The sequence below is a fragment of the Bidens hawaiensis genome, unplaced genomic scaffold (genome assembly GCF_021521415.1).
Source record: "Bidens hawaiensis isolate Kalapana, Puna unplaced genomic scaffold, B.hawaiensis_p1.1 tig00013690_1, whole genome shotgun sequence".
Taxonomy (NCBI): domain Eukaryota; kingdom Viridiplantae; phylum Streptophyta; class Magnoliopsida; order Asterales; family Asteraceae; genus Bidens; species Bidens hawaiensis.
In genome coordinates, this window is record NW_027492164.1 from 97,888 (window position 1) to 163,571 (window position 65,684).

General features: G+C 37.1%; 2 protein-coding genes across 2 annotated transcripts in view; both read right to left on the bottom strand.

Annotated features, from left to right (window-relative positions):
• LOC143544705 (MLP-like protein 31) overlaps positions 1-1,437 on the bottom strand; it is a 1,477-nt gene extending 40 nt beyond the window's left edge. Inside the window, exons 1-2 of the mRNA XM_077036742.1 lie at positions 1,221-1,437; positions 1-285 (exon numbers count right to left, since the gene is read on the bottom strand). The exon at positions 1-285 is cut by the window's left edge and continues 40 nt beyond it. Coding sequence (XP_076892857.1) covers positions 14-285; positions 1,221-1,407 — 459 coding nt within the window. The 5' untranslated portion in view covers positions 1,408-1,437 and the 3' untranslated portion in view covers positions 1-13. The remainder of the gene's footprint in view (positions 286-1,220) is intronic.
• A 54,196-nt stretch (positions 1,438-55,633) lies between these two features.
• LOC143544704 (MLP-like protein 31) lies at positions 55,634-57,315 on the bottom strand. Its single transcript, XM_077036741.1, has 2 exons — positions 57,094-57,315; positions 55,634-55,954 (listed from the first exon to the last, which is right to left on the bottom strand). The coding sequence occupies exons 1-2, from the start codon at positions 57,278-57,280 to the stop codon at positions 55,683-55,685; spliced, it is 459 nt and encodes a 152-aa protein (XP_076892856.1). The 5' UTR covers positions 57,281-57,315; the 3' UTR covers positions 55,634-55,682.
• Positions 57,316-65,684: the final 8,369 nt, after the last annotated feature.

Here is a 65,684-nt window from a genome sequence, read left to right on the forward strand (position 1 = left end):
TGGAAAGCACAACTTAGTGGCCGGTGTTATGAGCATCGACATCCTTAACAAGAGTGCAAAGGTAATCCATCAAAGAAGTTGGATAGGGTACACTGGTATCCGGTTTCTCAAACTCGAAGGTCCATATAGCCACTTGCGCGTCACCCTTTGGTTCAACATGGAATGTGATTGTGAAGCCCTTGTATAGCTCATCCACTAGATCTCCTCCAATTACCTTGAACACAATGGTGTGGTTTTCCTCATTCACTGCTTCAATTATCTGTTTTGAAAACTTTTTCTTTCCCTCTTTTTTATAAAAAAATGCAACAAAATGCCATCAGTTGAGCTGATCAGTATGTTATAGTTATCAACTGATAATAAATTAATAATGATATAATTTGTTAAATAAAATCTCAAATTCGAATAACCCAAAATAAACCGTATAACAAACATTCAAACAATAGTATAGTTAGATAAAAATACAAAACCGGAAAATTTAAAATAAAACATACATAAACAAAAGTCAAACTTCAAACAAAAGTGTAATTAAATCTATGATCTATCAAAATTCTAAAAATTAAGACGGTTACAAATAATGCCAAACTTCAAATAATTATAACACATGTTATTTATTTGGTTCATTCGGATATCCGATTAATCCAAACTATATATCCGTTTTTTTATATCCGAATTAGTTTTTCGGATATTCCAGTCGATCTGATTCAGAATATCCGAATAAGAATTTAGAACGGATTATTCGGGCTTCTGTTTCGGTTCGAATTTCGTTTTTTTTTTGGGATTTCCTGAACACCCCTACGACTCGTTTCATGTTTATTAATTATTTTATTTGTTATATATATACACACACGTGTGTGTGTGGTTGTGTTAGGATCAAATACAAATAATTCTCAACATGAGAAGCAACGTATAAAAAACTAGAGTAATTATACTAACATTGTAACACTAGAGTAATTATGCTAGACTGCTAGAGTATAAAATTACTCTAAAGTATTTAAACTAGAGTACTTTATTTAATTTTTTTTTGTTGTGTAATTACTTTAGTTATTTATACATTTAGTAAGTTAATTTCATCTGTATTGGATCTAACCACTTTCAAATGGAAGATCGACTAGAAACCCAGAGACTTTCGTCTCTCTTAGAAGCCATTAGGACATGCGTTCTTATCCCATCTTAGAAAAAAAAACAATATTCTAAAATAACACGCCGTATATTATACGTACCATGAGTGTAGTTCCATTGAATGACGGAACCAACGACCCCTCTCTCACCCTCATGCAACTCACAATCATGAACCTTTTCAGGTGTTGCCGCAACCAACTTGTGCGGGTTGTGCCTAAAGACGTCATGAAAGACATCACCGGTTTTGCAGATCTCTACATAGCCGATTAACTTTCCTGATAGAGCCATCTTTGATTATTCTCAGAAGTTGGCAATGAGTGTATGAAAATATAGGCATACATTGTTGGCTATATATAGTAAAATAGGTGCCATAAACAATAATATAAAAACTTGTAGTAGTTGACTTACCGTATTTAAGAAAATGATCAATAAGATATGATTCACGTTACACTTTTTTTTAATTATTTTTTGTACATCAAGATTACATACAATAATAATAATATGAATCACAACCATAAACCATATCAAATTATCAATGTATCACGATCTCCAAAGTTTATCAACTCAAGCCCAATTGTAATAATTTAAGCACTATAATGTCATTGCATACGGTATCAGTGTATTAGTGAGTTATGATTGGGCTTCCGGTCCAATGATACGAAGGTGATATATGATTAATTTTTGAGATTTGATGACATCAGGATCGAGACATGACACAAGAGGGTATTCTCATAGTAATGGGTCTCATTTTTTTGATGGTTTTCTGGGTAAGTCAGACTAGAGCATCAAAATCAGCATGGACAATTGACATCTCGTCTCATAGAGACTCACTATGGTATCGGTGATAATCAACACTATTAAAAAAATTGTAATAGTTAGGTAAATAGTAAATGATTTGGATTATTAGTATTATATACAATTTATATGTTTAATTCTACTAAATTTGGAGACATACCTCACTAAATATAACTTGATTTTAGATCGGCGCTCGACTGATAACCCGATCCTGATTTTGTACAAGACTATTTTTTAATCATAACGGTGCGTTTCGTTATAAATGTACAAGTTACCGGTTTTTATTTAGAAACATAAATGTACTTCTATGCTATTCATATTTTAGGAAACTATCCAATTTTATATGTTATCAGAAACTACAACATGATTCAACTCTTATATATGATTACTAGGATAAAGCTCGTGTGATACACGGGTGGTTAAAAGAATTGTCACACCCCAATTTAGGGTTTAGAAGTGTGACCAATAGTTGGTACCTGTTTTGTAAATATATCAGAGTTTAAGGTTGTAAAGCGGAAGTTTTAATTAAAATATTAATTTATTTCAAAAGTCGGGAATTAAACACCCGATAGTTGGTATAAAAGTCTTTGAATCATAAAAACCATAATTTACATTATTTTAATAACAAAACTCCATCTGAGCCATCAGATCGTCTAATGGCTATTCTTCTATCTCTAAACCCTTAATCTTAATTACCTGAAAAACAGTTAAAAATACGTCAGCAACACATGCTGGTGAATATGTTGACACAAAATATTTTGATACTTAATTATCCCCTTGAGACATCGTAGGCCTCGGCCCAACGTGGCTTAGGAAACAATCAAGTTCTGAAAGTCTGAATAACTATTACAAACTCCAGCTCAACTCGAAACCGCTCAGCAAACACGCAGTGTTCGAGATCGTAGCCGCTACCTATATACACAAGATTATCATCTCTCGAACATCGTAGGTCCGGCCCAACGTGGCGGAGGCATAATCAAGCGTGGTGCGGTGTGCCCACTGTCTAACCATATATGAAAGGATCCAGAAAAACGTATACGATAGCCTGAGGGCCAACGATTACTTTTGTTTATAACGTTTTAGGGATACGCAATCCCATGTAATCATTTAAAAGACTCGATTAAATAAGTTGTAAAGAGTTGGACATATTCACCTTTGTTATGATCAGCGTAACCCACTGATTTAATCTTCTTGTTACCTCGGACCTATAGTACGAGAATAACCTTTTATAAATACTAAATCAACGATCTAGCTTTAGACCTTTAGTCCATTTGCATAATCATTACCTTGATAATTATTTCTTTATACATGGATCTTTTAGTCCAAAACATTCATTCATAAAACATTACTTTTCTTCTTCATGAAGAAACGTATATATTAAGTTTCTTCTTTGTTAAGAAATATTAAAAAATCTTTATAATTGTAAAGAAATAATATTTTATCTATACCCTTGTCTTATAAAACTATATTTTACCTTTTTATCTTACCAAGGTATATACTATATCCCCGACTAGGGTCTAAGCCATATATAATAAAGTAATTGGGCAGAACCCCTACCTTGTATGGCTAGCTTACGTGAAATGCCTAAGCTTGATACGGGAAACACTTCTACTTGTCGGCGGGTAAACAAAATACAACTACCAAAGCTTCAACACTTGCACGTACTTCGAGAACGGATCGTCGGCACGAATTTCGAGACAAGTGATAGTAAAGAGAGATTTTGGGATGCATAAAGCAAAGCCCAACACCCCTATTTATAGGGCTGAGATTGTGACCCATCGCGATAAAAAGGGATCCATCGCGTATCGCGATGGATCTGTTAACCGCCTCTGAATATTATATTTCATCGCGTATGGCGATGGAACTTTAGATTCTGACATCGCGTATCGCGACGCCGCCCACTAGGCTTGATTGGTCACTTAGTACCACACGTGGCACCACGTGGCTGGACACGTTTCACGATTGCTTCGCCTGGTCATCGCGTCATCGCGATAGGTTGGGCGATCGCGTATCGCGACACCGCCCATCCTGGGGCTCTGTGATGTACCCATCGCGTATCGCGATGGGTTACTTCCCTGATCCGTCGCGTATCGCGATGGGTCTTGAAATCAAAGTTTTCATTTCAGTCATTGTACTTTTACATCTTGCCATCTTTTGACCTCGCTTCCACTATCCAAAAACAATAAGGCGGTTCTTAAGCGGCTCGCGGCGATGCGAAGTGCAAAGTGCGCCATCAAAGCACTACATTGCGCCCAACGCCCTTCGCCGTCGCCTTCGCCATCGTTCTCGTCCGAGCCTGTGCCCGTGCCCGTCGGGTGCTCCGCACTCTCCGCTAGGACCACTTGGTGCATGCTATGCATAAAAGAATATTACTATGGAAACTCCATCTCTTATAAAGAGCTTCCAAATTTATCCCACTTTCCATGTGGGATGAGATTTATTTTCTTTATTTATAACCATGAAAAGGGATTCCATTTTCTTCCTCCTTCCCACGTGGGATGGAATTCTTTCCTCCATGAATTTTCCTAACTTGATATAATCCATATTATTTCTTTACCATAGTTATTGTTAAATTATTTTTGGGTCCTTTTATTTTCAAAGTTTACATTCTTAACCCAAAATAAATATGGTATTTCTCGAGATGTTACATCCTCCCCACCCTGGAATGAATCTCGTCCTCGAGATTCGTTAAAATAGGTGCGGATATTTCTTTCTCATCTCAGATTCCAGTTCCCATGTAAATTCTGGTCCTCTACGAGAATTCCATCTTATTTTGACTAACTTCAGTCTTCACCTTTTAAGATTCTTAACTTTAAAATCTTCAACTTGTAGGGGTTGTTCTACAAATTTCAAATTTTCGTTGATTTCAACATCTTTTAAAGGCATAGCTAAAGTTTCGTCAGCCAGACACTTATGTAGGTTGGAAACATGGAACACGTCATGTATTCCTTTAATTTCTTCGGGCAAATGTAAGCGATAAGCTACAGTGCTGATTCGCTCAAGCACTTCGAATGGTCCAATAAAACGTGGACTTAGCTTTCCTTTCTTCCCAAATCGGACAACACATTTCCAAGGTGATACTTTCAATAACACCTTATCACCTACTTAAAACTCTAATGGCTTATAACGAATATCAGCATAACTCTTTTGTCGATCTCTAGCCGTCTTAAGTCGCTCACGGATTTGTAACACTTTATCCGTGGTTTCTTGGACTATTTCGGGTCCAGACATTTGGTTATTTCCAATTTCAGACCAACATACCGGTGTTCTACATTTTCGTCCATACAAAGCTTCGAACAACACGATTTGAATACTTGTGTGGTAACTATTGTTATAAGAGAATTCCATTAAGGGAAGATGATCGTCCCAACTTCCTCCTAAGTCGATCACACAAGCTCGAAGCATATCTTCAAGCGTTTGAATTGTTCTTTCACTCTACCCATCATTTTAAGGATGATAAGCAGTGCTAAGATTTAATTGAGTTCCTAACGCTTTTTGGAAACTATATCAGAAATGAGATGTAAACCTACTATCTCGATCGGATATGATAGATAATGGCACACCATGTAATGATACGATGTTGTTTACGTATATTCGTGCCAATCTATCCATAGAGTAAGATTCGTTGATAGGTAAGAAATGAGTGCAATTTGGTTAACCTATCAATGATAACCCAGATGGCATTATGTTGACGAGTAGTCTTTCGAAGTTTTGTTATAAAGTCCATGGTTATCATTTCCCATTTCCAGACAGGAAGTTCGTGTTGCTGAAGCAAACCCGAAGGCTTTTGATGCTCAACTTTTACTTGCAAACATGTTAAACATTTAGCTATATACAAAGCAATGTCTTTCTTCATTCTGTTCCACCAGTAGTTAGGCTTGAGATTTTGATACATTTTGTCACTACCGGGGTGCATAATGTATTTGGATTTATGGGCTTCACTCATTATTTTCTCACGTAGTTCTTCGATTATTGGTACCCAGATTCTATTTCCAAGTCTGAGTATGCCATCATCACCTTTGACTAGCGAGTCAATGGTGCCATTACCCTTTTCTTCGGAGATGTTGTTTTCTTTGATAGCTTGTTCTTGAGCTTTCTTAATCTGCTCGATTAGATATATTTGAAGTTCTAATCTTAAAGCCCGAACCCTCTTGGGGTTCTCATGTTATTTTCGGCTTAATGCGTTAGCCACCACATCGGCTTTACCCTCGTGATAAATGATTTCGCAATCATAATCATTTAAGGTTTCCATCCATCTTCTTTGACGCATGTTAAGCTCTTTCTGATAAAAGATATGCTTTAAACTCTTATGATCAGTGTACACGATAAATCTAACTCCATAGAAATAGTGCCTCCATAGTTTTAAGGTGAAAATTATGGCTCCTAACTCTAGATCGTGAGTCGTATAATTCTTTTCGTTACTTTCAATTGACGAGAAGCATAAGCTATAACTTTCTTTCTTTGCATTAATACACAACCCAAACCCGAATGGGATGCGTCACTAAACACAACGAGTGCATTAGTAAGCTTTTTCTGGAGTAAATCAAATGCTTCCTGTTGTTTGGTTCCCCATTCATACTTGACGTTCTTTCGAGTTAACGAAGTTAGGGGAACGACGATACGTGAGAAATTTTAAATAAATCTTCGATAATACCCTGCCAAACCTAAGAAACTTCGGATTTCGGTTGGTGATTTTGGAATTTCCCACTTAGCTATCGTTTCAACTTTGGAAGGGTCGACTTGAATTCCTTCTGCATTAACCACATGACCAAGAAATTGTACTTCATGAAGCCAGAATTCGCACTTTGAAAACTTAGCGTATAATTTCTCGTTCCTAAGTATTTCAAGTAAGATCCTATGGTGTCCTTTGTGATCTTCTTCCGATTTAGAATAAATAAGTATATCCTCAATGAATACGATTATAAATTTATCTAAATATGGTTTGCAAATTCTGTTCACCATATCCATGAAAGCGGCTGGGGCATTTGTGAGTCCAAAGGGCATTACGGTGAACTTATAATGTCCATACTTTGTGCAAAACACTGTCTTTGGAATGTCTTCTTCTTGAACCTTTAATTGATGATACCCCGAACGTAAGTCTATTTTGGAAAAGTAACTCGCTCATTGCAATTGGTCGAATAGGTCGTCAATTCTAGGTAGCGGATATCGATTCTTAATAGTTACTTTGTTCAAGGCTCTATAATCGATGCACATCCTCATGAATCCGTCTTTCTTCTTGACGAATAATATCGGAGCTCCCCAAGGCGATGAACTCGGACGGATGAATCCTTTCTCTAGCAGCTCATCCAATTGTCTCTTCAATTATTTCATTTCTGTCGGAGCTAAGCGATATGGAGCTTTGGCTATTGGCTTAGTTCCAGGCATCAAGTTTATTCTAAACTCTACTTCTCGGTTAGGTGGAATACCTGGTAACTCGTTGGGAAAGACGTCTGAGAATTCAGCAACTATAGGTACATCTTTTATCTCTTTTGGTTTTGGCTCTTCGGTAACACAGGCCATAAATGCTAAGCAACCTTGGTTTAGACATTTGTTAGCTTTAATCATGGAAATTAGGCTAAATTGGCCAGCATCTTTGTCACCAGCAATTTGTATTGTTCGTTTATCAGGAGCTTGTAGTTATATGGTTTTCTTATTGCAGATAATACAAGCATGGTTATCGGATAACCAGTCCATACCTAGAACTATATCAAATCCGGCTAATGTCATGGGTAGTAATTGAACGGGTATGACATAACCGGCTAACAAAATCTTTCGATTTTCTAAGGTTTCGGAAATCTTAACTATCTCACCATTGGCTGTCTACACGTTTAAAGTTTTATTCAATTTTGTTAAAGGTTCGTTTAATAGACTATAAAAGTTATAATCTATAAAACTTTTATTTGCACCTGAATCAAATAAAACTCTAGCATAAACGTTATTAACTAAGACGTACCGGTGATGGTGTCCAGTATGTCTGCAGCCTTCTTGGTGTCGAGTACAAAGACTCGAGCATTACCCTTCTTTCCGTCATTCTTGGTGCCGCTTCCTCCAGCACCTCCTCCAACTACAACATTTTTCTTTTTTGGGCATTCAAAACTGAGATGCCCAGTTTCCTTGCAGTGGAAGCAAGTCATAGATTTCTTCCAGCAGTCAGCTGCAACATGTCCAGGCTTTTTGCATGAATCACATACTACAGAAGTATATGCTGCAAACCTACATTGCCCGAAATGATGCCTCTTGCATATCTTGCACAATGGGTTATTAGAATTAAAACCCCCTCTTCTTTTGTCAGTTTCCCTTCCCTTAAAATGAATATTCCCTTTTTCTCTCTTGTCGCTTGTTGTGTCAACTTTCTTATCCTCTTCCTTGTTTCAGATAAGACCATTCATTAAATATCCTGCTAGTTCCATGGCAGAATCAGCAGTTTGCGGCAAGTGAGACCTCACCATGTCTCGTATTTCCCTAGGCAATCCCCAAATGTAACGGGTTACCTTGTTCGATTCTGGTGTTACCAACTATGGTACAAGTCCACAATACTCTTGAAACTTAGTATTGTATTCTTTTAGGTTAGTTCCGACCACCTTGTGGTTGAGGAACTTGGTTTGGATCATGTCTGTCTCATGCATCGGACAAAATTTTTGTAGCACAAATTCTTTACATTCTTCCCACGTCAACTGGTACATGGGTTCCCTTCCTTTTGACATGATTAGAGTGTTCCACCACTCTAACGCTTCACCCTTAAACATTTGAGAAGTATACGGAATCTTTTCCTTCTTAGAACACTTGCTGATTATCACAATCGATTCCATTTCTTCTAACCATTGTAAGGAAGTAATGGCACCCTTGTCTCCATGGAACTGTTTTGGACCATAAGTCTTGAAATCTTTAAAAAGAAAACCTTTGATCCTAAGTTTCTTTTTAAAGTTTCGGTTGAAGTTATCACCAACATTTGATCCTTGGTCACTTCCTTCATTTTGGTCAGTAGGGTTAGGATGTGTCTTGGATTGTTCAGTTTTGTGGGATTGTCGAGTTTCACTCTTGCGACTTGAACCATCTTTCATAGCTTGAATCAATGGATTCATTGCTTGTGTTATCATTTCTTGCATTTTTATTATTAGATTTTCAGGAATCGCTTGAACAGGTTCGGTTTTATCTCGATTGTTATTTGCGTTAGAAGCTTCTTGGTTTTGTGAAGGATGTTTTGGTTCGACATCTGAAATTATAAAGAATAGATTTAGAACCAAAGATTTTATTTATATACCGGTGGATGGAATATCTTACAAACACACTTAAAACATCTTACAAACAATTACGAATCCTAAGGATAGAGTATATTACAAAGACTGACACTGAAACAACCGATACAAACACCAACAAGCGGAATTCCTAATCCTTCATGTAATCCCTTATTATCTTCTTCATCTTACTACATTTTCGTAGTAATTTATTTCCAACCTTCTTCTTTTTGCCTCCACTGGTAGCAATCTTCTTCCTCAAGTCGTCGGTTTTATTCAGGGCTCTATCAAGGTGTTCCTCTTGTGACCGGGGCATATCATTAGGGTATCTATGTTGTGGTGGTGTATCATGATATACCATCATCACAATATCATAGTGATTCTTCGGGTATGGTGGTGGGGGACTTGCTTCAAATGGTAAGTTGTTAAAAGCTTCAGCAGTGGCTTCCTGTTCCCTTATTTAATTGGCTTGTTCCGAGATGGTAGGAACAACTCCAGGGTATGGTGGAAAACTTGGGGAAAACATTTGAACATAAGGGTCTTGAGGAATATACCCAAAAGGCATTTTAATGGGTGGTTATGGAATCGTGTAGTAATAGGTCATAGGAAACATGGGGCGTTGGCAACCAATATTCGGTGGATAATCACACGTTGGAGCATTTTGAATACCAGGATTTTCCTCCTCCGTGTTTATCTCCTCCGAAATTTCTTCTTCAGAATCATCTTCTTCTTCCTCTTCCTCCTTCGGATCTTTTTCTGATTCTTCCTTAATCCACATCTCTTCATCATCTTTGTTCAAATCCACTTGTATTTTTATCCTTTCTTGAGGTTGTATCACTCCCATCTTAGGTTTCCTTGATGGACCTGCTAAAGTATATTGTTGGGATCTGGTGGGCTAACAGTTGGAGTTCCAAAACACCACCTTTGTTGATCAGAATGATACTGCATCCAAATGGATGTGTCTTGCTCGGTTTCCGATTTGATAGTCTTATCAACTTGCATTTCATTGGAAGGGTGATAGTTTGGAATATCAGATGGGTGATACTCGAGAGTTGGTGGAGAACTTGGTACATGAATTGGCATTTGCTCCGTGCTCGGGAAATGGATGGGTTGACTTCCATATGGAACTACATGTATGATTAAATGGACTTGATTAAATAAAGCTTCATAACAATATTCATTCTTGTTGTCCTCCGGGAGTATTGGCCCGGGGATGCCTGCTTTTCTCGCGTCGCTCATAAAGCCGTTCATCACTTTCTGGAACGACATCTATTTATGGAATTTTAGAACGATGAGGGATAGGAAAGGATACCAACCTATCTTATCCCTATAATATAATATAATATAATAAAATAATGAAACTTATCCCTTGATCAAATCTTAGGTACGATTAAATACCTAATTCGTCAAGATGGATGGCTCTGATACCAACCTGTCACACCCCAATTTAGGGCCTAAGAGTGTGACCAATAGTTGATACCTGTTTTGTAAATATATAAGAGTTTAAGATTGTAAAGCGGAAGTTTTAATTAAAATATTAATATATTTCAAAAGTCGGGAATTAAACACCTGATAGTTGGTACAAAAGTCTTTGAATCATAAAAACCATAATTTACATTATTTTAATAACAAAACTCCATCAGAGCCATCAGATCGTCTAATGGCTATTCTTCAATATCTAAACCCTTAATCTCAATTACCTGAAAAATAGTTAAAAATACGTCGGCAACGCATGCTGGTGAATATGTCCAACTCTTTACAACATATTTAATCGAGTCTTTTAAATGATTACATGGGATTGCGTATCCCTAAAACATTATAAACAAAAGTAATCGTAGGCACTCAGGCTATCTGTAGGTTCCTGGACGGATCTTACACGAGATATCCCGATATACACAGGTGCGGAATCCCTGTGTAGATCGTTACGGACGTAGAATATTAGCTCACGAACACACGTACACACAATACGAACAACCACACGTTATATTGATAACTCAAACCGAGATGCTTACAGACTCACGTCAATAGACTCACACGTAACTGAACTCGATCAACCAAAACCTAAAATGACCAACACTGAAACAGTAACCCGTAGGTTACTTAAATACACAACAACTTCGCCTCAGGCGAAGTTGTCAATAACTTCGCTCGTTGAACAAGTTCGCCTAGGCGAACTTGTCAACAACTTCGCTTGGTTAACAAGTTCGCCTAAGCGAACTTGTCAACAACTTCGCTGTTACACAAACAATTACCTAAACAATATTACAGACTCGATTACAGACTTTATACATATGAACTACTGACATCTATGCACCAACAGACTCCCCCTTGGCAGTAGCTTCATATCTTGATCTTCATAGCTTGTGTCTTGTAATCCTGTATCTTCATGCGTGCACTCCTTCTCTAACACACACCGTGACTACTCGCTGATATTTCCTTGCTTCATCCTTCCAAGCAGGAATATAGAATATCTTCTTTTCGTTCAACGCTTGCAAATCAGCTTTCGATAAGTTAACAAGATGCATCGGGTCATACACCCTCAGCACTTCTTGTTCATCTTTGTCTTCCATCACGGCTTCAGCAGTCTGGCAATCAACGTACCACCATTTTAGATTCTTCAACACATCTTGAGGCATATTCTTCATTGGAACCTCCTTGATGCATCAGATCGGCTTGTACTTCATCACCATCCATGGCTTGCCATCTGCTCTCAATCCCCTCTCTGTATCCTCCACGAGCTTTCCCTTCTGTGGCGTTAATAGTTCAAACTTCTTTTCTTTTACGCCTTCTTTCCACACAATCTTCTCAATCATTCTTGCCATATTGTTGTCACTTCTGTTTATCAGGCCCAATCTGCCCAAATCTTTCACCTCGCATTCCGGCAACGTGTTGAGAGATCTCAACATTCTCTTGAAGTATTGAATGCCATCATAACGTTTTACCACAAATAACTTGATCTGTTCATCATAAATCCAACAGATGATTCCCTTCTTCGCCTCAGCATAGCCTTTAATGTTATAGCTTTTCTTGAACATGGCTGGAACAGCAGGCTTCTTGGTCTTGATAAACCAATGAGCACAGCCTTCCTTCCACCTAGGCTGCTCCTCCCACTCAGTAGTCTCATCCATCTCAGCCCTCACATCGGCTTTCTCAACTTCAGGGATCTCGTGCTCGACATTTTCAACCACAATCTCTCCTTCCTCTATCACATCCTCAACAATAATTTCTGCACCAATCTTTTCAATCTCACTGATTGGCAGAACATCTTCATCAAATAATACATCGTCGCTGAACATGTCATCATCAAGTTCCTTCAGCGCATCGATCACGTCATCATCACCACCAGCCGCTTCGGTAGACTCTCCCTCAGCTGTGGAAGCCCCAAGAGCTTGTGAGGTTCTTGGCAGCTCACCACCTGCACCTTCCGGTGCATTGGGATCATCGTCTCGGTCTTCTCTACGCTTGGTCCTCAACTCATCTCCTCTACAACTCATCTCCCCCTGAGATGCCAAGAACTCCTTCAAGGCATCTATTATTTTCCCGTGCTTAGCCAGGAGGGAAGCCTGCAGTTGATTTGCTTCCACTAGGCTTTGAATAGTCTTTGACTGCTCAGCTACAATCCGCTCTAGTGAAGCTATCCGTTCCGAGTCAGAACTGGGCGTGTCCGCAGGTGGTACCGTACCCGATACTCCTGCAGTAGTGGTGACCGTAGACTCAACAAATCGTGCTACTACCACCGGTGGAGTACGCGTTTGAGGTGGTAGAGACACAATTTCTGGAGCCGACGTCTGGACGGCTGTGATCTGTGGAAGGTCAGCCGACAATGTAGCCACTACGGGAACAACCGTAGCGCTTGTACTCGATACCTGCACAGAGGTAGGAACAAGGGACATACCAGACAAGGCAGGTGGAGCAAAACGTGCAAACCTTGAAGTCTCTCCGGCTCCTACACCCATACCTGTCGTTTCCCTTCTTGAGCGCTTTCGCACCAGCTGTACAGCCTCTTCTTCATCAGCTTCCTCATCTTCGTCATCAACAATTCTCTTCTGCTTACCCACCGTTCTCTCATGTCTCACCATCATCTGTCTGGCCTCTTCCATCACATCATCAAAATCAGTTTGTGGACCCGAGACTTGAGTATTCTCATGTGAATCAAATCGGTCCATATCAAACAGCCCTTGCCCGCCGAACATGGCGTCAAGATCAATCTCAGAAGCTGGCACAGCAGCAGATACAACAGTAGATACAGCAGTAGATACAGCAGGCGCAGCTGATACAGCCTGGGGTGCTGCCGCCTGTTGTTGTCTTGGATCCCTAAACTCGTCCCCTGCCGCAGGCACATACTCTGGGTTAATAAGATACCCAAAAAGCGGAGTATGCCTGGGACGCAGCTCAGGCTTGCTTCGTGCGCTGGAAGTGCGACACTGAGCAAAGATACGTTTCGTCACACATTCCACGTATCGAATAGGGCGTCTTTGAGGTAGCGACGGAGCCACATGATTTAAAATCATCTGTAGGAATCGTGGATACATCGTAAACCGCTCACGCGCCACAGCCCTCCTCTGACGATCGATCTCGTAAAAGATCATCTGACTAAAAGAATATCTTTTATTGTAAGTCAGGGCAGTCATAGCAGACTGCATCGTCGCACCCATTCCATTAGTGCCCGCCTTCCGTCCCGACATACAGACTATCATGACATGCATTAGGAAGCGCCACTGATCTAATAAGAATCCTTTCCTTCGCTGTGTATCACCTAAGAGACCTGAATACCCCATCCTTAGGAACGCGCCATCACGAAAAGGAGCAACAAACTCCGTGGGGTCATCTCTTGTTTCTTCTCCAAATTGCAACGCCACCCGTATGTGTTCAGAGGAAAACTGAACAACTTGACCATTAACAGTGGCTCGCATCACCGGGGGCTCAACCCGGCAATCATACTCTACCGTCTGCCAAAAGTCTTCAATATTCGGCAGTGAAATAGGCAGGGTAGTGGTGATAGCGTGAAATATTCTTGAGCGCAGTAGAAAGGTAATAATCTCCCGGTAGTCCTCCACGCCTTTTGCATCTGGATCTAGAGTGATGAACTGGTTATGAGCCGGAAAGAATAGCCTCTGATCGTCACCGTCATCACCACCAGCTCCTCCAACAGCAGCCATATCTGCACTAAACGAACCAAGTTAGATAACCGTTAAGCAACACACACGTTCGCTTTATACCATGAGCAAAGTTGTGATCAAACATGTATAGGCGAACTTAAAGGTGAGGCGAAGTTGGGAACAACTTCGCTTCATCTGTAAGTTCGTCTAATTAAATTTAAGTAAAATGATCAAGGCGAAGTTGATGTTAACTTCGCCTTATCACAACATCGCCTAGGCGAAGATAAGAGTTAGGCGAAATTAAGCTTCAGGCGAAGTTGCGGATAACTTCGCCTCAAGCAAAATTAAGCCCCAGGCGAAGTTGTGGATAACTTCGCTTAAACCCTAACTTCGCCTTCATCTGAATCGGCGACTGTTCAGATTCAAACGGCCAAAAATCCGATGATTTCGCACGATTTGACGATCCAGGAGAGAAGAACACAACATATTAATGTTATTAAGACGAAAAGTTCGTCCATGAACACGTAACACAAGTTTGAAAAACTCGGTTTTGAAAGTCCGACGACCCGAGGTCTCGAACCGGGTAAAAACTTCTATGAAAGAACATGATAGTGATGTATATCAACAACACATACCCTCAACTGATAATCTAAACTGGAAACGAAGATCGAAATCGGAATAGGAAACAAGTTCACCGGAAAATTCTTAAGTTCGCCGGAAAATTCGGAGCTTAAGTTCGCTGATAACTTTGAAAATAATGAAAATCACTGTTTGAAAAACCTTATATAGGGTCAGTATAGTTCAGGCGAAGTTACGGATAACTTCGCCTAGGCGAAGTTAAGCACAAGTTCGCCTGATTCAACAACCTCGCCTATAATTTCAAAATCAAACCTTTAAGTTTGAACATTTTGCAATTTACATTTGAAACTTCCAAAAAGAGTTAAACAAATATGATCATGTCTAAGTAACCAGTTATAAAATAATACAACTACAGAAATAGGAAAAACTTATAAAAATTTAACAAATAAGGGATCAAATTTCAGTCTAGTCAGGGACACCACGTTTTAGAAAAGATCCTAACAGGAATCATACTAACTACGTGACTGTTACATAGATCTGTGTTTAGCTGTATTATGACATATAGAGACAGGTTGTAAGCAGGTAATATACTTAAGATGGTTTTCATCGTTTTTGTGATGCGAGTTAGGTTCAATTAATCCTTAAAATTTAAGTGGGCAACAACTCAGAAATATTGATGCCTCCTATCTATCCTCAAAGCGTATTTGGCTTTCCCCAAGTCACCCCGAATTGACTTCGACCCATAGTGTCTGATTAACTTGTAAGTATTCTATGTCTGGATCCCGTATTCATTCTTACTCCATGATTGAGAAGTCTCGATATCTTGAACTCTCTAATGTTACAATAACTTCATAAGTACTATTTTTTTTTTTTTTTTTTTTTTTTCAAACATACTTATAGACTTCAGAGTAATAAATAACTGCAAGTCCCGAATCTGGATCACTGCAGTGTCTTGAAACGCTTTCTTCACGGGAATCAGAACACTTACGGGCTCGTGTATGACTGGGTAATCACTTTTCTGCCTATCATTCGGAAAGATATACATGAAGACACGCAAAACTCTTAAGGAGTTTCCACATAAAATCAAGTAAACTTTAATTTGTATCACATCTACTTTTACGCACCATAAAAAGTTACCATGACATACAATGATTGTCCTAAAGCCTTTTAAGCCTAATAACTTCACCAGTTAAGCACACAAAGTTAGTATATATATCATTTTCCACGGTTGGATCAATTTTCTGTTAAACATAGCAAAGAACTTCTTTACGAAGTATTAGACTTGAAAAGTAATTTCATTTCCCCAAAAAAAAAAATTTTGACTTCAGTCACCCCGATCACGTCAAAGTCTTCAGGTAAACGGCAATCCTGAAGATCCAATGGATCAACTGGACCGACCACATACAAGTATGTGTCCTTCTAACTATGTATGACCGACTAATTTTCAGCGACAGAAAGAAAACACATCATAATCGCCCCGGTCACTTTCAGTCATCTGGTTAATGGCGACCCTCATTCTCTAAGTAGAAACGAGGACCAAAACATATCCGAGGATATGTCCATCAATCTGAGGTAACCGACTAATTTTAAGCAATAGTGATGTTTTTTTTTTTTTTTTTTTTTTTTTTTTTTTTTTTTTTAATAAACACAAAAACATGGTTACTCGGGATTGATCATCCCGTTTAGCTCAATTAGGTTTTGAAATCTGAATTTATCAAACGCTTTTGTAAATAAATCAGCGAAATTTTCCAGCGTATCGACCTTTTCGACCTTGATCAGTTTCTTCTCAGCACAATCCCGTATGAAGTGATGACGAATGTCAATATGTTTAGTTTTACTATGCTTCACGGGATTGTTAATTACTGAGATGGCAGCAGTGTTATCAATTAAAATAGGAGTGAGTAAGAAATTCAGACCATAGTCGCGCAATTGTTGCTGAATCCACAAAACCTGAGAACAGCAGTTGGATGCTGCCATATATTCAGCTTCGCACGTTGAGATTGCGACTAACGTCTGTTTCTTGCACTGCCATGAAACTAATCTTCCACCAAGAAACTGACAACCTCCAGTTGTTGACTTCCGACTCTGATTGCACCCTCCATAATCAGAGTCCGTGTAAGCGACCAGCTCCAAGTCACCTCCTCTCGGGTACCACAACCCCAGCTTCGGCTTGCCCTTGAGATACCGCAGTATCCTCTTTGCACCTTTCAAATGAGATTCTTTTGGATTTGCCTGAAAACGTGCACAAAGACAAACAGCAAACATTATATCAGGCCTAGATGCAGTTAAGTACATTAAAGAACCTATTATCGCCCGATATTGAGTTGGGTCCACATCTGCATCACCGTCTACTTCAGCACCCAATTTGTGATTGACGCAGATTGGAGTATCATATGGAGAACTGTCCTCCATCTTGAAGCGCTTGAGCACATCATGAACATACTTCGTTTGATGAATGAACATCCCGTCCTTCCTCTGATCAACCTGCAATCCTAGAAAGAAAGTTAGTTCACCCATAGCACTCATTTCAAATCTTTTCTTCATAACGGCCTCAAATTCCTGACACATGGAGACTCTTGATGCAGCAAATATGATGTCATCCACGTAGACTTGAACTAGCAGGAAGTCACTTCCTTCTCTCTTCACAAACAAAGTACTGTCGATCAAACCCCTTTCAAAACCATTTTCTAGCAAGTAGTCCGATAACGTTGAATACCAGGCACGAGGTGCCTGATGTAATCCATACAACGCCTTGCTCAACCTGTACACGTGATCTGGATAGTCTGGGTCAGGAAAACCCGGAGGTTGCTCAACATACACAACCTCATCAACTATCCCATTCAAAAACGCACTCTTCACATCTAGCTGAAACACCTTCATCTTTTCATGAGCAACAAACGCCAGAAACAATCTTATGGCTTCCAATCTGGCGACAGGAGCAAACACTTCGTTATAATCAATCCCCTCTTGTTGATTAAAACCTTTCACGACAAGCCTCGCCTTGTTTCTTATAATGATCCCCTTATCATCTTTCTTGCACTTGAACACCCATTTTGTGCCTATCGCATGCACATTCTTTGGTTTTTCAACCAAAGTCCAAACTTCCATCTTCTTGAATTGAGCCAACTCTTCTTGCATGGCCTCGACCCACGAGCTGTCCTTTAAAGCCATTTGATAATTTTTCGGTTCAATCTGGCTTATAAAGCAGGTATACATGCATTCATCAATTATTCCTGTCTCCTTAATGCTTGTATAAACACAGGTGTGTTCATTCAAGCTGCTTCTCGTTTGTACACCTGAGGACACATCACCAATCACATTATCCAAAGGGTGATTTTTATGAATTCTCGTGGTCGGAACAGAACCGACATGCAAATTATCTTCCAAATTAGAAGAGATCTCATCAATGGTTGTTTCATGCTGAGAGTGAAAAGGATTGATAAATTCTTCTTCAGTTGAGGCAGCAGGGGTATCGATAGTGTTTGATGAGGAAGGTTGACATTTTTCAATCAGCTGTCTTTGCAATAGATTTTCTTCCTCATCGAGCATCATCTTCGTCGCAGCTCTTTCTTCTTCTTCAGAAATCTCCAAATCCGGTACGTTAAACGACTTAAAAAGCTTAACATAGTCGAAAAGCTCAGCAGGTCCATTGCTTGGTTTTGGCGGTTGGTAACTTGTGATGTCAGTGTTACATACCACCTCCACCTTGCAAGTCGAAGTATTGAAGACACGCCTGTTGGGAGTCCCAACAACATAACCGACTAAGATTCCTTCATCGGCTACTTCTCCAAATTTCGAATTTGTCTTCAAGATCGAACAAGGAGACCCGAATGGTTCAAGACCACTCAAGTTGGGCTTCCTTCCATGCATAAGCTCGTAGCAAGTTTTACCAAGTCTCTTAACGGTTAACACTCTATTCAGAACATAGCAGGCTGTAGCGACTGCTTCAGCCCAGAACATCACAGGAAGCTTCGAATCTGCCAGCATAGTCCTGGCTCCTTCAATTAAAGTTCGGTTCTTCCTTTCAGCCACTCCATTCTGTTGCGGAGTATACGGAGCGCTGTATTGATGTTCAATTCCTTTCTGAAGACAGAAGATCTCCATTTCAAAATTCTTGAACTCTGCCCCATTGTCACTTCTGATGAACTTAACTGTTTTACTCATGACGTTCTCAACTTTAGTAATCAAACTCTTCACCATTTGAGCCGTCTCATCTTTCGATTTCAGAAAATATACCCACGAGTATCGCGAGTAGTCATCAGTGATCACCAAGCAGTAAGAAGTACCTCCTAGACTTTTTACATTCACTGGACCGAAGAGATCCATATGAAGCAGCTCTAGAGTACTGGCAATTGAGTTGACCTTCTTGGTGAGATGGGATTTCTTGTGTTGCTTTCCCTTCTTGCATGCAATACATTTGTCTTCAAAGTTAAAACTTTTCAAGGGAACGCCCATCACAAGCCCATTTTTGACAATGTGGTTCATCTTCCGAAGATGAATGTGCCCCATTCTCCTGTGCCATAGTTCGGATTCTGATTCGCTTGCTTTCGTCAACAAACATGATTCTCCCAAGGCCATTTCAGTAGACCTCATATCCATCACATACGTATTTGTATCACGTGGAGCTGTCATCACTATCCACTCTTCTGGTATCTGAAAACCAGGCTTTAACACGATCGCCTCATTCTTCGTGAAGTGAACAGTATACTCCTTATCACAAATCTGCGACACACTCAGCAGATTGTGCTTCAGCTCTTCCACAAAATTCACATTCTCAAGTGTCATCTTCCCATTGGACACCGTTCCTTTCCCAGTAATTCTTCCTCCACTTTCACCAGCAAAACTAACTCTGGCTCCTTGAACAGGTTTTAAGTCGTGCAACAAGAATTTGTTGCCCGTCATGTGCCGGGAACAGCCGCTATCTACAATCCAAAGACTGTGGGCAGCCCTGTTCAACTGTTCCTGCACAATAAAGCAAATGATTAGAATCTAGGGACCCAAGACCAATTGGTCTTGGATCTATACATCCCGTACTTCTGCTTTCCGAAGTTAGCATTTGAATAATTCCTGTCAGTCCTAGTAGGAAATCTCATTGGAGATTGAATGTGAGGCCTTCCAAACCTATGTGTATTGAAAGTATTATATCTTACGGTTTGGTGATTAGCATTGTAAAACTGAGGTTTGTTTCTGTGAAAACCTGAATTAGTTATATTTTGAAACTTTAAAGGGTTTTCATTTTTAACAGTATTAAAATTACCAGTAGACTTATGCTCAGTTTTAATAGGCCTCCCACCTCTGAATTTCGGCGTCAGAGGACAATCTGCAACAAGATGTCCTACCTTATTACACCGAAAACAACACCTATACTCCATTTTCTTTTCAAATGTTGTTTTGGATGTAGAGGCAGTGTTACCAGCCGTTCGTCTCACATAAGGTGGGACGTACGGGTTGAGTGGAGTACTCTTTTTAGAAGTCTTATCTTTATCTCCACCAGTGGGTAACACTACCTTCTCTTTTGTCTTACCCGATTCGGACAACTTATCCGAATCCGATGAGACTGGACTCGTAACAGAAATATTTACACTTGAAACAGACGAACTCGTTTCGCCACTACTAACGCTTGAATCTTTACTTGTAATCTTGATAGGAATTGTCTAAGAAACTTCAAAATCAGCAGATTTCTGTACACTAGGGTTAAAAGTGTAATTATGGTTATACGGTGGTGGAACCTCGTGATAACCAATTCCTCCTCTCTTTGTAGAGGTACCTTGATCACTAACAAGGTGATCAAGAATAGCTGAGGAATTTCGGAACTGCTCCAGTTTTCGGTTCAGTTCCACCACTTTCACCTGGTGGTCAGCAATCTGCTTTTCACGTTCAGCAATCAGTTTAGTCTTTTCTTCTAAAACCTCATAACTAAGATCAATAACTTCAATTTTCTCAGCAAGTTTAGTTTTTAAGCTTTTAACATCTTTTTCACATGCTTTAATTTTAACTTTGTAACTGTTTTCTCTTGCTTTCGTAAAGTGATGATCTTCTTTAAGAGTTTTAAATTCAGCATCTAAACGAACATACTGATCAGTCATGGTAGCAAGTTGCTCAGACAAATTCTCACATTTAGTACAAATAGATTTAGAACTTACCTCGGAGATTTGATCATTGTTATCTGCCATGAAAGCTTTTTCCTTACCAGTAGCTTTCTCTTCTCCGGTAGTCTTCTCACGTTCTTCATTCTTAACCTTAGCCATATTTGCCTGTTCATTATTTTCATTCAAATGCAGGTTCCAGTTGTATTCACCTGCTTCTCTGGACAGCATGGCATTGACTTCTTTAGTACTTCCAGTGTGCTGTGGGGACCGGCCCTGACCACGCTCAACTCTCTCGTTTCTGCAATCTTTGGCAAAGTGCCCGTTTTGTTGACAGTTATAGCACCTTACCTTGGACTTGTCGAACCCTGGCCTGCCACCAACAAACTTTCTCCCCGTCTTCCTCATGAACTTCATCACTCGCCTCACTATCATGGCCATCTGCCATTGTAAATCCATCTCCTCCAGATCATCAGCATCGATCTGGTCATAGTCTTCATCTAGCATTGCCGGATCAACTACCTTTCCTTGAATATAGTTTTCGTATGAAGCAATAAATGAAGCATAGAGGCCAAACTGCTCTTCAGCAGATTTGACGCTCATTGGCATCTTTGAGTAATTATTGCTTGAGGAACTTGAAGATCCACCACTCTGGCTTGCTGTCTGTTGAGTACCACTTGATCCACCCGCAACAAAGCAAACATCCCCATTTGAATTTACTGACACATGCCCCTCCTGTGAAGAATTGGCACCCGACTCACCTTTCGAGTAGTAGGCGACAGAGTCAGTTTTTGAACTTGTATTGGAGTTCACTTTCGCACCATACATGCTTGGATCTTGAACCTGATCCATAGATGTTTCTTTCCTCACCATATTAAGCTCAAAAGTTCTGAGCTTGTTGACAGTGGTTTCAAGATCATAAGTAGAGAAGTCCTTGTCTTCTCTCATTAATACAGTATACATCTCCCATTTTGGTGGGAGAGCATCGAGAAGTTTTTCTACAATCTCTTCTTCTCGGTAGGAAATGGAGTAGTTACTCAATTCAGTCATGAGATGATAATATCGAGTGATAATATCATCAAGAGATTCGTTCTTTAAGTACTTAAAGACTGAAAATTGATTTTTAAGCAGCTTTATCTTTGAGGCCCGAATGCCTACATTTCCTTCGAATCTGCTCTCAAGAGCTTCCCAAAGCTCTCTAGCCGATGTATACTTTCTGAATGTATGGAGGCTCTCCTGCGGAAGAGCCATTGTGATTGCAGCATGAGCCTTGCTTTCGGCTTCGTACATCTTCTTCTCCTCCTCTTCCATTTTACTGTATTTCTTTATTTGGTCTCGACCCTCATACTGCATGATTGGTGGAATATATCCATCTTGGATGCATACCCACATTTTTGCATCCTGGTACTTAACATACTGTATGAACCGATCCTTCCACGCAACAAAGTCGGTTCCTTTTAGCAATCTTGGGGCCTTTGTAGCTGACCCCGCTTCAACTTCCATCTTGACAAGCTCTGAAATGTTGATTGACGACATCCTTCTTGAAGACTAAGAAACCTGAAAAATTCTGAAATGGGCGAAGTTAGAAAAATTTCTTCGAAAACAGTACTGTAGGCGAAGTTAAGTATAACTTCGCTTAAGTAGTAACTTCGCAGGATCCTTCGTAAATTCGCGTAAATTGGCGAAGTTGAGAATAACTTCGCTTAGGATAAGCGAACTTAGAAAGTAAGCGAACTTGAAGAGAACTTCGCTGAACGAGGCGAACTTGAGAAGAACTTCGCTGAGTTAGGCGAAGTTGAGGAGGTAGGCGAAGTTATGAATAACTTCGCTTCTCCTTATATCTTCGCTGAAACCCTACGAATCCTGACGGCAACTTCGCCTGATGAACAGCAACTTCGCCTGACGAACTTGAACTCTCTGCAGATCTGAAAAACGGATTTTAACGACGATTTTGACTATTTGAAGGCTTAAACACACTGGTAGGAAGCTAGAATGAGCAAAAACACCACAAACTCGTCCCGGTAACACCCGAAATGAAACGAATTCTACACCCGCGTGAATATCCCGAACCTCACAATCGAGCAAATGCTTTGATACCAATTGTAGGTTCCTGGATGGATCTTACACGAGATATCCCGATATACACAGGTGCGGAATCCCTGTGTAGATCGTTACGGGCGTAGAATATTAGCTCACGAACACACGTACACACAATACGAACAACCACACGTTATATTGATAACTCAAACCGAGATGCTTACAGACTCACGTCAATAGACTCACACGTAACTGAACTCGATCAACCAAAACCTAAAATGACCAACACTGAAACAGTAACCCGTAGGTTACTTAAATACACGACAACTTCGCCTCAGGCGAAGTTGTCAATAACTTCGCTCGTTGAACAAGTTCGCCTAGGCGAACTTGTCAACAACTTCGCTTGGTTAACAAGTTCGCCTAAGCGAACTTGTCAACAACTTCGCTGTTACACAAACAATTACCTAAACAATATTACAGACTCGATTACAGACTTTATACATATGAACTACTGACATCTATGCACCAACACTATCGTATACGTTTGTCTGGATCCTTTCATATGTGGTTAGACGGTGGGTACAACGCACCACGATTGATTACGCCTCCGCCACGTTGGGCCGGACCTACGATGTTCGAGAGAGGATAATCTTGTGTATATAGGTAGTGGCTACGATCTCGAACGCTGCGGTGTTCGCTGAGCGGTTTCGAGTTGAGCTGGAGTTTGTAATAGTTTTTCAGACTTTCAAAACTTGATTGTTTCCTAAGTCACGTTGGGCCGAGGCCTACAATGTCTCGAGGGGATAATTAAGTATCAAAATATTTTGTGTCAACATATTCACCAGCATGCGTTGCTGACGTATTTTTAACTGTTTTTCAGGTAATCGAGATTAAGGGTTTAGAGATCGAAGAATAGCCATTAGACGATCTAATGGATCAGATGGAGTTTTGCTATTAAAATAATGTAAATTATGGTTTTTATGATTCAAAGACTTTTGTACCAACTATCGGGTGTTTAATTCTCGACTTTTGAAATATATTAATATTTTAATTAAAACTTTCGCTTTACAACCTTAAACTCTGATATATTTACAAAACATGTACAATTTATTGGTCACACTCCTAGGCCTTAATTTGGGGTGTGACAAGAATAAAACAAAAAAAATATTTAATAATTACATAATAACATATCTTATGGATTTATAACATATATTTTAATTTCCTAATATATATAAATTAGTAAGAATAATTTGTATTTGTATTTTAAAAGAAATCAAAATGGAAGGTTGTGAATATATACCAATTAAGAAAAAGGTAAAGCTGATATCAATTCATCCTAGTTGAATTGGTAAGCCACAAACATTTTAAAAGCAAGGTAGTGAGTTCGATTTCCACTAACAACATGTTTTTTATTTGATTATTCATGATAGGGAAATTGTAAAAGTGGAAACTTGTACACTTGACAAAGCTCTAATTGAATCACATGTGGAATTGTATTGCTTTTGTCACACCCCGACTTAGGGCCTAGGCGTGTGACCACAAGTTGGTACCTGTTTTGTAAATATATCAGAGTTTATAGTTTAATTTTAGCGGAAGACTTTAGGTTGAATATAATATTAATTTACATTGAAAATTTACTCGGGAATTAAATACCCGAGTATTAGTTTACAAAATATATGTTTCATAATACAAGGATTTATTTATAAAAAAAAACGGAGCCATCTCGTCATGCGCTTCAATCTTCATATAGACTCCAATCCTTGCTAATTATCATTTAATCTTAATTACCTGCAATGGGTTGGAAAATACGTCAGCTATATGCTGGTGAACACGTATGACTCAATAAAACATTTGAATGACATTACAATACAAATATAGTTTTCTCTACAAGCTCAGTAGAAGCATTTCTACTTCTAATCTATGTACCACTGCCCTACACACACAATTGTTCCCGAGCCACGTAGCTCTTACTGGGAGACTAGTTATGACCATTAGCCGGCGGCCACGTAGCCTTTGAATGATTAGGCTGAACGGTTATGTTTGGATCCAGACACATGTGTATTCGGACTGAGTTGTTTTTATTCTCTACTTTGTATTATAACGTTTTAGAGATCATACGACCTCATGTAAACATTGATTGACTCGTTAAGACAAACACCCGTTCATCTCATTGAGTATAAATATTTTTGATTGATCAAAAAGGTTAACGTATTCACGTTATAAAAGGTTTGAACGTATTCACCTGTACCGTTGGTGTTGAAAACCTTGACTGATTGATTGATTGTGAATGATATTTAACCTATACCTAAATAGGTTTGTATGAATGTTTTGAATGATGATTAAACTATGATTGTAAGCTTAACCTTGAAATCGTTTATCTTTGATTGTGAATGAAAACACTTGGTTTTATGTGACGTTTGATATAGCATGCTTTGGCCTAATTGGTTCTAACACGTTGGTAAGTTTCTCCAGGTAAGTAAACGGGTCCCTCGGTTGATTGGGATTTGTACGAATTACTTTTCCTTAGGCAAGAAACTTACTACTAGTGCTATCCCCTATCCAGTTACTACATGCCCGTAAAATATATCTTTTGTTTAACATTACTTCATCATGAAGTAAGGTTTATGAAAACATGCTTGTGAATGAATGTTTGTAAAATACGATCAAGGTTAAAGGCCATAGCCTCGATTGATAGTCTAAGCTATAATTCAAATAACTTAAACATAACTCCTTATCTTAGATTGGATACTTAGATTGATAATAAGAAAAAGGCAAGATCTTGATCTATTCGCTTATATGAATGCTACTCGATTATGACTTCGTTCCTTGCACGAACTTCGAGAAAATGACACGTTGGATTGTTACGGCAATGGGGCACGCCTAACGAGGTTAAGTGTGTGAAAATGAAGGTGTGTTTGGAATGAATGGAGCTCATGCCCGTCACCCCCCTTTTATAGCCGAAATTGGACCCCATCGCGGTACGCGATGGGTTCCTTGGGACCCGTCGCGTACCGCAGCGCCGCACCTTTACGCCGCCTTATGTGGTGGTGACACGTGGCCTGTCATTTCGTGCCACGTGTTGACACGTGGTTGGACACGTGTCCACTGACTCAGAAAGTCCATCGCGCTACGCGATGGGTTGAGTGTTACCCCGTCGCGCACCGCGATGGGATAAGATTTTCATAATTTGCATTTTGGTCCCTATACTTATAAAATTTAGTATTTTAAAGCTAAAACTTATAGGGTTTGAGACTTGGTGTTACATCCTCCCCACCTTTTGAATAATCTCGTCCTCGAGATTTATTGGAATAGATAGGGATACTTTTTCTTCATTTCTGACTCGAGTTCCCACGTATACTCGGGTCCTCATCTTGAATCCCATTTAACTTTCACGAGCTTGAGTCGTTTGTGTTTGAGAAACTTGATCATATTATCTTCTATTTGAATTGGTTGTTCTACAAACTTAAGTTTCTCGTTGATCTTGACATCTTTCAATGGCATAGCAAGAGTTTCGTCGGATAAACACTTGCGAAGATTTGATACGTGAAATACATCATGAATACCTTTCATTTCATCAGGTAACTCTAGTCGATAAGCAACTGGTCCAATTCTTCGAGTATCTTGAATGGTCCGACAAATCGTGGACTAATTTTCCTTTCTTCCCAAACCTTACTACACCTTTACAAGGCGATACTTTCTATAATACTCTATCTCCTTCTTTGAATTCCAAAGGCTTGTGGCGAACATCCGCATAGCTTTTCTGTCTATCCCTTTCCGCCTTTAATCGTTCACGGATTTGTATAACTTGGTCAGTAGTTATTTGAAGAATTTCAGGTCCTGACAACTGACTATCACCTGTTTCTGACCAGCATACAGGCGTTCTACACTTTCGTCCATATAAAGCTTCAAATGGCGCTGCTTGGTTACTCGTATGATAACTGTTGTTGTAGGAGAATTCCATCAAGGCAAGATGGGTATCCCAACTTCCTCCTAGATCAATAACACAGGCACGAAGCATATCTTCTAAGGTTTGAATTGTATGTTCACTTTGGCCATCAGTTTGGGGATGATATGCGGTACTTAAGTTTAAGCGAGTCCCCATAGCCTTTTGAAAAGTTGACCAAAAATTTGAAGTAAAATGGCTATCTCTATCGGATATGATGGATAGCGGCACACCATGTAAGGATACTATGTTTTCAACATATAAGTGTGCTAACTTATCCATACTAAACGTTTCTTGAATTGGAATGAAATGAGCAGACTTTGTAAGTCTATCTATAATAACCCCGATTGCATCATTTTGGCGGGAAGTTTTTGGTAACTTCATGATGAAATCCATAGTTATCATATCTCATTTCCATACCAGGATTTCTGGTTGTTGGAGCAATCCTAACGGCTTTTGGTGTTCGGCTTTCACTTTGGAACACGTTAGGCATTTAGCTACATACAAGGCATCATATACTTGTCACCAATAATCATCTTTTAAATTGTGATACATCTTGTCACTTCCCGGATGCATCATATACTTTGACTTGTGTGCTTCTTCTAGAATTTTATCTCTTAGGTTTCCAACTATCTGTACCCAAATTCTTGTACCAAGTCTAAGGATTTCGTCATTTCCTTTAATCAATTGGTCAATCATTCCGTTCTCTTTTTCAGCTTTAATGTTCCCTTCTTCCAGTGCCAACTTCTGAGCTTCTTTAATTTGACTTGCTAAATCAACTTTAAGTTCCAATCTAAGAGCTCGGACTCTCTTTGGCTTTTCATGCTCTTTTCTACTTAAAGCGTCAGCCACAACATTGGCTTTCCCTTCATGGTATACGATCTCACAGTCGTAATCATTGAGCGTTTCCATCCAATGCCTTTGTCTCATGTTCAACTCTTTTTGATCAAATATATGCTTCAGACTCTTATGGTCAGTGTATACTGTAAACCTTACACCATACAAGTAATGTCGCCATAATTTCAATGCGAAAATTATAGCGCCTAATTCAAGGTCGTGCGTGGTGTAATTCTTTTCATGAACTTTCAACTGCCTCGAAGCGTAAGCAATTACTTTCTTTCCTTGCATTAAAACACATCCTATTCCCGTGTGCGAAGCATCACAGTAAATGGTAAAGTTTTCTAGTCCATATGGCAAAGCCAAGATAGGTGCATTAGTTAAATTTTGTTTTGAGTGTTTCAAATGCTTCCTCTTTCTTTGATCCATATTCAAACTTAATTGCCTTTCTTGTGAGTGAAGTTAATGGAACAGCTATTCGGGAAAAGTCTTGAATAAATCTTCGGTAATATCCGGCCAATCCTAGAAAACTTCGGACTTGAGTTGGTGTCTTGGGTTTCTCCCACTTAGTTATGGCTTCAATCTTTGCTGGGTCTACTTGAATACCTTTCTCATTTATAACATGACCAAGAAATTGAACTTTGGACAACCAAAATTCACACTTAGAGAATTTAGCATACAATTTCTCGTTCCTTAAGGTTTCAAGTATGATTTTAAGATGAACTTGATGATCGTCTTTGGATTTAGATTAAACAAGAATGTCATCAATGAAGACAATAACAAACTTGTCCAAGTATGGCTTGCAGATCCGATTCATCATGTCCATGAAAGCTGCTGGAGCATTAGTGAGTCCGAAAGGCATAACGGTGAACTCATAATGTCCGTATCGGGTTTTAAATGCGGTTTTGGGTATATCTTCCTCTTGCACCTTCAATTGATGATAACCCGACCTTAAGTCGATTTTGGAAAAGCAACTTGCTCCTTGAAGTTGATCGAACAAATCGTCGATTCTAGGTAATGGGTACTTGTTCTTGATCGTAACTTTGTTCAGTTCTCGATAATCTATACACATCCTCATCGACCCGTTCTTCTTCTTTACAAACAGAATTGGAGCTCCCCATGGTGACGAACTTGGACGAATGAATCCTTTTTCTAATAACTCATCTAACTGCTTCTTCAATTCCTTCATTTCTATAGGTGCTAGACGATAAGGTGATTTGGCAATTGGTGAAGTTCTTGGCATAAGGTCGATCTTAAATTCTACTTCTCTATCATGCGGGGCTCCTGGTAACTCGTTAGGAAATACATCTTGGAATTCAGACACAATCGGCACTTCCTCCATCTTCTTGGGTTCGGGTTCCTTGGTTACATAGGCCATGAATGTGAGGCATCCTTTACTTATGACTTGCTTTAATCTTGGATATGATTCTTACCTTTCCTCCTTCTTTATCTCCGGTTATACGAATGGTTTTGTTATTAGGTGTTCGAATGTCGATGGCTTTATCGTTACATAGGATACGGGCCTGATTAAACGATAACCAGTCCATACCTAAAACTATATCAAAACCTACTATTGTCATGGGTAACAGTCGTACAGGTATGACATGATTGGCTAAAGAAATTGTGGCATTATCTAAAGCCTCGGTTATTCTACTTACACCTCCATCAGCAGTTTCTACTTCATAATGTTTATCTAATTTAACTAAGGGCTCATTTAATCGACTACAAAATTTATAATCTATAAAGCTTTGGTTTGCACCTGAGTCAAATAATATTCTAGCATAAACATTATTTATATGAAACGTACCGGTGATCACTTCCGGTATATCTGCTGCCTTCTGGGTGTCTAACATAAAGACACGAGAGTTTCCTTTCTTGGCATCGGTCTTCGCACCGCTACCACTTGCACCAACCGTCACCGTTGTCGGTCTCTTCTTTTTCGAACACTCATTGCTATAATGTCCCTTTTCACCACATACTAAACATTCTACTATTTTCCTTGTGCAGTCGGCTTCCACGTGAGCAGGTCTCTTGCAGAAATTACATGTGACCATGTTGTTTGGCCGAAGACATCTTCCGAAGTGTCTCCTTCCACATGACTTACACACAGGGCGACTATATACAAATGCCCCTTCCCTTTTCTTCTCACTTTTCCTCCAATTGGCGTCTTGCCATCGTCTTTCTTCCTCTCGTCCCGATTCCTTATCATTCCATCCATCAAATACCCGGCCAATTCCATGGCCGATTCCGTCGAGGATGGCATGTGTGAACGTACTAGATCACGGATTTCTATTGGTAACCCGTAAATATAGCGCATCACTTTATTAACTTCTGGAGTGACCAAGTGAGGGACAATCCTACAATACTCAAGAAACTTGGTGTTATGTTCCTTGAGATTGGTTCCCACAACTTTGTGATTCCACAACTTGGTTTGTATTTGATCCATTTCGTTTATTGGACAAAATTTCTTCAATATCATGGCCTTAAACGTTGCCCAGTCTAGATTGTATAAACTTTCCCTACCCTTGATTCCGATTAGGGTATTCCACCATTCCAATGCCTCTCCTTTGAACATCTGGGAGGTATATTGGGCATTTTCACTCTCCGTACACTTGCTGATCAATACATTTGATTCCATTTCCTCCAGCCATCGAAGGGTATGTATTGATCCTTTATCTCCATGAAATTCCTTGGGGTTATAAACTTTAAACACCTTGAAATCACAATCTTCGTGTATCTTGAGTTTCTTTTTTTTTCTCATGGAGGTTGGTTTTAGCCGTTGAACTTTCATCACTTGCTTCTTTCTTTTTCTTGAGTTCTTTCTTACTTTCCTTTCTCTCGGTTTCCCATTTTGATTATTTCTTTGTTTCTCTTTTCGAATTAACAGTTTTGCTTCAACTTGCTCTTTTGTTAGATTGTGAGGTGGTACGACTTGGATCGTTTTTCAATATTTCATAGATTGCATGCACAACCTCTTTTATTAGATCGCGGATACCAAGCACATAATTTTGGGGTATGGCTTGTATATTTTCCACGGTAGCTTTTTTTTGTAAAATTTCTTCAATTGCCTTTCCTTTTTTGTTTTCTTGAATTTCTGGATTACTGTTTGCTTTAGACATGTTGTTACAGGAATAAAACAAGATTTTGAAAAGACACACTTTATATTACATTATTTATTTTACAAGAAAAAGGATTACAACTACTGCAACAGTACACAACTATGATTTCTAATCCTTAATCCATTTTGTAACAAGATTCTTCATCTTGTCACATTTCTTGGCAATCTTTCTCCCTATTTTCTTTTTGTAAACTTTCTCGTTCCTCAGCTCGTCCATCTCCGAATTTGGCGGGTTCGGATATCCCGTTGGTGCAGATGCGGCTGGGAAGAGATAAGCATTTTCCCTTGGATAAAGATTCGGATTAGCAACGTATGCATGCATTTCTTCATCGGGAATATTGTTAGTATAAAAATCCTCGATGAGATTTGCCTCCTCTCGAATTTCTTTAGCTTGTTGGGAGATTGATGGTCTCGGTCCAAAGTATGGAGGAAAATCGGGATTCTCGCTTTCCTCTTCCTCGGGATCCTCCTTTTCTTCAGGATCCTCGTCGGATTCATAAGGGTTCTTGATTGGTGCTTGAAAAGTTATCTTTTCATGGGGCATTGTAACCCTCATTTTTGGTTTCCGACTTGGTTTAGCTGTAGTTTGTGGGATCTGGTATTGATAATTCATTGGTGGTGATCCAAATTGCCATCTCCTTTTATCAGAGTGACAATTCATCCAGCTTGATGACTCCGATTCGGTTTCCTGTTTGATCTTGCTCTGAACTTATGATTCCTCAGAAGGATGATATATTGGGATGTCGGAAGGATAGTACGTTGGAATGTCTTCAATGGTATCAGCAGAAATTTCGATTGGGAACTGTTGACTACATGGGAGATATACGGGTTGGCTCCCATAGGGTATCACCGGATTGATTGGTTGATTGTGATTGAAGAAGCTAGTATAATAGCTATTGCTACTTTCCATATCGGATGGTTCATGAATGATTGTCGGTATTGATCGAATGGCTACTCGGTGTCTACGACTAAAGTAGTTAGTATAAGACATCTGCATGTTAGTTAGATTAGGGATAGGAGGTTTACCAATCCTATCTTATCCCTACGAGCAATAATGATAATAGTGGTTAAAGCCTAGGTACTAATGTTTAATACCTAATTCGCTGAAACCGATGGCTCTGATACCAACCTGTCACACCCCGACTTAGGGCCTAGACATGTGACCACAAGTTGGTACCTGTTTTGTAAATATATCAGAGTTTATAGTTTAATTTTAGCGGAAGACTTTAGGTTGAATATAATATTAATTTACATTGAAAATTTACTCGGGAATTAAATACCCGAGTATTAGTTTACAAAATATATGTTTTATAATACAAGGATTTATTTATCAAAAAAAACGGAGCCATCTCGTCATGCGCTTCTATCTTCATATAGACTCCAATCCATGCTAATATCATTTAATCTTAATTACCTGCAATTGGTTGGAAAATACGTCAGCTATATGCTGGTGAACACGTATGACTCAATAAAACATTTGAATGACATTACAATACAAATATAGTTTTCTCTACAAGCTCAGCAGAAGCATTTCTACTTCTGGTTTATGTACCACTGCCCTACACACACAATTGTTCCCGAGCCATGTAGCCCTTACTGGGAGACTAGTTATGTCCATTATCCCGCGGCCACGTAGCCTTTGAATGATTAGGCTGAACGGTTATGTTTGGATCCAGACACATGTGTATTTAGTCTGAGTTGTTTTTATTCCCTACTTTGTACTATAACGTTTTAGAGATCATACGAACTCATGTAAACATTGATTGACTCGTTAAGACAAACACCCGTTCGTCTCATTGAGTATAAATATTTTTGACTGATCAAAAAGGTTAACGTATTCACGTTATAAAAGGTTTGAACGTATTCATGTTATAAAAGGTTTGAACGTATTCATGTTGTAAAAGGTTTGAACGTATTCACGTTATAAAAGGTTTGAACGTATTCACGTTATAAAATGTTTGAACGTATTCACCTGTACCATCGGTGTTGAAAACCTTGACTGATTGATTGATTGATTGTGAATGATATTTAACCTATACATAAATAGGTTTGTATGAATGTTTTGAATGATGATTAAGCTATGATTGTAAGCTTAACCTTGAAATCGTTTATCTTTGACTGTGAATGAAAACACTTGGTTTTATGTGACGTTTGATATAGCATGCTTTGGCCTAATTGGTTCTAACACGTTGGTAAGTTTCTCCAGGTAAGTAAACAGGTCCCTCGGTTGATTGGGATTTGTACGAATTACTTTTCCTTAGGCAAGAAACTTACTACTAGTGTTATCCCCTTTACAGTTACTACATGCCCGTCAAAATATATCTTTTGTTTAACATTACTTCTTCATGAAGTAACGTTTATGAAAACATGATTGTGAATGAATGTTTGTAAAATACGATCAAGGTTAAAGGCCATAGCCTCGATTGATGGTCTAAGCTATAATTCAAATAACTTAAACATAACTCCTTACCTTAGATTGGATACTTAGATTGATAATAAGAAAAAGGCAAGATCTTGATCTATTCGCTTATATGAATGCTACTCGATTATGACTTCGTTCCTTGCACGAACTTCGAGAAAATGACACGTTGGCTTGTTACGGCAATGGGGCACGCCTAATGAGGTTAAGTGTGTGAAAATGAAGGTGTGTTTGGGATGAATTGAGCTCATGCCCGTCACACCCCTTTTATAGCCGAAATTGGATCCTATTGCGGTACGCGATGGGTTCCTTGGGACCCGTCGCGTACCGCAGCGCTGCACTTTTACGCCGCCTTATGCGGTGGTGACACGTGGCCTGTCATATCGTGCCACGTGGTTGGACACGTGTCCACTGACTCAGCAAGTCCATCGCGCTACGCGATGGGTTGAGTGTTACCCCGTCGCGTACCGCGATGGGATAAGATTTTTAGAATTTGCAATTTGGTCCCTATACTTATAAAAGTTAGTATTTTAAAGCTAAAACTTATAGGGTTTAAGACGTGGTGTTACAGCTTTAATAGTACATGTAGATATGTTGATGTACAAGGGTGACATATATCGATTGGGGGACTCAGAAAGGCCTTTGTTGCCATCCCGGTTTCCGCCATGTCCAATCTCAACCACGTCTCACTGGGCCTCCTCCTCTCAACCTCTGAATCCATCATCATCTTAACCGTGGAGTTTTCATGTGCTTCACAGCCAACTAAGCCCAAAACGCGTCGGTTAAGCGTGCTTAGGTGAAGTAATACTAGGATGGGTGACCATCTGGGAAGTCTCTACCTGGCAACCAAAAACAAAGCCGTGAGCTCTTCGTGGGCAGAACGGACAATATTGGTGGTGCGAGGGGCCAGATGTTACAGATTGGTATCAGAGCCGAAGACTATAAGATAGGTGGTTAGACATAACAACCTAGTAGCATGCTTAGGGTCCCTATACGTGTTCCTATACGTGCACCCTACTTGTTTAAATTTTTGTTCATAGCTTAGCATATTTATATTGTTTATCATACACAGTTGTACACAAAAGCACACACCTAATCTGAGGCTATGCCTCACTCTCAAAATTGTTTTCAAAACTCTAGGATGATTTTTAATCGGGAAATTCTTTAGGAAATCCCACCTTTTTGCTCCCCTCTCCTTGAGGATGATTCGTGGGACGGATATGTAGTTACTGAAAGAGGGACGCACTTTTTTACCGAACCCTTGACACCAAGGCTTGCGAGCCTAAGGAAGTGCAATGCGCATAAATCTCAATCAACCGCGAGACCTGGTTGCCTTCCTGGAGTGTTAGGTAAGGGTGTGAAACTTATTAGGCCAAAGCATATCACACCAAACGTACCCGAATCTACTACCCTCATTGTATCAATGTGGTCATGTGATGATCACATCCTTAAATTTATAACCGAATTCACGGTGAGTCGTGGCTAAACTCGGTTTTTCCGTATTTTGTTTTGTTGATCGGATGGATGAATTATGTACAATGGGGTGATTCCCGAACTACTTTAACCATCTACCTCAACAGCCCCTCAAATTCGATTTTCGATTGATTTTGTTTATTTGGTGTTCAATATTTTTCATTTGTTGGAAGGACCTATGGTGGTTCATGAAGACCTAACCGACAAATGAACCCATGTATTTTAATTCAAGTTATGTTGTTATATATATCTATTTTTCTCAAAATGTTAAAGGTGATAAAATGTTATGTACGCAAGTCTCGTAAGTAATGAAATTCTCAACCTCAAACACAATCCCAACCTCAATGCACGAGTACTATATTTCGTCAATTAATTATAGTTTCAAAATTCACCCGAGTCTTACGAACTTTACACCTTTTACCCTTGCAGTATGTATTCTCGCCTCATCAACCGTAACCGTCGCATCGGCAACTCTGGCCGCAGCATGTTGTCCCACATTGCTAAGGGCATCGTGGAAGCCCTCCCAACGATCATCTCTCAATTTAAAACTGTGAATGTTTCTTCATCATCCACAACTCCGAACCCAATTGCTTACCCCCTCAAACAATTCAAGAGTGCCAACCCGCCCGAATACTTCAGTATCGACGGTGCTACCGTTCTCCAATGGTTCGAAGAAATGGAGAGCATATTCCTCCATTGTGAATGTCCCGAGGACAAGAAAATCACTTACGCCTTGAGCATGCTTAAGAAGAATGCCCTCAATTGGTGGAACGATGAGAAGCGCACGCTTGGCGCTGAGGTTGCCATGGCCTTGTCGTGGGATGACCTTAAGAAACTCATGCTCAAGAAGTTCTACCCGAAACCTGAGCTTCGGAAGTTGGAAGAAGAGTTTTGGAACTTGAAACAAGAAAGTGGTAATGACACCGTCTACAATGATCGGTTCCATGAACTAAGCCTTCTCATTCCCCACATGGTCACTCCACTTGAACGCGCAATCGACAAGTACATCTCGGGTTTGCCTATGAAAATCCAAGACTCTGTTCTAAGTCGTGACCCTCAAACCCTTCATGATGCCATCACCCTAGCCGGTACCCTCACCGAGAACCACGTTAAGGCCGAGACCTTGACACGGAAGAATTCTAAGAAGCCCAACAATAAGCCCACACCTGAGCCCACTAAGGAGTCTAAGCCCGAATCCTATAAGCCTGAATCCTCCAAGAATAACAACCACATCAACTCATCTCACTACCGCAACAAGAGAAAACCCAACTCCCAAAATTATGTCTTAGCCCAACCACAAGCCCAACAAGCCCCTCCAAACAAGAAGCCCTACACCGGCCCACACCCGTATTGCAACACTTGCCAACGCCACCACCCGGCCCAAGCCACTTGTCGGGTGTGCATCAATTGCCACCGATTCGGTCACCTCACCCAATATTGTCGAGAAGCACCTCGTGTGCAAGCCTCTCCACCGCGGTTCGCACCAACAAACCAACCCAACCGAGCCATCCCTCGTGCTCCAACCATTAACCCCGTTAGGGCTTGCTACAATTGTGGTAACCCAAATCACCTTCGCGACGTGTGTCCTCGACTCGCCCAAGTTCACCAAGCCTATGTTGCACCACAACCTTACTACACCTCCCAAGCCTATCAAGTGCAAACCTATGAACCCCAAGTACCCCAACTCATGGCTCCTCCAAATCTTCAAGCTCAACCCATGGTCATGCAAGCTTATCAAGCTACAACCTCTCAAGCTTCAACTTCTCAAATCCAAGCACCTCAAAGAACTCAAGGCCATGCTTTCACCATCAATGCTCATCAAGCCCGAAACTCGAATGATGTGGTGAACGGTATTATTTTATTCAGGAGCCGATAGAAGCTTTATTTCCTTTGATTTTGAATACATACTTGATGTGCCCCGTAGTAAATTATCTAAGCCATTCACGGTAGAGATAGCAACTTCGATCACTATTGACTCCGTCATTCGAAATTGCACGATTACCCTCAATGGACAAAATTTCTCTATCGACCTTATCCTTATGCAAATGGGTAGTTTCGACGTTATCATTGGTATGGACTGGCTCTCTCTCCACCGTGCCGAAATTTTATGTTTTGAGAAACTCATTCGAATCCCTATCGATGGAGGCGTGATTCTAAACGTTCGCGGTGAAGGACCCTTCTCAAAGCTAAACATCATGTCGTGTCTTGAAGCCCAACGTTACTTACGCAAAAAGTATGTCGCCTTTTTAGCCCACGTCACCACAAAATCCGATGAAGAAAAGAAACTTTCTGACATCCCGATTGTCCGCGACTTCCTCGGAGTCTTTCCTGATGACGTTTCCGGACTCCCTCCCATTCGTCAAGTGGAGTTCCGTATTGATCTTGTACCCGGAGCAAATCACGTAGCCAAAGCAACTTACCGTCTTGCACCTTCCGAGATGCAAGAACTCTCTAACCAAATCCAAGAACTCACCTGGAAAAGGGTTTCATTCGCCCGAGTTCGTCTCCATTGGGCGCACCCATCTTGTTTGTTAAAAAGAAGGACGGTACTCTTCGTATGTGTATCGATTATCGTAAGCTCAACAAGCTTACTATCAAGAACTGTCATCCACTTCTGCGTATCGATGATCTTTTATATCAACTTCAAGGGGCCGCATGTTTCTCAAAGATTGATCTCCGTTCGGGTTATCACCAACTCCGTGTCCAAGACTGCCTTCCGTACTCGTTATGGCCACTTTGAGTTCCGAGTCATGCCTTATGGGTTGACTAACGCTCCCACCGTCTTCATGGACCTTATGAATCGTGTTTGTAAACCCTACCTCGACAAGTTCGTGATTGTTATCATCAAAGATATCTTGATATACTCTAAATCCGAGACCGAGAACAAAGACCATTTGCGCGCCATTCTCGACTTGTTACGAAAGGAACAAATTTACGCTAAGTTCTCCAAATGCGAATTTTGGCTAAAGCAAGTTCAATTCTTGGGCCACATCATTAACGACAGGGTATTCACGTGGATCCCGCAAAAATTGAGGCCGTTAAAAATTGGATGACCTCGTCCTCTCCAACGGAGGTTCGTTCATTTCTTGGTTTAGCGGGGTATTACCGTCGTTTTATCCGAAACTTTTCGAAGACTGCTTCACCCCTTACCGAAGTAACCCACAAAGGGAAAGTTTACGAATGGGGTTCCGATCAAGAAGAAGCATTTCAAACTCTTAAGGACATGCTTTGCAATGCTCCAATCCTTGCTCTTCCCGAGGGCAACGACGATTTTGTTGTGTTTTGTGACGCTTTTATTCATGGTATTGGTTGTGTTCTTATGCAACGAGACAAGGTCATTGCATACGCTTCGCATCAACTCAAGGTACACGAGAAAAATCACACGAAACACAACCTCGAACTTGATGCGGTCGTGTTTGCCTTGAAAATTTGGAGACACTATCTTTACGGCACGAAATATTTGGTCTTCACCGACCATAAAAGTTTACAACACATTTTCGACCAAAAGGACCTCAATATGAGACAAAGACGATGGGCCGAATTGTTAAGCGATTATGATTGAGAAATTCGCTACCACCACGGAAAAGCGAATGTCGTGGCCGATGCTCTTAGTCGTAAGAGTCATGTTAAATCCGTCTTGCTCCATTGTGTCACCATCCAATCTGACCTCCAATACCGCATCTTCGACGCACAAAACGTCTCCGTCACCGAGGGTAACTTATACGACGAGATGTCGTGTGGCGCCGAACTCCAACTTGAAACCAAACGTAATGGCTTACTCTATTACTTGGACCGTTTATGGGTTCCCGATCGTGACGATATTCGCATGTTCATCCTCGATGAAGCTCATAAGTCACAATACCCTATTCATCCTGGTGTGGATAAAATGTATGCCGATCTTCGTACCATGTTTTGGTGGCCGGGAATGAATTAAGATATTGCGGTGTATGTATATAAATGCCTCACTTGCTCTAAGGTTAAAGCCGAGCATCAAAAGCCGTTTGGTTTGCTCGAGCAACCTCCGATCCCCATTTGAAAATGGGAAGACATAGCCATGGATTTCGTTACCAAACTCCCCACTACTCAAAGTCGCAATGATAGTATTTAGGTGATTGTTGATCGTTTGACCAAGTCAGCTCATTTATACCGTTCCATGAAAAGTCCTCCGTAAGCGAATTAGCCCGAATCTATGTCAAGAACATCATTTGACGCCATGGAACGCCGTTGACCATTATCTCTGATCGTGATGGTCGGTTTACCTCTCATTTTTGGAAATTGTTGCAAACCGCTTTGGGTACCCATATCGATCTCAGCACCGCTTACCACCCGCAAACCGATGGTCAATCCGAGAGAACAATTCAAACTCTCGAAGATATGCTCCGCTCTTGCATACTAGACTTTGGTGGAAATTGGGATACTCACTTACCACTTGTAGAGTTTTCCTACAATAATAGTTTTCACACTAGTATTGGCATGGCACCGTTTGAAGATCTCTATGGCCGAAAATTTCGTTCCCCAATTTGTTGGAACGAGGTTGGTGAATCGAAAATCACCGGTCCCGAGCTTGTTCAAGAAACTTCTGATCGAATCGCTCTTATTCGTCAAAATCTTATTGCCGCTCGTAGCCGTCAAAAGAGCTACGCCGATAAGCGCCGTAAACCTCTCGAGTTCAATGTTGGTGATCAAGTTCTCCTCAAATTATCTACTTGGAAAGGGGTAGTTCATTTTTTTAAAAGGCACATATTATCTCCTCGTTTTGTTGGCCCGTTTGAGATCGTTGAAAGAGTTGGTAAAGTTGCGTATCGTCTCAGTCTCCCCGAAGAGATATCCAATGTCCATCCAACTTTTCATGTCTCCAACCTCAAGAAGTGCTTAGCCGAGGGGAATCTCCACATACCCATCGACGCAGTTCGAATTGATGAATCTATGGATCATATGGACAAAGAAACCAAGCGTAGCCGTATTCTGCTTGTCAAAATTCGTTGGGAATCTAAACGTGGTCCCGAGTTCACTTGGGAACGTAAAGACCAAATGGAGTCCAAGTACCCGCACCTCTTCGTTATGGCTTAATTTCTAATTTCAGGACGAAATTTCCTAAAGTAATGAATGCTGTAACATTTCGGGTTTTCCGTTTCCCTATCGGTTTTGTAATCATTACCCGACCCAGGTTCAGGTTCGAGTATTTATCAATAAAGTTTGTTATTGTTTAACATTTTATTTATTTATTTATTTATTTTAATTGATCACAACTATGTATAACATGCATAAGCAACCCCTTAACTATCAAAATACCCACTTTTGAACCATCAACCAAAGACAAGGACCAACTTGCAAATTAATATCCAAAATTTTTCCCTCCTCCTTCTTCCTCTCACTACCGACGCCATAACCCCCCCCCCCCTTTCAATTTCGGGCTCATTAAACGCGTAATTGATCACACCATATCAATCCTTGCCTTAATACGATCTTACCGACACCTTAAACCTGGTAAACTATTAACGATTGACAGCTGACCTAACAAACACGAACCGCGGCACTTTTGACCTTGTAACACTATAAATACTCGATTATATTTCAATTAAACTTGCACACACCACCTCTACCACCAGCCGACACAAACCCCTAAGCTAATTTCAGTATACAAGGCCGTCAAATACCCATTTAAGATCAAAACAGGGCCGAACCATCGTGTTCTTCATTCTTCCTCAATTCGTTACCATATAAGGTAATTGTTATGTGCATTCAGTTCGTTTTCCAGCGATTAACATTAGCCATAAATCAATTTTAACAAACCTTGAACGAATTGGACATTTTTGATATCTAGGGTTTATGGAAAAATTGGGTTTTATGAATTTCGGTTTATATTTAAACATACTGAGATCTATAACAAACAAACACACCAGCTCAATGGCTGGTGCGTGAGCTGTTAAAACCCTGGAACCAGTCCAGGCGCGGGTTCAAGCCCCCTGGACCCGGTTTGTATTATTATTTTTTAAAGATTTGTAAACATTTTCTTTTATCTTAATTTATTATTGAAAAAAAATATGAAATAAAAAATTATCTAAAAAAAAAGTCGATGTAGTGAACATATGCAATAGTGTGTATTGCATATATGCACTTGTGTTGTATTGCATATAATACAACACTATTGCATATATTTAATACACGCTGTCAGGGATGAGATCGGAACCGTACTGGTACCGACCGGTCCCGGTCCCGAAAATCACGGATTCTTGGTACCAGTACCGAAATATTCGGTTCGGTACCGGTATTTAAGATAAAACTTCAGGAAATACCGGTCCCGTATCGTACCGTTACCGAAACTCAAAACGTTGGTACCGATTCGGTACCGACGGTACCAAATCGGTACCGATTTCGGTAACGGTATCGTACGTACCGGTACCAACCGGTACCAGTCCCGAATTTGCCCATCCCTACACACTGTTGTATATATGTAATATTACAACACTATTGAACATATGCAATACAACACTATATTGCATATACAATACACAATATTGCATTTTTTTGCATGTAAGACAACACTATTGCATATACAATACACAATATTGCATATATGTAACACATCACTATTGCACATATGTAATAAAACATTTTGATATATTGCATATGTGCACAACAAAAAGATGAAGTGAAAACAATTTTATTTTATTTTTAAAATAAAAATATGTATTTATTAATCTTCTCTCTAATAAGGAGTTCTCTCTTAATCATGACCCTTTACTATTTAGGCATATTTGATTCATTTATATGTAGTTTTTTTTATTTGATTCATTTATGTAATCATGCTAGGTTTTAGGCACTGAAACGTTATTTCATTTTATGAGTGTCTTATTTTTTTTAACAACCAAATTTCTACTGTTCATACATCAATATTACACATCTTTGCTAAATTTTAAACCTGAGATCTCCCTTCTAAGAGCACATGCCTTTACCAAGTGGCCCTGCCCACATCGGCTATTCTTACTTTATGCGTTCTTTAGCATATTTTATATATTTAAAATTTTAAACAATAATCATTTCTAAAATCTGGCCGCAACTTCCTTACTAGAAGGCCTTCCTCTCTAGAAGTATAATTGGAAGACAATTTAAAGCGGTAGCAAGAGAGATCTTTCGTGAATCCTTCCCTCTGACATCCAATGAGTAGACAAATAAGTTATACCGCTAGATATCTGGTCCGATACTAAAAATAAAAACATTTGCATACATATGAATAAAAAGATGGATTAGAATGAAAAACTATACGTGTAGATCAAACACCTAACGTTAGTATTATATTAATATGTGATATCTCTTTTGTCAATAAAAATGACAGATTGTCTCTTAATTATATGAATTATAGGCAAACACATGATTCATGGACATTTTAATAGGGATTTGACTGGCTCCCTATGCATTATAGAGATAATGAAAATAATTATATAATTTAAAGAAAATATTGTATGATTAGTCGAGGGTGCTGCTAAACGTACCCCATTCTCATTCATTTTTATTAAACATACCCTTTCCCTCAAGTTTTACATTAACACAATTTAGACCTTTTGTTTGTTTCTTTTGCCATTTTGTTATTTTTTATTATCATTATTATTTTATAAAAGCATTTTTTTTTCTATTTTTATTTAACAATTTTTTATTTCAATTTATATTTTTATGTATATTTAAAAGCCTTTAATAAAAAAAAATATTTCTTCTTACTTAGAAAAATGTTTTTTTTCTTATCTAAAAAACGTTGTTTTTCTTGTTTTAAAAAAATGTTTTTTTTCTACACTTGTTTTAATCTTTTTGAAGACCCTTTTTTTTAAAAAAAATTAAGAGATAGTTTACATTCTTTTATATAAAATTGTATTATTTTTTATAAATAAAAATGTTAAATAACATACAACTTGATAAAAAAAATTGACTATTTTCTCATGTAACGTTAATCTCATGTATGCAAATCTAACAAAATTGTTTTGAATATATTTAATAAAAATAAATAAAATAAACTAGCTAGAGAAAACATACAAAACTTTTTAATACGTGTAAAAAATAAAGAAATTTTTAATGAGATCTTAAAGAAATAAAATAATAAAATCAATAACAAAAATATATAAAAAACTGTACAATAAAAACTTAATAGCTTTTTTTTAATATTTTGAGAGAAATATAAAATAAAATAAGAGGGACTAAAATGTCAATTACAAATGTTAAGGGGAAATAAAAGTTCAGGGGGGGTGTGTATGGATAGCAAGGGAGGGGGGTACGTTTAGCCTGACCCTTAGTCGATTATAGTTTGAGATTTATGATATCTTTATTTAAGGAAAAATAATTTATGATGAATTATGAAAAAGATATGGATCAATAAAAAAACGGCAACTCAAACACACGTCTTTCTCTCTCTTTGGCCCCAATTTCTTTCTCTTTCGGCTTTCCTTAATCGAATTGCCAACCTGAGGTGATAGCGACAGTGTAGCCGAGCTACCCAAACGTTTGAAACCATAAAATCACTAACAATGTCATCGTTTACAACTTGATTTATTGAACCCATGTTGGCTCAATCACTAACATGCTTAAACGGGCTTGCTCAAAACATGTAAGCTATAGATTTTTAATATAGGTCAAAACACTTCCACCCTCCAAGTGTTCTTTTTTTGTTTCTGAATTTGTAAAATAATCTATATATTAAATATGTTTACTGAGACTATATTATGATAGCACAAGCAGTGGCGGACCCAGGATTTTTTGCCAATGGGGTCCCATATTTTCGGTGTTCAAATTTTTCGGGTCGGTCGTTGTTCAGGTCGGGTCGAGGCGAAGAACATAATAAAAAACAATATCATAATAAAACTTTCTTTTCAATCATCACTACCTGAACGGGTCAAAATGGGTCGGGTTGACACATAAACACTTTGTTTTCCCTTTCTTAAACATTTTTGAGATAGAACCTAGATCCACCCTTTCATAAGCATGTGTTGAAAACCATTAACTTAAACTAGTGAAAAATAAAACTGATATTTTAAAGTGTTTGAATGTTTTAAAGAAAACCATGCATAAAGTTGAAAACAATGATATGTATTTTAGAGGTGTTTGAATGTTTCCAGAGTTATCATTGCAACATTAGCAATCAAATGATTGATTAACACTAAAAATTAACACAAAAAACCAAAAACTGAGCCTTGTAAGACTTGAACCCATGACCTTTCAAAGATAAAACAAGGAACTTTCCATCAGACCACATCAACATTAATAGTATGGGTTCCAAGTATTAAATCTTATGGGGTCCTCAAAAAATTTAATATACCGCTTCTAATAAATTTTTAAAAAACATTGGTGTCCCGGGACCCCGATCAACACTATGTGGGTCCGCCCCTGAGCACAAGTATATTTTTATTATACATATTGCATAGTCCATAGACGCATAACATGCCTCATGTACATGCCTCAAAACACTTTTTGAAAACCAATAATCCAACCTATGCAACCCTTTTAATCCGTTTTTACTCTTTTGACCCGCTAGATACAAAGTGACGCAAGTACTTCATGTGTAATTAATTGAAACCGTTGAACTCGACACGCCCGGGTGGTCGACGGACCCCGGCCCGACACTCCGATATACCTGAATTTTTTTTAATATTAATTATATATATATATTTGTGGGAAAATGTATTCAATTATTTTTCGCCTTTGACCTAAAAAAATTTAACCGATTATCAGGGATGGCCCTGAAACTCGAATATTATAAACCAAATGAGAGAATTCCAGTGTTTTGTTTAAACATATAGGATACATTGCTAAGGAAACATGATTGACTGTTTCTCTAGAATAATTTTTAAACTATAGAAAGGAGAATCTTGTCCATAGGCACCCCTAAGTTATGAACTAAATATAAATGGAACAAAAGTTAGGTTTAAACTATAACATCATTTAGCTTTTGCTTTACTTCCTATGTTAAAATATCCAAAGAAAATAACTATTAGTAACAACTTTGAAATAAGCTTTTGTCATGAAACTGAGAGTTGTGAAAGAGGATTAGTTAACAAAAAAATATTATCGTGGGGTTAATTAACCAAGCTTTAAAATGAGTGTAATGGTTTAACAAAGAAATGGTTATCTGCTAATAGTGCTGTCCAAACTGCTCACCGCTCGTTCGTCGTTCGCTCGAATTTTGCTCGAAAAATGGTCGTTCGATTTTGGCTTGGTTTGGAAGTGAGCCGTTTGGCTCAGTTCGGTTTAAAAGCAATCCAAGCACGAGCAAAGCCTCGCTCGGTTTGGTTCGGTTCGTTTTGCTCGAATTATTTTTTATTTATTAGTTATATATATAAACTTTATGTATATATATAAAAGTAAACTCATTTTAATGTTCTTAAAATTTCCCTCTTTTGTGTTTAATTCAAAGTTCAAATTTAAAACATAGCCACTCGTTTTATATATGTTTTGTTGTTAACTATGAGTTTTATACATTTTAAAGGTGAAAGTTTAGACAATTTAGAGTTGAAAGTCTTGAATTAATGATATTTTGAAGTTTTAGAAATTTAAAATTGAAAACTTTGTACGAAATCAAGCAAAACCAAACCGAACCAAGCCGCTCGGTTTCAAAACCAAACCAAGCTCAAGCATAAAGATATCGCTCGTTTCTTTAAATTCAATCCGCTCGGTTCGGCTCGCTTTCAAACCAAACCAAGTATGAGCATGCCCGCGTTCGATTCGGTTCGGTTCGTGAACAACCCTATCTATATGCTAATCATTTTTTAATTAATATGTGAGTGAGGGTATATTTTGTTAAAGTAAAATAATATGGAAACTTATATATTTAACAATTATGTTTTTTATTTTATTTAATCCACTTTTCTTGGTTAGTTTGTCAATGTGACAACTTGATACCACCCCATAGTCCATCATGGAATCAGGTACTACACTCTTTCCTGTGTCATAATATGCTATTACATTCTTTTAAGCAAATGATTAAATAAGATAAATAATTATAAAATAAAAACGAATTAATACAACTATATGATTAATTTATATAAATTCCCCGAACTTATTACAACTGTTTAGTTGATTAAAACTATTAAGTGAATTGAAGATAGACCATATAAATAATAAATAACTTTACTAATAAAAAAAAAGTAAAAAATACCATGTGAATATGTGATGCAACAAATTAGCATATCACATGAGCGTCATGCCAACAAGGTAAACCGTCTTTCGTCATCACTTTATAAAAACACCTTTTAGCGACTAGTAAAACCAATGGTTGGGAAGGTTTAAAAGGTTTTGAGTCCAATTTTCACAGACAACAAGAATTAAAAAGAAATTTGACTTTAAAAAAAGAGTGAAACCATAATAAAAAACACGCAACTAATACAAGTCACATGTTATTTTGTTTTCATGTGAAACTTCGATTCACGTTTTCTTTGATTGTGTTCGGGCTAAAGAGGTGTGGAGGTTTGTTTCTTTGTGGTGTGGCTGGGACTTTACTGGCCTCAACTCCTTAGATCAGTTGCTTGAAGTTGCTTCACAACCGTCTTCTTGTTCTGAGAAGAGGGTTCTTTTGGCTATAATTTATTCATCGATTTGGTGCATTTGGAAGCAAAGAAATGCGAAGATTTTCAATCACAGGGCTTCCTCTACGTTGCTGGCTTTGGAAGAGATCAAGACAAATTTGTTCGGTTGGATAAAGTCTAGATCATTGCTCAAAGAGTTAGATTGGCTCACTTGGTTGGAGTCTCCTGTTTCTTGTATGGCCTGAGTTTTGTTTTTATCGTTTAGGGTGTTGGTTCTTTCCCCCTTATTTGTACTTCTTGGCTGGCCTCCAGTCTCTAGCTGGAGGTTTCTGTTTGTTTTAATACAATTTTGCATTGCCTTTAAAAAAAAAACATGTTATTTTGTAACATTTACTTAAAAAAATATTAGAAATTTTGCAAATTACCCGAACTACCTTCCCTTGCTCATGAAAACTGAAACATAATGCGAAAACCAAAAACCAAAACAATATGGATAAGTAAGGGCTTGTATTCATGTTTGCAACCAAGTATGCAATTACTTTTTAGAAAATTAACAGGTTTGAGATACTCATTTGATTACCTAAATTCGTTTACCAAAATTAATTATACTAATGCATTATATAATATTAAAAAACACATATAATGCATTAGTAACTTTTTTAATCGCTTTTATGTGAGTTTAAGATTAAGTTTCGACTAACCGAAGTCTCAATATTAGTAACTTCTAAACATATAAATCATAGAAACGTATGCTAGCGAACTCGATAGGCAATGTAACACGTGGGTATCAATCATAATATTATAATTGTAACATTATATGCCAAAAACCTATCTGTTATATTAAGTAATAGTTAAGAAGTGTGTTCCTTTCCCATACACATTCACATGCATATCTCAACATAAAGAAAGAACCAATTATGTAAAGTATTCTACCTTTACATTCTCCAATCAATTAATCTTCTATAGCATTAATTTTCAAACAAAGTTACAAATGGGAATAATTCCCACTTTTTTTCGTTTTCTTTTCTTGGTTTCTTTTCATATACAAAATTTTCCAAACACAAATTGTATAAATGACCATATGTGGGTATCAATTTATATCAGTCAAAGTCAAGTTCACACTTTAGGAGTTCCTTTCAAATATTGAATTTTCCAAAACAAGTATATAAATGCCCATATGAGTTGATTGATGTCAGTCAAATTCACTTCAAATATGGCAAGTGATGGTAGCCAAAAGAAAAGATCTTCATGTGAGAAGTTCATGCAAATGGTGAGAAACATCTTAAAGCTCTCATCATTACCCTTGTCAACAAATAACGGCGGATCAAGTAGTTCTCCGTCTACGCCACATAGGCATCACCCGGTGGTGAAACAACCGAAAAAACAAACACCAGAAAGAGGAAACAACATACATGTGGGTGGTTCAGATGGAAGAGGGAGCTCGTCTTTCATAAAGATTGAAGGGATCGGCCAGCAAGACATGGGGAGAGCACATGACATGCAAACGAATGAGCTAGCAGATTCAGTCACAAATCTTATGGTTTCGGATTATATAAAGAGGTTTCATGAGAGGAACATGCGTGACTATTACATTGGTGATGCTTCCAGCACTACCACCGTTGTCCCCGCTACAACTACACTTTCATCAAAATAGGTTGCTATTCAAGTTATTATGATTTGTTTTCTTAAAATCTATGTTTGTCTCATGAATGTTATTAACTTATTATGATTAACTAATGTTTGAAGTTGAAGAAAGTTTTTTTTATATTATTTTTTACTACGATTGCGGTCATTTACATCGGAATACAAAGAAATTTGACAACAAGCTTTTGTGTTTTTTTAATACTAGAGTTGCATTTTGTGGTTATTGGTGGAATTTTTCTTTATTTGTTTCTCCGTTTTTTAATACTAAAGTTGCCATCTATTTATCACTTCTTCCTGTTTTGATTTTATTATTATTATAGTGGATTGTATGATATATATATATATATAGGATCAGGATCAGGATCATGAGAGAACTTTTTTGAAATTGAGAACTATGAGAACCATTTTGGACCATAAAAAACTCAAAAATAAAAAAAAATCATAAAATAAAATAAAACACAAAAATCAAAAAAGTAAAACAACCAAAATTCTTATTTTATCATCCCGGTTTCATAAAAAAAATAAAAAACTCGGTTTAGCTAAATTATATACACATATGTATAATATATACATATATGTACATTTACATGTTTTTTTGTACACATGTGTATAATTTAAGATAAATGATGCTGTACATATGTGTATATTACGTAATTAAAGATTAAATAAAATTATACATATGCGTATAATACAACGTTTTTTTTATTTTTTTCTATTTTTTTATTTTTTTAATGAAACCAGAATGAATTATAAGAATTTTGGTTTTTTATTTTTTTAAATTTTTTATTATTTTTTGTTTTATGATTTTTTTAAGTATTTTTTTAAAAGTGATTTTAGTGGTCTAAAATAGTTTTCAAAGTTCTCAATTTGCAAACGGTTCTCTTAGGATCCTTACCCTATATATATATATATATATATATATATATATATATATATATATATATATATATATATATATATTGGGCTACAACACCATTACACCCAAAAACAAAAACCCACTCTTTGCTAACGGGGCGCCACATGACGCAAAACGCTCCATTTTGTAGCCCCTCCACTACACATAGCCTAACGACCTCAAAAGAACGGAGGGATGCAAGCCCACTCGTAGCTGACATATAGCCATTGAGCATTGGGAAGCTCCCTTAACCGTTGGACCATATTAAAAAAATCATTTAATTTTTAAATTTACAAAAAAAGAAAAAAGAAGAAATGTCGTTGAAGTCAGGTTCACATGAACCCAACAAGCTCAGATGATTTCAACACGGGCTTCAACGAGTGTACAACCAACACCAGGTGACACAATATTGCATAATGAATTCAAAAGGGGGCTTCAAAAACAACACACATCTTAACAAATAACAATAGTGCTTTGGAGTTACTCCCTTATGTGGAATGAGTAAAATCTAAGTGGATTTACAAGGCAAATCTAAAATTTATCAATTTGACTTAGGTAATCTAAACTTCGGTTTTATTACGTACTTTATTGGAAACGATGTCATGACGACTAACTTTGGGTTAAACGAGTGAAACAACTTTACTTAGTGCTTGATAGGCTGGAATCACATACGAAATGTAATGAATCATTGTAATAGAATGAATGGTTTATCAGGAAGACGGGTTACTAAGTGAATAAAAACATATTAAACATAATCAATCCATATTAAATATAATACGACATAGGAAAAGGGTGTGGTGCCTGATTAATTATAATAATGGATTGTTGGGTGATATTGAGTTGTCACGTCTTTTCCAATTGGTTGGACTTTAGGTGCAATGTTTTACTTCACGAGCGAGGTCTTTGGTTCAAGTCCAGGATAACCCAGCTATACTATGGAAAAGAATAGAAGAAGCGTATGACTCCTTTATGCATGTTACACTTGACTCAAGGGGATATAGCTCAATTGGCAGAGCTCTGATCTGTCAATTGGGTCATTGCGATTACAAGTCGGATGTCTATATGTCCATTCGGTAATGATAGTATCTTATACCTGAACCGGTGGTTCACTTATTCTAGGTAATGAGGAAGATGATCGCAACATGCCATTGAAAGACTCTGCTAATACAAAAATGGATTGTCAATAACGTAAAAGAGGTAGGATGGGCAGTTGGTTAGATCTAGCATAGATTGTAAATGGACGGTAGTTGGAGTCGGCAACTCTTCTAGGGTTCCCTTATCGGGGATCCCTTGGGAAGATGATCAAGTTAGCCCTTGAGAACAACTTGATGCACTATCTCTTTCAACCCTTGGAGCGAAATACAACAAAAGGAATATATATATATATATATATAAAACATATATATATATATGGACCAAACCCATCATCTTCACCTCGTAAGAACTATGAGATTTCCCCAAGGACGCCTTCGGCATCAATTAGTCACAGACTAATCATAGAACTCTGTTCAATAAGTGGAATGCATTAGCTGTGCACTCTCAGGTTGGACAATAAATGTCGAAGAAGGGCAATCATTCATTCTTAAAACCAACATTTTTAAGGCTAAAGAATCAAGAAAGAGGGGGGGGGGCTCCATTTTTGGTTCTCCTGTAGTTAGATCCTCGGAACCACAAGAATCCTTAGTTAAAATTAGACTGAGATTACGTTAGGATCTGAATTAAACACTTAATTATAAAACAATAAACAATTGTTCTAATCCATTGAATGGAATAGAGATATATTAATTGAATTCATATTTAACTATGAATCAATTAGTATTATCAAAGTGAATGTATCAGAAATTTATTTAAAATAGGTTTCATATGGAATACCAACTTTGTATTAATTATAATCAAAACATTACAATCTATCCCCCCCCCCCCCTTTTCATCGTTATCTCATCATATTCATTCTGATTACTTAGTACGTACTCCAATCAGATAAATATTTTTAATGAAAAGTGTTATTGAAGAAAAATCTCTCTTCTTCAATTATATATGTGTGAAAGTGCTGATGAGTTAAAGGTTAAAGAGACATATAACAATTTTGTTACAAACAACTGATAAACTAAACAAAATAACTGATACAAAAGGAATCTTAAGTTAACTATTGATCTTCTGAAACAACTACAACTAATGCATCCTCATAAGTTGTTTGTCTCCGGTCTTTTGATCTTCAATAGTTATTTTCAAATATTTGTTAGTCTTCAGTATTTTCATCGTATGTTTTCTTTGTTAGACGTGCGAGAGCATTAGTTTGTTAATTACCTTAATGGAGAACAACTGATCTTTGCAAGGTTCAACAATCTTCAACCTTTAACGGCAAAATTTATTAGCACAAAACAAGAAGAGACTAGCAAGTAACGTACTAGTCACCGAGATACACCAGCAGTTCACTCTATTCCAACGTGCACACCAAAAATATATTACATACCATGACTCTCAGTCTAGGCCGACCACTTTCTCCCTATTCTTCACACATATAAATTAACGAGGGCCTATCAATATCTTTAATTGTGTTGATCGGCACTTGTGTTTTGTTGAAAATAGTATTTTCCACGCTTCCATATATAACCTCCAACCACTACTAGAAAATTGAGCAATTGCTACAAAAATTTGCTACCGAAAAAAACGGTAGCAATTTTAGCGACCGATTTAGCAAATTTGCTACCGAAAAACGTAGTTACTTGACACGGTAGCTAAATTTAATCAACTATGTTTCTTAATTATTTCTCCAGTGACGTTATAAAGGTCAAAATATATAAATCTTTAATCCAATATTGAAAAAGTTAAGTATTCAAAATTTAATCATGCTTGCAGATATTTGAATCCGATCCATGCGGTATGCAATGGGCTGATATTCAGAAGTATGCTATTTTTGGTTTTAAATTTGTGTATAATAGCTAGAATAACATGTTTTTTTATCGGTTATAGAATTCGAATAACAATATTTTTAGTTATATATGTGTTTGCATCAATATTTATATGATTTTGTAAATATATGTGTGTGTGTAAATACGAAGTAGTTGCAAGATTTGTGACTGCAATAATGGTCAGAATATTTGCGACCTGCAATGGGCAGAAGTGGTCTCAAGATTTGCGACCGCGGTCTTGGTCAGAATATTTGCGACCGCTGTTTTGGTCAGAATATTTGTGACCACGGTTTTGGTCAGAAGATTTGCTGATTTGCGACCGCAATAAGGGTTGGAAAATTTGCAACCGCCACAGGGGTCAGAAGATTTGCGACGGGCAGAAATGATTCCAAGATTTGCGACGGCATAAATGGTTGCAAGGTTTGCGACCACAGCAGTGAAAAAGGTCGCAACAGAGCAGTTGTGACCTGCATATTTCCGACAGCATTTTTGGTTGCAAAAGGGTCGCAACAAAGCTATTGCAACCGCTTTCCGACCGAAAAGATCGTGGCAAATGCCTATTATTCTAGTAGTGAACATGTTGTAAGAATGATCGATTGTATTGCCTTTCATTCACCATTATGTTCTTTTACATTAAGCGGAATCCTTAGCAAGTCCTTCACCTCGAAAGCATAGATCAATGGAATGCCACACCAACTAATATTTGTTCTATTTCATGCTTACCTTTAACGGTACCTATTTGTTCCAATCAAACGTGAATGTTGGAACCGACCCGCTGCCATTTTAAAGAGCTAATTAACCGTGCATCATTTAGAATTATAGTATCCAGTATTATCAAGCTTCCATTTACATGAGTCTTTCTCCGAAACCAGCACCAACCATTCCTTAGACGAACCCTGATTCGTTTTTTCGCGAACCATGCAGCGTTTTGCTTGTTCAAGATCGAATATAGCCGGGAATTGCCAACTGAGAGGTTTGTCACGACACACTTGTCCAACAAAAGAGTATATTTTCTCCATTTACTACTTTACTTGTTATCATATTGTATCAGTTTAGTAACTTTAGTTATTATGGCACAATATTGATTGAAATTCATTAACCGGTTGTAGGGCACTCCTATGCAAAGAAAAGGCCAAAAATAAAGTAGACAATTAAGACTCAAATCAAGGTGCACGAGAAAAGAAATAATATATGTCGGTTATTACTCCCCTCAAGTTGACGCATGAAGGTTAATAATGACCAACTTGTTATTAACACATATGCAACAATATCAATTCCCGCCACTTAGTTTAAACAAGTAGAATATTCTAGATTAAATACATAGTCAAGGTTGTTGTATCTTCCATATATCTTTCCTTGATTGTCTCCTGTAATCGAGGATCTCTCTCTATTTGTACTCCATGTATTTTGTGAATAGAATATGAAAAACATTTATCTTTATATGGTAATCAGAGCTTAAAAACTCCTACGAGTCATATTAGTCGATCCTACCTATCATATTCCTTCTTTGTCAATGGCTTCCTCAAACACCATTATCACCATCACTGCTTCCACCCACTTCAACATCAAACTCACTGCCCAAAATTTTTCCGTCTGGAGACGCCATGTGCAATCCACTCTCATCGGTCTTAACCTTGACAACTTTATCACTGGTGCTAATCCGGCTCCACCAAAGATTGTTACGGACAAGGAAACAGTCAAAGCCAACCTGAGTATGCAAAACCAATTTAGAGTTGAAAGTCTTGAATTAATGATATTTTGAAGTTTTAGAAATTTAAAATTGAAAACTTTGTACGAAATCAAGCAAAACCAAACCGAACCAAGCCGCTCGGTTTCAAAACCAAACCAAGCTCAAGCATAAAGATATCGCTCGTTTATTTAAATTCAATCCGCTCGGTTCGGCTCGCTTTCAAACCAAACCAAGTATGAGCATGCCCGCGTTCGATTCGGTTCGGTTCGTGAACAACCCTATCTATATGCTAATCATTTTTTAATTAATATGTGAGTGAGGGTATATTTTGTTAAAGTAAAATAATATGGAAACTTATATATTTAACAATTATGTTTTTTATTTTATTTAATCCACTTTTCTTGGTTAGTTTGTCAACGTGACAACTTGATACCACCCCATAGTCCATCATGGAATCAGGTACTACACTCTTTCCTGTGTCATAATATGCTATTACATTCTTTTAAGCAATTGATTAAATAAGATAAATAATTATAAAATAAAAACGAATTAATACAACTATATGATTAATTTATATAAATTCCCCGAACTTATTACAACTGTTTAGTTGATTAAAACTATTAAGTGAATTGAAGATAGACCATATAAATAATAAATAACTTTACAAATAAAAAAAAGTAAAAAATACCATGTGAATATGTGATGCAACAAATTAGCATATCACATGAGCGTCATGCCAACAAGGTAAACCATCTTTCGTCATCACTTTATAAAAACACCTTTTAGCGACTAGTAAAACCAATGGTTGGGAAGGTTTAAAAGGCTTTGAGTTCAATTTTCACAGACAACAAGAATTAAAAAGAAATTTGACTTTAAAAAAAGAGTGAAACCATAATAAAAAACACGCAACTAATACAAGTCACATGTTATTTTGTTTTCATGTGAAACTTCGATTCACGTTTTCTTTGATTGTGTTCGGGCTAAAGAGGTGTGGAGGTTTGTTTCTTTGTGGTGTGGCTGGGACTTTACTGGCCTCAACTCCTTAGATCAGTTGCTTGAAGTTGCTTCACAACCGTCCTCGTTTATCCCTCATTAAAGGTAAGTAAATTCACATCCCCCTTTTTACCGCTTTACAATTTTGGGGGCGTTATGCGTTCAAAATCAATCTATTGTTATCACTACAATTCCGTTATATGCATAATTGTAATTGCTCGATTAGTTGTTATGTGCGAATATGACTATGTGCTTATTTTTGTGGTGGTTGGTATCTCATCCTCATCCTCATTAGTATGATCATACGCCGTCGAATTAGCTCGTTATCAATATGATTCGAGTGAAAAGACAACTTTTATTTATTGTTATACTAGTTGTAGTGATTTACAATTATCGCATGGAATTGTCTTTTATTATTATATATATATACTCAAAACTGTGGTTTACTTGCTCAATTTTATGTTGACAAAATATATATTTTCACGCATGGCGCAGGTAGCTTCATCGGATGAATCAAGTAATGGAAGTAAGATGAGACCTTAGGTTGCTTGATGATTGAAGAAAACTTTTATTTTAAGTTATTTATGTTTTGAATATTTAATTGTAACGGTATTTCATTTGAAACGATGTTTGTGCTTTTGAACTTGATATATGAATGAATAATTTAGATATTAACACGTGTATTTCACTTAGTGTCTTCTGAGCTATGGTACAATCAATATCGCGCCCCGGCATGTTCCGCCGTAGGTTGGGGTGTGGCACAATCTCTCAAACCCTTAGTGGCTGGTGGTTGTCGGCAAGGAAGATGGAAGAGGGGTGGTTGTTGGGTGGAGATGAATCATGAAATATATAATAAATAAAATTTGATTTAATCCCTTGAACTTTGAAAAATGACATTTTTTATCCCAAACACTAACGAAGTTAGTGTCTCGTTACTCTGGGAGTACCAAAAGAAAATATGTTAAAAGTTGGGAGTGTTGGGGAACAATTCGTAAGTTGGGAGTGATATCTACCAATGGGTCAAAGTTAGGAGTAATTAAATCCAATATCCCTATTATTTATGATCGTTTCTCCAAAAGCTCGTGACAAAGACAAGGGCAACGATTCAAGATATATGGAAAACACGAAGTTAATATCATTTGTGGAAAACGACAATAATGATCGATACATACATGATACATCACAATGATCTCAAAGACATTAAAAGGAAACTACATCACAAGCAATTTATTATACTTAATACACTCACACTCACACACGAGCATTTTCATTTGTATTCGTTCTTTCAGTCGGGAAAACACAACCTAGTGGCCGATGTTATGAGCATCGACATCCTTAACAAGAGTGCAAAGGTAATCCATCAAAGAAGTTGGATAGGGTACACTTGTATCCGGTTTCTCAAACTCAAAGGTCCATATAGCCACTTGCGCGTCACCCTTCGGTTCAACATGAAATGTGATTGTGAAGCTCTTGTATAGCTCATCCACCAGATCTCCTCCAATTACCTTGAACACAATGGTGTGGTTTTCCTCATTCACTGCTTCAATTATCTGTTTTGAAAACTTTTTCTTTCCCTCTTTTTTCATGTAGATTACAACAAAATGCAATGAATTGATCAGTATGTTATAGTTATCAACTAATAATAAATTAATAACAATATGATTTTTTAAATAAAATCACAAATTCAATAAGAGAGCATGAAACTAGGGGTGCAAACGAGCCGAGGCTCGAGGTTGACTCGTTTATCTAACAGAGAGCTCGAGTCAGCTAGGGGTGTTAATTGGATCGGATAACTGATTATTCGGTTCGGATTGAAATTTTAGGACCATATCCGATCCAAATCCGATCTGAATTTGATTTTGGATGAATCCAGATAATCCGAAAACCCCAATATAAACCGTATAACACACATCCTAACAATAGTCTAGTTAGATAAAAATACAAAACTGGAAAATTAAAAATAAAACGTACGCAAACAAAAGTCAAACTTCAAACAAAAGTGTAATTAAATCTATGATCTATCATAATTCTAAAAATTAAGACAGTTTCAGATAATGTCAAACTTCAAATTATTAAAACACATGCTATTTATTCGGTTTATTCGGATATCCGATTAATCCGAACTATCCGATTTTTTTTTTGAAATCCCTATCCGAATCTGATCTGAACTAGTTTTTCGGATATTCAGATCGATCCGATTCCGAATATCCAAATAAGAATTCAGATCGGATTATTCGAGCTTTGGTTTCGGTTCGAATTTTGGTTTTTTTGGGATTTCCTGAACACCCCTACGGCTCGTTTCCTGTTTATTAATTATTTAATTTGTTATATTATATATATATATGTATGTATGTATGTATACACGTGTGTGTGTGTTAGGATCAAATACAAATAATTATCAACGTGAGAAGCGTATAAAAAGCTGGAGTAATTATGCTAACAGTGTAACACTAGAGTATAAAATTACTCTTAAAGTATTTGAACTAGAGTACTTTATTTATTTTTGTTGTGTAATTACTTTAGTTATTTATACATTTAGTAGATTAATTTCATTTGTATTGGATCTCACCACTTTCAAATGGAAGATCGACTAGAAACCAAGAGACTTTCGTCTCTCTTAGAAGCCATTAGGACATGCGTTCTTATTCCATTTTAGAAAAAAAAACAAAATTATCACAAGATTCTAAAAGAAACGAGTCGTATATTTATACATACCATGAGTGTAGTTCCACTGGATGACGGAACCAACGACCCCTCTCTCACCCTCATGCAACTCACAATCATGAACCTTTTCAGGTGTTGCCGCAACCAACTTGTGCGGGTTGTGCCTAAAGACATCATGAAAGACATCACCGGTCTTGCTGATCTCTACATAACCGATCAACTTTCCTGATAGAGCCATCTTTGATTATTCTTACAAGTTGGCAATGAGTTTATGAAAATATAGACAAACATTGTTGCCTTTATATAGTAACATAGGTGCCACAAACAATAATATAAAAACTAGAAGTAGTTTACTTACCATTTTTTAGAAAATGATCAAGAAGATATGATTCACGTTACGTTTTTTTTTTAATAATTTTTTGTACATCAAGATTAAATGCAATAATATTAATAACAACCGGAAACCATATCAGCATATAGTAATCCAATAATATTAATGTATCACGATCTCCCAAGTTTATCAACTCAAGCCCAATTGTAATAATTTAAGCATTATAATGTCATTGCATACGGTATCAGTTGTATTAGTTAGTTGCAATCAGATTTCTGGTTCAATGACATGAAGGTGATAGTTAAGACTTGAGATTTATGGCATCGGATTCGAGTAGGGATGATAATTGTGACCTATTGGGTTGAATGAGTTGTATTAAAATATATATAATAGGTCAGAATGAGTCAAACTAAAAAAAGAAAATGATTGAAACGGGTTGACATTTCTCGAGGGTTTTTTTATGGAACGAGAAAAACGGAGGAAACTTTTTAGTATTTTTACTTTTTAAGTTTTTGATTTATATTTCGAGTTATAATTTTTTAATTATTTTTTTGACTTTTTTAATGAGGGGTTTTTGAAATTTCAACCTATTTCAAAAACCCATCATTAAAAAATTAGAAAAAAATAATTAAAAAAATTATATCTTGATATATAAACCAAAAACTAAAAAAGTAAAAGTACTAAAAAGTTTCCTCCATTTTTTTCGTTCCATAAAAAAAGACAAAATTACAAATTTTGTCCTTTAAAAAAAGCCAGATTACGGTTCGTGTCATTTTTTTTAGTTTCTTTTCAGGCGGTGTACTTTAAACATTTTTTTCTTACACGTTATGTCATTTACGCTAACTGGGTTAGAAAAACTCAGTTAAATGGTTGCACGTGAGTAGCATGTGAGGGATTTTTGGTCTTTCCATTAATAAGGTTTTTAGAAATCAAAGTTGTGGGTGTTTAGTGTAAGGAACAAATTATCGGGTGTGGATTTAGAAAGATTAACAGAGAGATTACCACTCATCACTCGGAGATGTCTGAGCTAACGATTTTCTGAGATGGTGGTGGCGTAGGGGCGGCGGAGACGGTGGTTGTGGTGTGGTGGTTGAAAGTTGGAAGAAGAAATGAAGATGACGAGACCAATAAATTTGCAGGTATAGATGAAAAGACCAAAAAGCCCTCACATGCTACTCACGTGCAACCATTTAACTAAGTTTTTCTAACCCAGTTAGCGTAAAGGACATAACGTGTAGGAAAAAAAATGTTTAAAGTACACCGCCTGGAAAGAAACTAAAAAGAGGACACGAACCGTAATCTGGCTTTTTTTAAAGGAAAAAATTTGTAATTCTGTCTAAAAAAAGACACAAACCCGAGAAATGTCAACTCGTTTTGACTCGTTTCAATCAAATTCTTTTTTAGTTTGACCCATTCTAACTCATTATATACATTTTAATACAACCCATTCAACTCAATGGGTCAAATTTGCCACCCTTAGGTTCGAGACCCGAATCAAGAGGGTATTCTCATAGTGGTGGGTTTCCTTTTTTATTTTTTTATATGATGTCTTTGGGTGAGTTAGCCTGGAGCGTCAAAATCAGTATGGATGGTTGACATTTCGTCTCAGAAAGACTCATTATGATATTGGGGATAGTTCCAAACACTCTTAAAAAGTTAGTAATAGTTAAGTAAATCATAAATGATTTGGATTATTAGTATTATATACAATATATACGCCTAATTACTACTAAATTTGGAGACATACCTCACTATATATAACTCGATTTCCGACCGGCGCTCGACTAATAAGCCGAGCCTGATTTTGTGCAAAATCATAACGGTACATTTCGTTATAAATGTACTAGTGAGTAGTGACCGGTTTTTATTTAGAAATAGAACTATGCTTCTATGATATTCATATTTTAGGAAACTATCCAATTTTATATTTTATATGTTATTAGAAACTATAACATTATTCAGCTCTTATACACGATAATATGTTGATGTACAAGGTCAGATTATGGGACTCACGAAGGCCTTCGTTGCAATTGGCCTTGATAGTCATGTCATATTTAGAACCGATACTAATATGACTCGACTCGTGTGACATACTTATACGAGTCATGTATGGTTGTCAGCTGATGCCTGCAAAGTAGCATAAGATGTCTATATACAACTGCCTTTTATTATATGCAGTGACGGACTCAGGAATTTGTTTCTTAAAAAGCGACATCGGGACTTAACACTAATTTCAAAGTAGACGATCGGGATTTTCACATAAAAATAACATTAAAAAATGAAGGTGGACGGCCCCCAACCTAATACGAGGGTCTGCCTTTGATTATATGGTAAATAGATGTCGAAGTCCTTAAAAGACTTTCACTATATGTTTCAATTTTATTTTTCTTTTGTTTTTTAGTATTAACAAACTAGTATTTACGATTTGGGGGTGATTCGGGGTGAGATCAAGAGCACCTCCTTTTAGTGAGAAAACCATAGAATAAATAAATAAATAAATATATTTAACTTTTAGAAATAAAATATTATATAACTTTTTTTTTCTTTCAACTTTTTATTTGTTATTATTGAAAAAAAAATATGAAATAAAAAATTATCTAAAAAAAAAAGTCGATGTAGTGAACATATGCAATAGTGTGTATTGCATATATGCAATTGTGTTGTATTGCATATAATACAACACTATTGCATATATTTAATACACGCTGTCAGGGATGAGATCGGGACCGTACTGGTACCGACCGGTCCCGGTCCCGGTCCCGAAAATCACGGATTCTTGATACCAGTATCGAAATATTCGGTTCGGTACCGGTATTTAAGATAAAACTTCAGGAAATACCGGTCCCGTATCGTACCGTTACCGAAACTCAAAACGTTGGTACCGATTCGGTACCGACGGTACCAAATCGGTACCGATTTCGGTAACGGTATCGTACGTACCGGTACCAACCGAAACCAGTCCCGAATTTGCCCATCCCTACACACTGTTGTATATATGTAATATTACAACACTATTGAACACATGCAATACAACACTATATTGCATATACAATACACAATATTGCATTTTTTTGCATGTAAGACAACACTATTGCATATACAATACACAATATTGCATATATGTAACACATCACTATTGCACATATGTAATAAAACATTTTGATATATTGCATATGTGCACAACAAAAAGATGAAGTGAAAACAATTTTATTTTATTTTTAAAATAAAAATATGTATTTATTAATCTTCTCTCTAATAAGGAGTTCTCTCTTAATCATAACCCTTTACTATTTAGGCATATTTGATTCATTTATATGTAGTTTTTTTTATTTGATTCATTTATGTAATCATGCTAGGTTTTAGGCACTGAAACGTTATTTCATTTTATGAGTGTCTTATTTTTTTTAACAACCAAATTTCTACTGTTCATACATCAATATTACACATCTTTGCTAAATTTTAAACCTGAGATCTCCCTTCTAAGAGGCACATGCCTTTACCAAGTGGCCCTGCCCACATCGGCTATTCTTACTTTATGCGTTCTTTAGCATATTTTATATATTTAAAATTTTAAACAATAATCATTTCTAAAATCCGGCCGCAACTTCCTTACTAGAAGGCCTTCCTCTCTAGAAGTATAATTGGAAGACAATTTAAAGCGGTAGCAAGAGAGAGCTTTCGTGAATCCTTCCCTCTGACATCCAATGAGTAGACAAATAAGTTATACCGCTAGATATCTAGTCCGATACTAAAATTAAAAACATTTGCATACATATGAATAAAAAGATGGATTAGAATGAAAAACTATACGTGTAGATCAAACACCTAACGTTAGTATTATATTAATATGTGATATCTCTTTTGTCAATAAAAATGACAGATTGTCTCTTAATTATATGAATTATAGGCAAACACATGATTCATGGACATTTTAATAGGGATTTGACTGGCTCCCTATGCATTATAGAGATAATGAAAATAATTATATAATTTAAAGAAAATATTGTATGATTAGTCGAGGGTGCTGCTAAACGTACCCCATTCTCATTCATTTTTACTAAACATACCATTTCCGTCAAGTTTTACATTAACACAATTTAGACCTTTTGTTTGTTTCTTTTGCCATTTTGTTATTTTTTATTATCATTATTATTTTATAAAAGCATTTTTTTTTCTATTTTTATTTAACAATTTTTTATTTCAATTTATATTTTTATGTATATTTAAAAGCCTTTAATAAAAAAAAATATTTCTTCTTACTTAGAAAAATGTTTTTTTTCTTATCTAAAAAACGTTGTTTTTCTTGTTTTAAAAAAAATGTTTTTTTTCTATACTTGTTTTAATCTTTTTGAAGACCCTTTTTTTTTAAAAAAAATTAAGAGATAGTTTACATTCTTTTATATAAAATTGTATTATTTTTTATAAATAAAAATGTTAAATAACATACAACTTGATAAAAAAAATTGACTATTTTCTCATGTAACGTTAATCTCATGTATGCAAATCTAACAAAATTGTTTTGAATACATTTAATAAAAATAAATAAAATAAACTAGCTAGAGAAAACATACAAAACTTTTTAATACGTGTAAAAAATAAAGAAATTTTTAATGAGATCTTAAAGAAATAAAATAATAAAATCAATAACAAAAATATATAAAAAACTGTACAATAAAAACTTAATAGCTTTTTTTTAATATTTTGAGAGAAATATAAAATAAAATAAGAGGGACTAAAATGTCAATTACAAATGTTAAGGGGAAATAAAAGTTCAGGGGGGGGGGGTACGTTTAGCCTGACCCTTAGTCGATTATAGTTTGAGATTTATGATATCTTTATTTAAGGAAAAAATAATTTATGATGAATTATGAAAAAGATATGGATCAATAAAAAAACGGCAACTCAAACACACGTCTTTCTCTCTCTTTGGCCCCAATTTCTTTCTCTTTCGGCTTTCCTTAATCGAATTGCCAACCTGAGGTGATAGCGACAGTGTAGCCGAGCTACCCAAACGTTTGAAACCATAAAATCACTAACAATGTCATCGTTTACAACTTGATTTATTGAACCCATGTTGGCTCAATCACTAACATGCTTAAACGGGCTTGCTCAAAACATGTAATCTATAGATTTTTAATATAGGTCAAAACACTTCCACCCTCCAAGTGTTCTTTTTTTGTTTCTGAATTTGTAAAATAATCTATATATTAAATATGTTTACTGAGACTATATTATGATAGCACAAGTATATTTTTATTATACATATTGCATAGTCCATAGACGCATAACATGCCTCATGTACATGCCTCAAAACACTTTTGAAAACCAATAATCCAACCTATGCAACCCTTTTAATCGTTTTTACTCTTTTGACCCGCTAGATACAAAGTGACGCAAGTACTTCATGTGTAATTAATTGAAACCGTTGAACTCGACAGGCCCGGGTGGTCGACGGACCCCGGCCCGACACTCCGATATACCTGAATTTTTTTTAATATTAATTATATATATATATTTGTGGGAAAATGTATTCAATTATTTTTCGCCTTTGACCTAAAAAAATTTAACCGATTATCAGAGATGGCCCTGAAACTCGAATATTATAAACCAAATGAGAGAATTCCAGTGTTTTGTTTAAACATGTAGGATACATTGCTAAGGAAACATGATTGACTGTTTCTTAGAATAATTTTTAAACTATAGAACGGAGAATCTTGTCCATAGGCACCCCTAAGTTATGAACTAAATATAAATGGAACAAAAGTTAGGTTTAAACTATAACATCATTTAGCTTTTGCTTTACTTCCTATGTTAAAATATCCAAAGAAAATAACTATTAGTAACAACTTTGAAATAAGCTTTTGTCATGAAACTGAGAGTTGTGAAAGAGGATTAGTTAACAAAAAAATATTATCGTGGGGTTAATTAACCAAGCTTTAAAATGAGTGTAATGGTTTAACAAAGAAATGGTTATCTGCTAATAGTGCTGTCCAAACTGCTCACCGCTCGTTCGTCGTTCGCTTCGAATTTTGCTCGAAAAATGCTAGTTCGATTTTGGCTTGGTTTGGAAGTGAGCCGTTTGGCTCGGTTCGGTTTAAAAGCAATCCAAGCACGAGCAAAGCCTCGCTCGGTTTGGTTCGGTTCGTTTTGCTCGAATTATTTTTATTTATTAGTTATATATATAAACTTTATGTATATATATAAAAGTAAACTAATTTTAATGTTCTTAAAATTTCCCTCTTTTGTGTTTAATTCAAAGTTCAAATTTAAAACATAGACACTCGTTTTATATATGTTTTGTTGTTAACTATGAGTTTTATACATTTTAAAGGTGAAAGTTTAGACAATTTAGAGTTGAAAGTCTTGAATTAATGATATTTTGAAGTTTTAGAAATTTAAAATTGAAAACTTTGTACGAAATCAAGCAAAACCAAACCGAACCAAGCCGCTCGGTTTCAAAACCAAACCAAGCTCAAGCATAAAGATATCGCTCGTTTATTTAAATTCAATCCGCTCGGTTCGGCTCGCTTTCAAACCAAACCAAGTATGAGCATGCCCGCGTTCGATTCGGTTCGGTTCGTGAACAACCCTATCTATATGCTAATCATTTTTTAATTAATATGTGAGTGAGGGTATATTTTGTTAAAGTAAAATAATATGGAAACTTATATATTTAACAATTATGTTTTTTATGTTATTTAATCCACTTTTCTTGGTTAGTTTGTCAATGTGACAACTTGATACCACCCCATAGTCCATCATGGAATCAGGTACTACACTCTTTCCTGTGTCATAATATGCTATTACATTCTTTTAAGCAATTGATTAAATAAGATAAATAATTATAAAATAAAAACGAATTAATACAACTATATGATTAATTTATATAAATTCCCCGAACTTATTACAACTGTTTAGTTGATTAAAACTATTAAGTGAATTGAAGATAGACCATATAAATAATAAATAACTTTACTAATAAAAAAAAGTAAAAAATACCATGTGAATATGTGATGCAACAAATTAGCATATCACATGAGCGTCATGCCAACAAGGTAAACCGTCTTTCGTCATCACTTTATAAAAACACCTTTTAGCGACTAGTAAAACCAATGGTTGGGAAGGTTTAAAAGGTTTTGAGTCCAATTTTCACAGACAACAAGAATTAAAAAGAAATTTGACTTTAAAAAAAGTGTGAAACCATAATAAAAAACACGCAACTAATACAAGTCACATGTTATTTTGTTTTCATGTGAAACTTCGATTCACGTTTTCTTTGATTGTGTTCGGGCTAAAGAGGTGTGGAGGTTTGTTTCTTTGTGGTGTGGCTGGGACTTTACTGGCCTCAACTCCTTAGATCAGTTGCTTTAAGTTGCTTCACAACCGTCTTCTTGTTCTGAGAAGAGGGTTCTTTTGGCTATAATTTATTCATCGATTTGGTGCATTTGGAAGCAAAGAAATGCGAAGATTTTCAATCACAGGGCTTCCTCTACGTTGCTGGCTTTGGAAGAGATCAAGACAAATTTGTTCGGTTGGATAAAGTCTAGATCATTGCTCAAAGAGTTAGATTGGCTCACTTGGTTGGAGTCTCCTGTTTCTTGTATGGCCTGAGTTTTGTTTTTATCGTTTAGGGTGTTGGTTCTTTCCCCCTTATTTGTACTTCTTGGCTGGCCTCCAGTCTCTAGCTGGAGGTTTCTGTTTGTTTTAATACAATTTTGCATTGCCTTTAAAAAAAAAACATGTTATTTTGTAACATTTACTTAAAAAAATATTAGAAATTTTGCAAATTACCCGAACTACCTTCCCTTGCTCATGAAAACTGAAACATAATGCGAAAACCAAAAACCAAAACAATATGGATAAGTAAGGGCTTGTATTCATGTTTGCAACCAAGTATGCAATTACTTTTTAGAAAATTAACAGGTTTGAGATACTCATTTGATTACCTAAATTCGTTTACCAAAATTAATTATACTAATGCATTATATAATATTAAAAAACACATATAATGCATTAGTAACTTTTTTAATCGCTTTTATGTGAGTTTAAGATTAAGTTTCGACTAACCGAAGTCTCAATATTAGTAACTTCTAAACATATAAATCATAGAAACGTATGCTAGCGAACTCGATAGGCAATGTAACACGTGGGTATCAATCATAATATTATAATTGTAACATTATATGCCAAAAACCTATCTGTTATATTAAGTAATAGTTAAGAAGTGTGTTCCTTTCCCATACACATTCACATGCATATCTCAACATAAAGAAAGAACCAATTATGTAAAGTATTCTACCTTTACATTCTC

Bases quoted from the DNA above. Each gene is read 5' to 3' on its own strand.
- LOC143544704 (XM_077036741.1), bottom strand. From the start codon at position 57,280: ATGGCTCTATCAGGAAAGTTGATCGGTTATGTAGAGATCAGCAAGACC. The intron at 55,955-57,093 runs GTATGTATAAAT...ACATGAAAAAAG, and splicing joins CCAGTGGAACTACACTCATG to AGGGAAAGAAAAAGTTTTCA.